The sequence below is a fragment of the Suricata suricatta genome, chromosome 13 (assembly GCF_006229205.1).
Source record: "Suricata suricatta isolate VVHF042 chromosome 13, meerkat_22Aug2017_6uvM2_HiC, whole genome shotgun sequence".
In the NCBI taxonomy this organism is placed as follows: Eukaryota; Metazoa; Chordata; class Mammalia; order Carnivora; family Herpestidae; genus Suricata; species Suricata suricatta.
Window position 1 is genome coordinate 46,329,050 of NC_043712.1, and position 72,089 is coordinate 46,401,138.

A 72,089-nucleotide genomic window follows, 5' to 3' on the forward strand; every position below is an offset into this window, starting at 1 on the left:
GTTTTGGAACTCTTAGAAGTGGGCCACATCATAAAATGAATAAGATAAAAACCGAGCACTTCGCTACCATTGCTCCATGCTGCCTTCTACCCATCCACATGCTCTGTCACACTCACATATGCACATGAGCAGACACACACACACACACTCACACCTCCAGGTAATCTTTACAAAGGTATTACAGGCAATCATCATGTTTTTTAAATTTGTGTGCTTATACTTGTTGCTTCCTAAATGTTTAACAGAAACAGGCTGTGATTACCGGTGCCAAAATTATGATATTCCCGGTTGCCTCACAGAGATGCCTAAGTGGAGTTGGGCATCATTTCTACTGGATCATCATCTCTCAATGTTCTTTTCCAGGGAGAGAATATTTGGAATGAATGTTAAGCCAGAAAGATTAATCTAAAATGATAGCAGCAGTTCTTTTCCCTTAAAGGAGCTGGTTCAAACGGATTCTGGCCAGAATTTTCTCCAGAACTTTCAAACACACTGAAGAACTTAAGTTTGCACTCTCCCCCAATTTTTTCTTGAAGGAGTTCATCTCTCATGATTCATTTTCGACATGACACTTCACCTTCCAAACTACTGCCAATTTTGAATGGGATGCTGGAAAGCGAAGGGCAATGCCTACGAAGTGCACGAGCTCCCCCTCGTGGGGCTGAGAGGTCACTTCTGAAACTTGAAGCTCCAGCCTCTCAAAGTTGGTGAATCGGCAAAGTCTCCAAGAGAAGTCGTAGCACCTTCTCCTATCTTTACAAATTTGTCAGTCCCCATTTTGAGCTATGCTTAGTTGCTCCAGGGATTTCTCTTGACTCTTTGAATCAATCCTAGAACCATTACTGTGCGCTAAAAATTTTAAACTTTCTAGGGCACCTGGGTGGCTCAGTCAGTTAAGCACCCGTCTTGAGCTCAGGTCATGATCTCACAGTCCGTGGTTTCGAGCCTCGCATCGGGCTCTGTGCGGACAGCTCAGGGCCTGGAGCCTGCTTCCACTTCTGCGCCTCCCTCTCCCTCTGTTTCTCCCCTGCTCACACTCTGTCTCTCTCTCTCTCAAAAATAAATAAACATTAAAATTTTTTTTAATTTTAAACTTTCTTTAAAGGTTTATTTATATGAAGATCAGTATATTGAGATCTCAATTCTTGAAATCAAGAATTCATTTGTGACCAAAATGTCTAACTTTGTTTTACTAAATTTACATTTTACAAAGCACATTCACATAACATTATTTCATGTGAACCACATAAGAACTGGAAATGTGGCTGGGGCGCCTGGGTGGCTCAGTCAGTTAACAACTGACTTCGGCTCAGGTCATGATCTCACCATTCGTGGGTTTGAGCCCTGCCTCGGGCTCTGTGCTAACAGCTCAGAGCCTGGAGCCTGCTTCAGATTCTGTGTCTCCCTCTATCTCTGCCCTTCCCCTGCTTCTTCTCTCTCTCTGTCTCTCAAAAATAAATAAACGTTAAAAATTTTTTAAAAACTGAAAATGTAGTATCAAAATTCTCAGTTTTAGGCTCGGAGTCAGCAGGGAACACACATTAACCTCTGGCGCCATGTCTAACATTCCTCCCACCCCCCTCAACCCTTGCTTTTACAGTCTTGCAGTTCCTTCTCACAGGGTGATCCTTCCTCAGGCTGCAAAGTCTCAGGTCACCAACTCAGTGTCTCCTTCCTCAAAACTTGCATGCCAAATCTATAACTGCAAAATTAAAAGAAATCATCTGGCTTGGAAGTCAGACGTCTCTAACCTTTAACATGTGCATCAGTTAACGCAAGTAGCTTTCTCCACAGTGACAATTTTAGCGAGAATTTAAGATCACTTTGGTAGGTATGGGACTGCATTTGGGGACAAAGTGCTTGAAAACAGAGTCTCTCGAAAATCCAGAACTTAAGGTTTCCATTCCTATATTCTTTTCATGTCTGGTTACACAGAAACAGCTACTAAATTTGAGGGAAACTATGCCAAAATCTCATTTATCCAAACAAGGTCATTGACTGAATCTTAATCAAATGATAAATGATACCTGTTACACACCAGGAAATGCATTACAAGGCTCATTACAAAGAGATAAGTGACATTTTACTTATTCCCTTATTTACTCAGTCCAGTTCATATCTGCTTACAACCAGAAAGTGGTATTGAGTCTGAAAACCAACTCTTCCATTTATTAACTGTGTCTTGGGTCAGGAAACTTCTCTGAGACTTGGTTTCCTCATGTGTAAAAGTAAGGTGACAGTAGAATTCATTAGGGTGGTTGTAAGGAATAAATAATACAATTCACAAAAAGTACTTAGTGTCTGGCACAGATTACATAGTCAATAAATGTAACTGTTTTTTAAAATTTTTTAATGTTTATTTTTGAGAGAGACAGAGCACAAGCGGGCAGGGGCAGAGAGAGAGAGACACACACACACACACAGAATGTGAAACAGGCTCCAGGTTCTGAATGTCGGCATGCAGACATGAGTTCATGACCTGAGCCAAAGTCAGACACTCAACCGACTGAGTAACCCAGGCGCCCCAAATGTAACTCTTAATAGTACTGTTAATATTGTTAACCTATGACTCTATAAATGCACCCCATTTCTTGTGGCTTTTGTCCCACTTCTGATACCCAAACATCTTGCCAATTTTGACCTTTCTCTGTACATATACAGTTGCCCTGGTCTCTTACCCTTTGTTCTTGATGTTGGTTGCATTTTATCACATACTCTGGCTGTCAGTAGTGTTGACCGATGGTGCCCAGCTGAGGCTTCCTGTTAAGATGACTTCCATTGCCCTGATGGCTGGCCCCGCCACATTCCCCCTGGAAGAGCTGCAGCTTCTGATCCTAATCTACACATGGGCAACCTCCTGCTGCAGCCTCTAACTTCTCTATAGACTCAGGACAAGGATCTGGGATCTGACTCTTGAATCCTACATCTCTGTGTGATTAACAGCCCTGTTCCATCCTTCTCAGACATCGACCATTCAACTTATAAGTCAGATCAACAGAAATCCAACAACAGAAGGTGTGATTTAGTTGTTTATTCATTCATTCATTATTTATCTATGTAGGTACAACTGAAGATGAAAGGACCTGCTGCAGCCAGAGATATTTCTGGATCCAGCTATACTTATTTCAGCATTACTCACAAAAACCAAGAGCTGAAAGCAACAAGATGTCCATCAACAAGTGAATAAAGAAAATATGTGATCCATACATAAAATGGAAGACTCTTCAGCCTTTAGAAAGACAGAAATCCTGTCATATGCTACAACATGGATAAACCTGGAGAACGTTATGCCAAGTGAAATACGCCAGTAACAAAAAGACAAATATTGTATGATTCCACTTAATATGAGGCATCTAAAGTAGCCAAATTCATAGAAACAGAGAGAAGAACAATGGTTTCCAGGAGGTGGTGGGGAGGCACAAAGGAGGGATTGTAGTTTGGTGGCTGGAGAGTTTTACAGATGAACCGGTTCTAGAGATGTGTTGCACAACGTGAATATACTTAACGTGACCAAAGTGCTTAAAAGTTCTTAACTATTTAAAAATGGTGAAGATGGTAAATTTGATGTTATGTATTTTACTATTTTTTTTTGAGAGACAGAGAGAGACAGCGTGAGCAGGGGAGGGTCAGAGAGAAAGGGAGACACAGAATCTGAAGACAGGCTCCAGGCCCTGAGGTAGCTGTCAACACAGAGCCCGACGTGGGTCTGGAACCCACGAACCGTGAGATCATGACCTGAGCCGAAGCCGGACGCCCAACCGACTGAGCCACCCAGGCACCCCTGTATTTTAATATTTTTAAACAGAGCTGCTTGAATCTTCTTCAGCACTCTCTGCGCACGTGTGTGTTCATTTTCTTTTGGCTGGGAGAAGTGAGTAAATCACCGTGCCCACAGCCTGACATGACATTAGTGTGGGTGGCAAGAAGGGGCAAGAAGATAACCCAGCTGGAAGAAATGAAGGACAGTCCCCTCTTTCTTCCTTGTTAGAGAAGAACTTACAGGTACCTACTGCAGACCAGAGATAGAGCACCTGGTGCCAAGTTAGTTACAAGGATTTTATATATTTCATATATTACATATATCATATATATATGATTGCAGCCTTGTTACTTATGATAACACATAGAGCTTTGTAAATATAAGGAGTATTCCTTTCTTGTAATATGTTCTCCAACAGGGTCCAAGCTCCATTTTTTTGATATGCCCAAAAGAAATTTTTAAGCATCCATTGCCCAAAAGCCTCTCTGTCTCTCTCTCTCTCTCTCTCCATCTCTCTCTCTCTCTTTCTCTCTCTCTCTCTCTCATCCTTTCCCTCTGTCCCTCCCTGTTTCTATCTCTGTCTCTCATACACACACACACACACACACACACACACACACACACACACACACACACATGCACACACACTCCTATCCTAAAGGTTAACATCTCAGGAATCTTGAAAATAAAATCTCTTTCACCATTGTGATTACATTGCTGATAACCTGATAACTTTGGGATAGTAAATCTCAATAATGGCTCTGCTCATTTTTGCTGATATTCTTGCTATCTGTGCTAATGCCAGACATGCCTACATTCATTTTATAAAATGAGACACATCCAATGTGCTCAACTGCTGTGTTTTTTCTTGAGTCAAGACAACAGGCATGATTATAAGTCATTATCAGTATATATCACAAGTTGGAATCTTTGGAGATGCAAAAATCATTTTGTAAATTTCTATTAGTTGAATTTTTCTGTCGTTAGAAAGCCTCAACCGTAAATACTGATATTTTCTTACTCTCTTTGAGACAAATTCAATTTTAAATTAATAACCTCATAGCATATGGCAACTCCATAAATTCTTACAGCTAAGTTAAGCAGACTCTGCAAAATACTTTAAACATTAAGCCTACGGAAAAGATATTATCATTATACCCCGATTTTATGAATGATAAAATTAAGATTTAATGAGATTAAATAACTTTCCCAAAGTTTCATAGTAAGTAGAAGAGCAAAGATTTTAAATCATCTGACCACACTCTATGCTTCATCACCATTTAACTACCCATAAACCCAATATCCAAAGCCTGGTAGGAAACTTCTGCTGAACCCATTACTCGTTTTACCAAAACAACATGCTAATCTCCTAGGTGTATTTTTAAATGTCCCAATGCCTTCATTCACTTTTTCATGCACTCATTCATTCCTGTGTTCCTTCAGTAAGCCTTGTTCCAGGTGCTGGGTATACACTTATGTACACACCTAGTCCCTAATCTCATAGAACTTATGGTCTAGTCCATATTCAAGGGGGCTTCCTATCTGCACACATGAAAAGGCTTCCCACAGAGAGAGGCAGAGTGCTCTCTCTTTCGCAGAGAAAGAGAGCCAATGCACGACAGATAAAGTCCACATGCTATGCTGTTGAAAAAAGCAATTGGTCTTGTGAAGCATTTTTTGCATTTCTATTTGGATCAAGGTTTGCAGACCCAAATTAGCTAAGTTACATGGTTTTCACAAATACTCTTAACTATGTTCTATGATATAAAATTAGCTACATTATGTGCCTATAAAGTTGTGCCCAAACTTTCCCTTTAAATAACACATACGCATACTCACTCCTCAAATATCTTCTGCAGCTGTGATTAAAATCTTAAAGATCATCATCTTAGGAGAATGGTTGGGATTCTCTTCTTTTCATTTGCCCATCCGTGAGCTCAGAAATGTTCTGTACCCAGCAAATGGGGCTTCACAAAACACGGGCCAATTAAAAACAAAGCCAATATCTTGACAAATGGGAATTTGTTTTCACATCACAACAGATCTTTTTAAGTTAGTTAGGGTCTCCAAGTGGCAAAGCCAGACATCACCCATAAGTTCACAAGTCTTAAGACTTCAATATTGCTAACTGAGCAACTTCCGTGCCCCATTTAATGTGCAGACTCGAAAATCCTGGATTTGCCCTTGTTTTATTTAATAAGGCTTGATTAGCTTTGCAATTAAGCCATATAGTTCGTTGGCTTTGCTCTGAAAGAGTACTCGTCTACTTACTGCCACTTAAAAAGTCTTACTTTCAGGATAATAGCCTTTTCGAGTAGTTTCCATTGGCAAGAACAGACAATCTCTCACAGCGCCATTTAACACAAGCTCTGTCTGTGAGTACCCTACGGAACAAGCAACCCTCTCCGTCCGCAGTTAATGAATCAAAGTTTAAGACGACAAATTGGCTCGCTGAGGCAAAATAGTTAATTAACTTTTAGTCAGAAATATTCATCCTGCTTTCCTGGCATAAACAAGTCTCATAAACTCTGTTTACTTACTCAAGTGTTTTTCTCCTCTTCCACATCCCTAGGCATCATTCAGAGCTCTTAATATATCATGTCAGAGTAGCTCCATAATTTTAATCCAATTTTTTATGTTCTCAGCCTCCAAGACCAAAAAAAAAAAAAAAATCTCTCCATCATTAATTTAAGTTCTGTAAACACTGGAGTATAATTTTAAAAAAGAAAAAAAAAGAAAGAAAACCTCCAACATTAAACTCTGTAGCCTCCATGACTTTGGATGCTAATTGAATCAGACTTTGTGTTTCTTAAAGTAAACACATTAATTCTAAACGTTCAGTGAGCTCGGGCTGCTCAGCCCGTCAGGTGGGGCTGCAGACTGATGGTGTAGCAGTAGCCGGCAACCACTCCAGACCCTCTCGCCTCTGGTGCTTTACAGATGCAACATTTCCTTAGAACAACATTTTAAATATTAGCTAATAAGAGAGCTATGTCAACAGCTTTGATGGATTTATACTTGAACAGCCATTACATTATACACCCCCTACCCACTGGTCCAAAATCACAGTTTGCTAATTTTTTCCCCAATTATTATGTTTCTTCTGGGGAAAACACTCCTGCTTTCACTAAGAACAGCATGTATATGTTATCTTCTGTTACTGGCCTGGGTTTTCTAAAAGGGGGCTGTCTAAGGCACCTGAGTGGCTCAATCGGTTAAGCCTCTGACTTCAGCCCAGGTCACGATCTTGGTTCACAAGTTCTAGCCTCGCATCTGGCTCTGTGCTGACAGCTCAGAGTCTGGAGCCTGCTTCAGATTCTATGTCCCCCTCTCTCTTTGCCCCTCCCCTACTCATACTCTGTCTCTCTGTCTCTCTGTCTCTCTCTCTTTCTCAAAAATAAATAAAGAAGCATTAAAAGATTTTTTAAATAAAGGGAGACTGTCTGCAACACTGAATGCTTGCATTTAACAGCTACTGACCCTGAACGCTACTCACATTTTGTTTCCTGCAGTGTCGCACAAAGTTTACTTTTTTTCGATCTCTGTGCCAGACTTCTCAAGCCTCAAGCCATCATCATTTTATGAGATGATTTTTCCAAAAGCAAATTACAGGTTCATGAATTAAGTAAGTGTTGGACCAGAAATGGTGGTGAGTTTTGAAAGTGACTCATTCGTGTGTGTCTGAAAAGTCAGGATAATGCCTTTCTCCACACCTGCGGGGATAGACATGGTGGACTAGAGAAGGCAAATCTCAGCTCAAAGATAAATTATTTTCCAAAAGTTTATTTTCAGATTGATGTGTTTCCCCTAAATAAGTTAAATATACTTTAATTTATGTGAGTATTTAACTTATGTAAGTGAAACCTATTTTCCCATGAAACAAACCCTAACTAATCAAGACTGATGTCGTTTAGTTCAACAAACCTGTATTCGCTCTTACCAGGCATCAGGTGAGGCTCTGCGAACCAGGGGCATTAAGATGAGTAAGACAGAGTGCTGTCCTCAAGAATTTACAAGGTAATAAGACAGAATCTATTTTTATGGAAAAACCATTCAAAGCTTTTCTCTGGAGCCTGAACACGTGTCATCCTTCGCGCTGCTGGCGGACTCCTCTCCTCCATCCACCTGCCACCTGGAGCTGAGACTCGCCCCTGTGATTCCAATGCGAGGTGATCACTGCATAGGGTGTTAATGAGGCAAAGAGGGTAGTCATCCAAGATGGGGATGGGTAATGGGCATACAAATGGATAGAAAGGTTTCCTAAAGGAAATGATAACTCAGTTGAATTCTGAAGGATGGAGAGAATTGAGTAAACCAGCGGTCCTCGGGAAGTGTGGGCTTCAGACCAGCAGCATCCACATGGCCCTGGAACTTGTTAGAAATATAAACGATTGGGCTTCGGCCGAAAGTGACTGAATCAGAACCTCTGAGGGCAGGCGTCTGCAATCTGAGTCTTGACAAGCCCTCAAGATGATTCTGATGCACCGTAAGTTTTGAAACCGGCTGCATTAAGGCAAGTCTTCAGGCAGCAGAGCAAGAAGAGGGGCTGGTGATGTGTCCGGGAGTGAGTTATGTGAGCAAACACTGAGAACAGTTGTAGTTCATCTTCCAGCTGTTTTGAGCATTGGTTGTTAGCAGCTCACAGCTGTGCTCTTCTGGGAATTGCTCCAGATTAAGGGAGGTGACCTGTCTGGGAATGCCTGGGAGACTATGCCCTTTCCAAAAGTGGCCAACAGCCAATCGTGGACAGACTGGGAGGTATAAAAGGCCAGTTCCCCATTCTCAAAATAGAAAAACTCTGTGGTATAATTCATGCTCCAGAGCTCCCTGCAGGATCAGCTGAACTCACGTCTTTGCCTGGCATATTTCCCTGTCCCATCCTGCTATGCTTGCTCTGTTTTCAGGCTTCTCCTGAGCATTCCCTCCATAAATCCCTGGCACAGAATCCACATATTGCGCAGTTTCTCAGGAACCCAAACCATGACAGTGGCGTGCAGTCTAAGAATGCCTGGTGAACTACAGGAGATTTGCATTGACAGAGCATAAAGCCTAAGGCAGAGAGTGGTGAGAGAGGAGGCGGAAGCGGTGTGAGGAGCCAGTCTGTGAGGTGCTTTGGGCAACAATTCATAAGAGCATCAAAATTCACACACACACACACACACACACACACACACACACACTCACACACTGAACGTCAATACACATAAACTATTGCCGTGGGTGAAGGAGGGGAAGGGGAGTGCCGCCTTGTATTGCAAGGACAGTATCTTCCCTCTTTACAATAATCATTTACGTTCTACCTCTCATTGGGCACCAGATATAAGGATAGATCCAAGCCACAGAGGTCAGGGGCTGTGTGATCACTGGTAGAAATGGAGATTCTCAGAGATCTTAAAGGGAAAGAAGGACTGGCAAAGAAAAGAACTGGGTAACCCTCTAAGTGATGGGAGGTTGTAAAGAAATAGACACTGGGATGAGGAGAAGAGATAAAGGCCAAAAAAATGAGATTCAGTGAGGGCCAGTCATGGCTTCACTTTTTCCTTTTCTGTCATCTTCAGCTTCTTCTTTCCTTGACTCCAGGAGCTCCGGCCAGTGCAAACTACTTGGGCCACATTTCCAATCCAGGGGAGTTCAATCATCATACACATTCTTTTCTTTGAAGAGTTCCTGCTTTCCTCTACACCCTATCAATGCTTGCTTCTGACCAAAGTCTCTCTGGCTCCAGTGCAGTCCAGGAATCCAGTCAATGCTTCAAAGTTCTCCCCTTCTCCCGTCACTCAAGTAAGCACACATACCTTTAGAGCATGTGCTAAGGGTTGTTTTCTCCTGTTAGTGCAATAGAAAAATAGATCAGGCTCTTTTGCACTGATGGTGAGAATGCAAACTGGTGCAGCCACTCTGGAAAACAGTATGGAGGCCCCTCAAAAAATTAAAAGTAGAACTACCCTACAACCCAGCAATTGCACACTAGATATTTATCCAAGGGATACAAGTGTGCTGTTTTGAAGGGGCATATGCAACCCAATGTTTATAGTAGAACTATCAACAATAGCCAAAGTATGGAAAGAACCCAAATGTCCTTCAATGGATGAATGGATAAAGAAGGTGTGGTATATATACACAATGGAGTATTACTCAGCAATCAAAAAGAATGAAATCTTACTATTTGCAACTACGTGGATGGAATCAGAGGGTATTATGCTAAGCAAAATTAGTCAGGCAGAGAAAGACAAACATCATATGATTTCACTTGTATGAAAATTTTAAGATACAAAACAGATGAATATAAGGGAAGGAAGCAAAAATAATGTAAAAACAGGGAGAGGGATGAAACATAAGAGACTCTTAAATATAGAGAACAAACAGAGGGTTACTGGAGGGGTTGTGGAAGGGGGAAGGGCTAAAAGGGTAAGGGGCATTAAGGAATCTACTTCTGATATTATTGTTGTACTATATGCTAACTAACTTGGATATAAATAAAAATAAATAAATTATTAGTAAAACATTGTTTTAAATATTGGGGAGATGCCTTAGATTATCATTCTGACATTTTGATTATCTGCCTTTTATATCCATTTCTTCTTCCTTCTTAAAAAAATTTTTAATGTTTATTTTTGAGAGAAAGAGAGTATGAGCAGGGGAGGGACAGAGGACCCAAAGTGGGTTCCACGCTGACAGCAGCAAGCCCCAAGTGGGGCTCAAACTCATGAACTGAGAAATCATGTCCTGAGCCGAAATCATGAGTCTGATGTTTAACCAACAGAGCCACCCAGGCGCCCCACCCATACCTTCTTCTTATAGCAACAATCCTGTTTCCTTTCAAGGTCTTCACTGCCTCCATTCAGAATTCATTTGACCTGAAAGGATCTTCATCTGTAATGCCAAGTGGATCCCCATCTACTAGTTCTACCAAAGAAGAGGTCTCTTTCCCCTTGATTCTCTCTTGAAAACAGGAATGGCTGGAGATTCTATGGCTATGATCATGCCACCACACAGAGAGAGGATTGGCTTCCAGAGACTATACAAGGACTCTGAGAATAATGGCAGCACTGGAGGTGGAGGAAAGCATTGCTTGATCCCTTAATTGAGCAGTGTCTGAGGCCAAGTCTACCATGGACTTTTCAGTATTGTGAAATACTAAATTCCCTGTTTTGTTCTAAGCTACTTTGAATGTTTTTCTACCCTTTTCAACAGAGTCTTAACTGACATAAGATGCCTTACCTTTTTCAGAAAAAAAATATATAACTGAATCTAATCCTTCTCCAGGCCTCACTCTTTTGCTGAAAAAAAAAAAAAAAACCCTTAAATGTCTTCATCTTTCTTCTTTCACAGTATCCCAAAACTGCATTCCAAGGAAAATTCATTTGGACTGTTGTGCCATATAAAACATAAAAGGAAAAAGATGCTTTGTAGTCCCAAAAATGTGGAAATTACTTTCTCTCCCAAAGTTAAATTGGTTTCTTTACTGCAGGACTTCTCAGAGTCTTTAACATATAATTTATGTGCTAAATCTCCAGGGAGAGTCACTGTATGCCTGATTTCCCCAGTTTGTTTCCTTGTGGAAAACTTATTTTCATTGAGTAATTATGAAACAAGATTATATGAAATGTATTTCAAAAAACAGGGATCCAGCTGAAATTCTAGGTTCCATTCTAAACTGCTTTACATTTAGGGGACTTTTGTTTCTCCCACCTGGACCTTTTGATCATTCTACCTGGTGAGTTCTAGAAGGGCTCTATATGAGAACAAGTTTGGAGAACACCATGGGTGAAGGAGAATGCTAGCTCAAGGAGAGGTAAAAATAAGTGTGCTTCTCACCACCCAACATCAAACAAGGTTTTATTGCCTTTGAACAGATCATGGGTCTTCAAAGTAATATGATCATTTTATTGCTTCTTGTTATATTCATTTGTGGAACTTAAGGTTAGTATATAAAAGTACATGAAAACTTCTGAAACTCATTAACTTAATTTAAAAAAAAAAAGACAAGTAAAGACAACAACAACAACAACAACCTTTACCCAAAATATGAAAACCACTACACCAGTTAATTATCTTGACTACATCCAAGCAGAACAGATTTTAGAAAGTCACTTATAAGGTTTTGGCTGTACTTCCTGAGATGTTTTTGATGAGCTTTTAATGTTTTAAAAGTCTGACAGCTGCTCCTGAAAATTAAATGCTGTTTGTCAGCAAGCTACAGTTAACTCATTTCAATAAATAGGTAATTTGTTTCTGTATAAATCACTTGAAAGCATTCACTGACATTTGAGTAAAGAAGAAAATCTGGGTACTTTGGGGCAGAGGGGGCATCAAATCTGACACACAGACTCATCTCAAGCTCTCTGGAGGTAAGAAGGGGATCAGCACATGAGGGCAGATCTCTCGATGTCTCTAGGGAAAGGAATCAAATTGCAAATGATTCTTTTTTTACCACTTAACTTAGTGAAAATCAGTTACAGTATAAAAAATCTGATCCCCCTGTGTGGTCTTTTGCCTTTACTTTAAAGAAGCAGATCATCCAGAGCCTCTCTCCGAACCTCGTACTTCCAGGCATTAAGGAATGTTCTTATCATGGACAACATGAAATTCAGACATTTTTTCCAAGAGCTTCTTGGTCAAGACAGTGTCTTCTCTAACATTCCTCTGTTAGATGCAGCCAGCAGTTTGCCAGACCAGATCAGAAGTGGTCCTATTTTCCCCCAGCCTTTGGAACTCCCAATTGTCTGTCTATCCACTCCATAGCTTAGACACACAAACACACAATCAAATTCTGGACAGGAAAATGGAAACCACTGTAACATTTCAAAATACAAAGGTTTTTATTTCAATATTTTTAAATTTTACTTTTTAGAGACAGAGTGTGAGCAAGAGAGGGACAAAGAGAGAGGGGACTGAAGATCCAAAGCAGGCTCTGCATGGAGAGCAGCGAGCCTGACATGAGGCTTGAACTCACTAACCAAGAGATCATGACCTGAGCTGAAGTTGGATGCTCAACTGACTGAGCCACCCAGGAGCCCCAATACCAAGGTTTTAAAACAGGGAATTAGTTACAATAGGTGATGGACAACTAAAAGAGGGGGAAAAAGGATTTCTGAGGTAGCCCAGAGAGGAAGCAGCCAGCACCCTAGGGCTGGGGTTAAAGTGCCTGTGAACTTGGACCAGGAGCCTGCAGAGATGGTACTCAGGCCTCTGCAGTGGGGTCACACTGCTGCCCATGGCTGGTGCCTCCAAGTGGGTAGGAAGACACCAGTGCTTTGAGTGCTGGAAGTAATTAGATATTGGAACTAACTTTCACTGCGGGAGACAAGTCCAGTCCAATCTCTCTCTAGTGCCCCTATTAGCACGTCCTGGAAGAGTGCCCACTCGGCAAAGGAGCCTTGAAAACCGCACTTGCAGAGTCCCACAGCATCCCAGAAGACGGTGGGAGAGCTGACTCAGAGCTAAGAGGAAATAGGCAAATAGCTAGCCCTACAACAAACCTCCTCCGTCCTCCAGAGCTAGCTCCAGACGCTACTCTCCCCCTTCCAGGGCCAAACAGAACCAAAAGGTTAGAAGTAAATATCATGACAGGCTTCCCTAAGCACCAAGCAATACGTGCCTTGTCCTGGGCCACCATGCAGGTATCATAGACACAGCAAATTCCCCTGAGGACAAGGTGATTGACTTTGGACAAGTTGCACAAATTTGCTGACATTAATTTCCTCTTCTGGGATAATTATGTCTACTTTGGAAGGTAGGATGAAGTATACAAATGGATTGTCTGAATAGAGGCCTAGCACGGTGCCTATTCCATAACAGATGCACAGTAAATATTGGTTGACTTCTTTCTTTTCCTCCCTGATTCCTCATCCTTCCTTGTGGAATGAAACACTTTGTACTTGGTTACTGGAATTTTAGGCAGCAGTAAACACCTGTGACATCATTGGCAAGAAAATGCCTCTTTTTAGCTGTAGAGGTTTTCCTAGTCCAGCAGGTCAGATTCTCGAGAGTTCCAAGGAAGAGACACACAGATTGCGTACAAGGATGAATTCACTGTAATGATACAGGGAAATAGAAATTGCATGGGGGGGAGCGGTCTTAGAAGAACAAGTTCTTGCTCAAGAATGTGTGGCAAATTTCATGAGACACTGGGAAAACCTGCCTAACTTTGCTAGGGACAAGAAATTTTGCTTGAGTGACCTGTCTTTTCTTCACTGAAATGGCATTTGTAATTCTCCAAAATTGTGAATTGGAAAGGGTCTTTTCGCCCAACCAGTATGAAGTATGACGACAAAGCGGAATTCACCCCAGGTCATCTCAGAGATGATTGGCTTCTTAAACCAGCTCCCCTGTGGTTGATTCTGGCTCACGTACCTTCATCTATGCAATCACTGTGGGAAAACAGCAAGATTCGGGCTTGTCTGGAAAAGGCCCTTTTCCTCACCCCTCACTTCAAAGCGAAAGGCTACCTTGGTGTTTTCTTCTGGGAGTCCCTTCCCCTACTCCTTCCTTCTATCCTGAAATAAGAAAAAATTTTCTACTCCTCCCTTATAATGACCACATCCCGGAAATATCTGCCATTGAACAAGGGCTTTACAAAGCATTCTAAACAGTGGTGAACCAAGAGGTCAATCATTTCTCAATAGAAGACACTTTGTCTTTCATCACATGGATCTCAGAAGTAGGCAAGAGAGGACAGGGGAAAACAAATGCCTAGATTTCTAAATGGAACAGTTAGCAATTATGAATGTCCTGTTAGTAACAGAAATTGGGACAACAGTGATAGGACTTGTTCGTGATGAATTCCTTATAGAAAAGTTGAAGAAGCATTTGTGGAGTGTCCAAATAGATGTTTTAAAATGATAATAGAAATAATAGTTTTAAATCAGAGAATAAATGGGGCATCCAGGTGGATGGTTCAGTCGGTTAAGCATCTGACTCTTGGTTTCAGCTCAGGTCATGATCTCATGGTTCGTGAATTAATGCCCTGCATTGGGTTCTGCGCTGGCAGCTTGGAGCCTGCTTGGGATTCTCTCTCTCTCTCTCTCTCTCTCCCTCTCCCTCTGCCCCTCCCCTGCTCACACACCCAATCTCTCTCAAAATAAATAAGTAAACTTAAAATTTAAAAAGTTAAAAATCAGAGTATGAATGGGGGATTTTTTTGTATTAGTTTATTTTTAGCATAATGATTCCTAAACTTTTTGGTATCATAGGTCACTTTGAGGAACATACACTCAGAAAAAAAAAAGAAAAATGTTCCAATGTATATACAGCTAAAATCATGTACACACTTGGAGAAGGTTTTCAAAACCCCCAGGTCAAGTTTTACCATCCGACTCCATCTGGTGAAAAAAATATTAAAAACAGAGATGTCAGGGCACTGAATCTGTGCTGCATTAGAACGTAGCATTCCCTCCTCTTGTATTTCATCTTCCTCATCCCAAACAAACTAAAATTCTGTGTGTGCCAAATACAGCAGTTCCTCCTTATCTGTGGTTTCCATTCCCCTCAGTCAACCACGATCCAGGAGCACATAATGCTCCTTCTGAAATATCATCAGAAGATCAGTAGTAGCTTAACACTAGCTCACAATGTCTACGCCAGTCACCTCGCTTCGTCTCATCCCCTAGGCATTTTACTATCGCACATTATCACAAGAGGGAGAAGGGGGAGTGCTGTACAAGACATTTTGAGAGAAAGAGACTACATTCATGAAACTTTTATTGCAACATATTGTTATAATTTTTTCCATTGTGTTAGTAGTTATTGCTGTTAATCTCTCATTGTGCCTATTTATAAATTAAACTTTTTCATGGGCATGCATGTATAGAAAACACCTGGTATATATAGGTTCAGTACTATCCATGGTCTCAGGCATCCACTGGGGGTCTTGGAACATATCCCCTGTGGACAAAGGGGGACGACTCTAGCTTTTTTGCCTACCAATGCTTTTGAGAGATAATGAAAAACAAAGCAGGGCAATTCAACGATAAGAGTTTCTAGCAAGAAAACAACCCAAGATGTTCATTTTCTCAATTACTGTAATGCTCATTTTCTTGTTGGATGGGTGAGTGCTCCTGAGGAAACCTTGGGGCTAATTGTATATATCCCGGCATATACAGTGCACCCCAAGCCCAGAGGCAGCAGCTAGCAATTATATTTCACTGATTAATGTGCAATCGTGAATTTACAGGCTTGATGGTCCAAAGAGGCTCCCTGCTATGTGAGATAATGAATAGGAAATTTTCAGAATAATTAGCCAAGTCAGACCTCTCAAGTCTACCTGGGAGTTGAAAGCCATGAAAGAAACAAAAATAATGCCTGTCCTTTAACAGAATTAGAGATTGAAAAATGGTGTATAGAGAAGAAACAACATAGTCAAAATATTCCTTCTACTGTTTTTGCTTCATTTAGTTCACTGGCCATAGTGTCTGTATTAAATACAGTGCTCTGCCTCTCAGATCCCCCTTCAGGGTACTAGGAATCATTCCTGTTACTCTACCCACTCAAAGTACTGCTATCTTTCCAATCAATCCTCCCCCAAAAGCAGGATGTCATCCCAGGGAGGAGGGGGGACAGGCCACATTCAATGACTTGTCAATTGAATGTCAGATTAAATGCCAGATTTAAATGCCTGATTTAATCAGAATTAAATGCCAGATTAAAAAGGCCTGGCCCTTCTTGAATAAGACAAGAATTAGAAGGGTCAACCCATCTTCAAAACCCCCTACAGGGTGGACTGAAGCTTGGTTGAACTGTGATGCAGACCAACTTCTCCCTCTGTCTATTCTTAGTTCTTTCCCTGAGAAAACTCCCTAGTGAACTTTCTATACACTAATTGCTATGTGAACCAGCTTCCCAGAGACTCCAACATGCAGCAGTATCAAATCACACATCAGTGTCAGGATTACTAAAAAGAAGTGTCATTGACGCAAGGAATAGTCACTTCAAAAAATATTTTTTGTGTGCCCACCATGTGCAAGGCAATCGGAAACTACACCAAAGTAAGTTTTTCCTTGAGATTTTTCCCTTGAGAATATTTTAAATTACTGTTTGCTTATTTGTTTTGTATGGTCTTGTGAATCAAACATACAGATAGAAAATGGTTCTTTGAGTAAATTGACCTTCTTTGGCATTCTCTCAAGGTCTAAAGTAAAAAGATAACACAGACTTTCAAAAAATGCCCCCAAAGGAGGCACCTGGCTGGCTTAGTCAATAGAGCATGTGACTCTTGATCTTGGGGTCATGAGTTCAAGGCCTACGTAGGGCATAGAGATGCTTTAAAAAAAAGTAAGTGAATACAAAAAACTAAAAATAAAGAATGTCTCCAAAGGAAACTGTGATAAAAATCAATAGCATTTCTGTGTTCCATTTGAACTATATAATAATGTGCACAGCTTCACTATAAATTAAAGGAGATCAAAGAAAGGCATAAAAGGACCTCACAGGTCACCTTTGAAAGTGATATTTGAAATAAACATCATTATATAGTCTCAATACAATGAAAGACAATCTCTCTTAACTATAAAGACCAAGATTGGTGAGCTGCATGGATCATATATGATAAAGAATGGACCACTTTTTAAAATTTTTTAACGTTTACTTATTTTTGAGAGAGAGACACAGAGAGTGAGTGGGGGAGGGTCAAAGAGAGAGGGAATCACAGAATCGGAAGTAGGCTCCAGACTCTGAGCTGTCAGCACAGAGCCTGACACAGGGTTTGAGCCCATGAACTGTGAGATCATGACCTGAGCTGAAGTCAGCTGCTTAACCCACTGAGCCACCCAGGCACACCAAGAATGGACCACTTTTTAAGTGTTGTATAGATACAGTTACAGGTTATACAGATGAATCCCACCTTAAGCAAATCTGACATATGAAAACCCAGTTACTTTACATGACAGTGATTAAAAAAGAATATGCTACAGGGTTTTTTTAAAAAACATTTCATTAATAATATATCCCAAATTTTAAAATATATTTAACTTTTTATCAGTATATGTTACAGATCTCTGTTTTAGTATTTGAAATTTCCTTTTTTGATCCCATCTTCTGTACATAGTATAAATTGCATTACTGTTTTCATTTTTGTACCTGTGGTATTCTGATTTATATTAAGAAAGACATATTTTGTCTTCATCCCTTTTCCCGACACAGAGCTCCTAAAACCCTGGGAATTTTCTAAGTGATGAGAGCAATAAGGCATTTTTGTTATGTAATGGGATGGGGGCTGGTTGCCAGAAGCAATCGTGTGATTAGAGGGTTGGAAATTTCAGTCCCACCCCCTGAAGAAGAGAGAGGGGTTGGAGGTTTCATCAACGCTCACTGGCCAATGAGTTAATCAGTCATGACTACGTAATGAAGCTTTCATAAAAACCCAAAAGAATTGTTGTTGGAAGGCTTCCAGGTCAGTGAGCACACGGAGATTTGGGGAGAATGATGTGCATGGAGAGGGTGTGGGAGCTCTGGGCCCCTTCCCACATGCCTTGCCCTATGTGTCTCTTCCATCCGGCTGTTCCTGAATTACACCCTTTTGTAACAAACTGGTAACGTAGTAAGTAAAATGTTTCTCTGAGTTCTGTGAGCTGCTCTAGCAAATTAATTAAACCCAAAGAGGAGGTCATGGGTACCTCTGATTTGTAGCCAGTTGATCAGAAACACGGGTAACAACCTAGGTGTGGCAACTGGTCTCTGAAGTGGCTGGGTGGACTCTTGGAACCCCAAACCCTCAACCTGTGGACCCTGATTCTATCAGTGTGTAGACAGTGTTAGAATTGATGTGGATTCTCAGACACCCTGCTGGTATCTAAGAATTGCTTGGTGGTATTTGGGGAAGCTACCCACCTACCCACTTGAACATGCACATACACACATGGGAATTGAGTCCAGGAATTCAAAAGATTAACTGATACATATCTCTCATCCTCTTGCTGCTTAACAGCAGTGTGATCTATTGTACAGGGTCATTTATCTATCCAAAGCCTTGACTTTCTCTTCTCCAAAATGGTGTTGGGTTGAGCACTAATGAGAAAATGCCTCACAATTCTTAATGGTTATTGTTTTGTCAATAATATATAAGGTTCAATAACAGTTTCCATGAGGAGATTTAAAAAGGAATATGTCTAAATAATGCAATGATTTGAGGTGCCTGGGTGGCTCAGTCTAGTAAGCGTCTGACTTCGGCTCAGGTCATGATCTCACAGCTTGTGAGTTCAAGCCATGTGTCGGGCTCTGTGCTGACAGCTCAGAGCCTGGAAACTACTTCAGATTCTGTGTCTCTCTTTCTTCTGATGCTCCCCCACTCACACTCTGTCTCTCTCTCCTTCAAAAATAAATAAACATTAAAAATTTTTTTTAAATAAATAATGCAATGATTTAGGACACATTCAAATCCTTTGTGGCTTACATAGCTCTGTATATTTTAACACAAAAAGAATATTTTTAAAAGTAAACCATTTAATTCTGTGTTTATAAATAACACCCTGATATAGAACAACTCACTACTTCTCTTGAAAATGGCCTAAAATAAAGAAAAGTGCTTTCAGATTAAGAATATCTACATGAGTCTGCTCTACTCAAATATGTAATCTTCCTTTTACATTTTGGTGTTGGGAAAAAAAGATCTCATGAGAAGAGACAACAGCCTTGCTAAGTAAAGTATTTTGTAACATAAGGCTCTAGTTAAGTGTAATAGGCCTTAAATAATCTCTCTAGAAGAAACTCTGTACTGTGTTTAGTAAATAATTTTGACTACTGGGATCATTTGCTTTAAAGCTGAATTTGCTGAAAAGCCTTGGGCACAATTTTAACAGTGTCCCCAAGCACTGTAATTGGGAAACTAGTGCTTAATGATATAGAAGAAGGGTACTGTTCTAACCTACATAAAATTGAGAGAAAGGTAGTGCCCAAGCCGTTAAGACCAAGGGAGCATGCATTTTCCACTGTCAGCATTACAAGTATTCTATTGCTTTTTTAACATACAACAAAAATATATTTAATCTAAAGGCAATCAGTCAACATTTAGAAGCAAAGATGTACAAATTAAAGAGGTCTTGACTTTCATGTTCATGGAGAAGTCTAGCAAGTGCCTGGCACATGTATGTGTTTGGTGAGCTTCCTTCTACCTTGTTCAAGCCATTTCATGCACGACACTAGGATTAACTAAGTTGTATCATTTTATAGTTTTCCAGTTTAGTACTTTTCTTCTTAATGGAGAGAAAGATTACAGTAAAATTTAGGAACTTTGGGAAATGGCTTCTAGATTCAAATTTTACTTCCATAAGACCTATGTTGTGCCATTGGAGATATTCGACTGAGGAGATAGTCACCCAGCATCATGCACTCTGTGAAGCAATAAGAACATAGACCTGACATTGTGTATGAGCAAGAGGCATTCTCTCTGGCAGTCCTGGCAATGGGTTTTTATTGTAACTATAATCTGCCAGACAAGTAACTCATAAACAATTAAGGTTGCACTTTTAGAAGGCTGACATAAAATGACCTTTCATGGATGAACTGGTCTTCTGAAAAATTGACATCAGACAGAAACAGTAATTCATAGAGATATCATAAAAAACAAAAGAACTACTCTCTTTATGAGATGAACTTATTTGGAAGTAAAATTCTGACTAGTTCTGGCTTAAAATCCACCCAACCACTCTATCACGGCTTCCATTCTCACCACACCATCTTTAGAACTATCCTTACTAATAGCCCAATTCTATTTATAAAAAAAAATTCACTGGGAGCTTTTCAGTCCTCTCATGCCTGGTCTCTGGCAATACCTCATGCAAACCTTCCTAACATTTTCAACATCTGACTCCTGTATCACCATTTTCATGAACATCTGAAACCTGAGTCTTCTATGAGATTCTACTCATAAATTCTCTCCTTACTCTTTTAAATGTTTGTGTCGCTCAGGAAGATACCCTGAGCTGCCTTCTTTTTTCATTGATTTCTTCCCTTCTCCACACACTTTATTAAATGATCTTATCTGTTCTAATGGTTTCAACCACTGTCTTTTGATGACTCCCAAATCTTTATCTCCACCCCAACCTTCCTCCTGAATTCCTAGACAAATGGCAACTATCGATTGGACACTTACATCTACGTTTTTCATAATCCCCTGATATGTCCAGAACCAAACCCACTTATTTGCTTCATCAGACTTTCTACCCTTGCCACATTCCTTATCTCTATGAAGGACACAACTATCAAACCATTTGTTCCAGTGGGAAAGGATCCTCCTCTCCCTTGCCCCACATTTAATCTGTCAGTCAGTCCCACCGAGTCTACGGTCTTAAGTATGTAACTTATCTTTCCCCTCCCTACTATCTTTGACCATGGCAACATCTTAGCTACTCTCACCAGTCACTAATCTATGTTTCACAATATTAACAGAGTGAACACTTCAAAATATACATTAATGCTGATGGACACATTTAAAAACTCTGTGTCACTAAATTAATTTTAGTACAAGATCTTAAGTCTTTAACATTATATATTAAAAAAAAAGTCTTACCTACCTTTCTAGCTCCATCTCCCACTGATCCCCAATGCATCTTACAAACTAAGCGTACTTTATTTCCCTAATCCTATTATACTTGGCCTCACATCTCTGTCCCTGCACAAGCTGCTCTCTCTGCCTGGGGCTTTCTTCTCCAGATAATAGAATTAAGAAAACCATCATTTTATAATCCCTAATGAAATAACTGATTCAGGCAATGGTGACCAATGGATCTTAAAACCATTAGGCATAAGTTTGATGAGAATAACATACCATCACCTCAATTTACTGATATACTAAAGATAATTTGATTCTTAATATGATATGAAGTACTCAGCACTGTCTATGAAGAATTCTTGATCTCCCCCCAAAAAACACTAAATTTTTTTAAGTTTTTTTTATTTATAGTCTATTGTCAAGTTGGTTTCCATATAACACCCAGTGCTTTTCCCCACAAGTGCTCGCCTCCATGACCATCACCTCCCTTCTGCTATCCCCCTCCCCCTTCAGCCCTCAGTGTGTTTTCCATATTCAAGAGTCTCTTATGATTTGCCTCCCTCTTTCTTCCTAACTCTTTCTCCCCCCCTTCCCCTCCCCATGGTCCTCTGTTAGGTTTCTCCTGTTAGACCTATGAGTGAAAACATATGGTATCTGACCTTCTACACCTGACTTATTTCGCTTAGCATGACTCCCTCAAGGTCCATCTACTTTGCTCTGAATGGCCGGATTTCATTCTTTCTCATTGCCATGTAGTATCCCATTGTATATATAAACCACATCTTCTTAATCCATTCATCAATTGATGGACATTTAGACTCTTCCCACAATTTGGCTATTGTTGAAAGTGCCGCTATGCACATTGGGGTTCATGTGCCCCTATGCATCAGCACTTCTGTATCCCTTGGGTAGATTCCTAGCAGTGCTATTGCTGAGTCATAGGGAAGTTCTACTGATAGTTTTTTTTTAAACCATTTTTATTTATTTTAGAGAGAGAGACACACAGCATGAGCAGGGGAGGGTCAGAGAGAGAGAGGAAGACACAGAATCTGAAGATAGGCTCCAGGCTCTGAGCTAGCTCTCAGCACAGAGCCCGACGCGGGGCTCGAACTCACGAACCGTGAGATCATGACCTGAGCCGAAGTCAGACGCCCAACAGACTGAGCCACCCAGGCGCCCCTCTACTGATAGTTTTTTGAGGAACCTCCACACCGTTTTCCAGAGCGGCTGTACCAGTTTACAAAAAAACAAATAAACTTTAGTTCTAACTTCTAATTTATGGAAATAGACTAGTAATAGATTAAATGATTTAACAAGAACTATTTAACCAAATTTAGACAGTGGATACCTTAGGCTGGGTTCTCCCCAAAGTAGACCTTGAGACAGGTTTATGGTCTATTTGTAGGATATCGTTGGCAGAGAAATGAGGAAGCAAAACAAGTCAGAGAAGGAGAGGAAGCCACCAATTAGAGTATTGTTGAGCAGGTAATGGCTGCAAGTAACGGGTTCAATCCCACTAGAGAAGCTCGAAAGAGTAGATTGTATCTGAGTTATACCAAAGGTTAGAAGCTGAATCATTTATCTACTTTTCTAGATCATTTGGTTGAAGACTGCTGGGGGAAGGGGGGAGTGGCATTATTAACTCATGCATAGCTGGTGGTGGGGAGAGGCAAGAAAGCCCAAAGAGTCAGTTGCTTTTTGGGGGGAAGACATTGGGTCAGGTCACTTGAGAACAGTGAGTGTCAATGGAAAGCAGGCAGAGCACTAGGGCATCTGCACCAGTGAAATCATCTATCGGACAACAAACCAAACCACAGAAAAAAGGGAATGAGGAAAAGGCACTATTCCAGACTAAATAAAATCAGCAAAAGATATCAGTGAAATAACCAAATCAGCAAGGGACTTGTTTGGATCCTGATTTGGACAAACTGAGATAGTTTAATACCATCAAGGGAATTTGCCCATGGAAGCCCATTCCTAGGCAGATTCTGAGGACTGAAATATTTTTATATAATTTTGTGAGCTCCATTTTAACCTCTTAATATAAAGATTGTATTTTCAAGTTTAGAATATACTTGATATACCCTTCTTCTAGGTCTTTAAGGTAGAACTTTTTAGGTTTATTGTATTTATTGTGCACTTTCTTTTCTGCTTATTTAGAAAATAAGCTGTATGAGAACAAGTATCATTGTCAGTTTTGCCACAGATATATGCCAAGTGCCAAAACCATGCCTAGCAAATAGAAAGTGTTCATTGTATGTTTATTGAAAGAATGAATGGACTTAGGAGCTTGAATATCATTCAGGGCTATGGCAGCCAGAAGTTTCCTCTAATGGAAATAAATCGGGAGTGTTGCAATGAAGTGATCCTTTAACATAGGCTCAATCAGAAAGGCCGTCTTCCTTCCAAAATTCAAAATGAGAAAAAAACCTTTCACATCATCACTGAATGATAAAAAGAATGCAGAACAAATCAGGAAAGAGATGCCTACAGAGGGAGGTCACAGCCATGAGAATGGAGAGTCATTGCCAGGAGCTTATAATTATTAGCAGATGTTTTACAGGACACATTCAGGAAATATCAGTTCCATGTGTTAATAATAACAAGTAAAGACTCACTTAAAGGGACTCTAGTGCTATGGCAGAATTTTCTGCAAGGAGTTAAGTTTGATGACCATGCAAGAATATTTCAAAGTAATATACCAACATAAGAGAGAAGTGTTATCTAAAATTCAGTTGTGGGAAAAGAGAGAAAAATAGTTACTTTCATTGTGACTATATCCCGCCCCCCCCGCCCCCCCCCCCGCCTCCAGCATGATCATACATCATGGTCTGGAGAAACAGGTTTCGTTATGAATTGATCTTTCATAACAGTTACAATACTAAGAAGTGGGGTGAGGCCATCTGCTGCAAATGACTAAAATTAGGGTCAGTGTGTTTGTTTTTAAAAACAGGCTAATAGGGGTGCCTAGTTGGCTCAGTTGGTAGAGCATGCAACTATTGATCTCAGGGTTGTGGTTTGAACCCCACATTGGGCATAGAGAAAATAAAACATTAAAAAATAATAAAAAACAGGCTAAGATTCAGACTCTGAAGCAGTTTTCAACTCCTGTCTCAGGTTAATAAAAATGAAAATTATCTCTTTAGTGAAAATACTAATGGAGACCATGTGTGATATTGTGATACCCTAAACCTCTCTGAGTCTGAAGGCATCTAGGTGATCAAAATTTCTGATTCCCTTCGGTTCCCTTCACAGGAACACAGTCTGAGGGCTTTTGCCATTTTCTCTTCTAGGCACAGAGCTAAGCTTGGGCCACCTGCTGTCTCTCAGCCCACCACCACAAATGACTTCATCCTATGGCCATCTTTGCTGAACCCCAGTGATCGAGCCTCAAGGTTATTGGTTTATGTACACTGGCCTCCAAACCAACTCCCATAGATGTCAGGCAGCAGCATAGTTATGAAACACTATCAAAAATTGGTACCTTGATAAAGGTACCTCCTGTCATCTGAAAGGTTTTCTGATGAGAAACTCTTACCCAGCTGTGAGAGGAAACAGTTGAGCAGATTATCACTCTACCTTAGAGTTCACAAAAGCCCTAATTAATGTGAAAGAACTCACCCAACCTCATCGCTCAGCACACACCTTCCCAACCTTTCATTCTATCCTTCTGCCCTGTGGAATATCCACCAGTTCTCTGAATATGCCCTGCTCCCTGTCACCAGCATGTAAGTTGTTCCTATCACCTCAGATGAATACCTTGGATTAACCTTTAAGATCTCAACTTGGATGTCACACCCTCCACAAAAAGTCCCATAAGCTCCATGCCCAAGCAGGATAACTCCTGTTTGTCCCCGCCTCCCACTTCTCTTCTCATAGCACCCAGGTGCTCCTTGCTTGTCTTTCTAGAATCCTGAAGTCCACAAGGAAGGAACCACAGGTAAACAGATCAACACTGTATCTACAATAATTAGCACAAGTGCCTAGGAAACAGCAGCCACTCAGTTCATATTTATATTGGATGAATAAATGAATAAGAAATTTATCCTAAAAAATACAGAAGAGAAGGGGCACCTGGGTGACTCAGTCGGTTAAGCTCAAGTCATGATTTCGGCTCAGGTCATGATCTCACAGTTCATGAGATCGAGCCCTGCACCAGGGTTTGGGATCCTCTCTCTCCTTCTCTCTTTCTGCCCCCCTCTCCTCATACTTGCTCTCTCTCTCTCTCAAATTAATTAAATAAAACTAAAAAAATACAGAAGAAAAGGCAAAATAGAATTTTGATCAAAGAAAAAAGATAGGATCCAGAAATCCATACTTCCAGAATCACCTCCTTCTTGAAGGTGTTACATCCAGATGACAAAGATGTGGGGAGAGGTTGATGCATCATCTCTCCATCACCACCTCAGCACAGCATCACCAACACTCACTATAAGAGCTCCTACCATGGAAGGCCTTCTAGGCAGCCCTCCAAGTCCTTTGTGCTTTGTGCTTTGTGCACTCATTTACTCATTTACCTGATCCTCACAACAACTTCGAAACATGGATACTAAAATTATACCCTTTTACAGTTGAGGGAAATGAGGCACAGAAAGGTTAGTTAACTTGAAAAAAGGCACAGAGCATGAAATCAGGATTTAAATTCAGGAAGGTTAGATTACAATAAAAACCATTTCAATTCGATACAAGCAAAAAGGTTTTTGCATCATGGAAATGGAACGCATGGGTAAGTTATTTGATGGTTTTGGCCCAAAATAATGGCCCTTTGTCCATCATGTTTAGAGTAGAAAACAACTCTATCTGGTTTACTAGTGGTAGGAATTTTGAACATAAAACTCTCCCTCAAAATAGAAGAAACTACAATTCCAAAATATAATTTCCAGTGATAATTTCACTTTTATTTACTACTAAGTAAATAAAGTCAAAGGGTAGTTAAATTCTGCATATGCTTTCTTGGCCCTAAAGTTAAATATTGGCTATAATAGAAAGTTAATGTAAACACCAGCCTTGGAGAAAATTTTAATTAGAGAAAACAAGCATAAGATATACTCCAGGGGTCCCAAGCTTTGTACAATATTATGGGGGAAAAGAGTCATAGAAATTTGGGGATGGTTGTTCAAAGCCCAACAAGAATGAGTACTGCTGGACTTCTCAGAAGATTTCATATCTTATTCATTATGAAACTCCATACATAACAAGCAGGGTTTCCTAAGGTATTTAACCATCACATTCGTTTCTTAAGGAGTTTGCTCAGGACTTATGGGTCAAGAACCTTAATTGGGGGAATGATTGGTCTAGCGGTGGTATTAGTCTCATTTACAAACACTTACAAGGTTAACCATTGGAGGTGAATCATCTTCTGGTTTTTACCAATTTAGTATCATACAGAAATGGTATAAAACTCTAACTGCCCTAAACACTGAAATTTGGGAAAGCTCTCAGAACTGACATGGTTTAACATCCCACTCAGGATGAATGATAACTATAAAAATTTGAGGTTTGGTTCAACTTTCCTGTGTGATAATCTTACTAGAAAGATTAAAATTTCCAGAGTGAAATGCCTCTTTACAAGGAGCTCATCACAGAAGTAATTAGAGGCCACATGAGCTGCCTCACTAAACTAATTACAGAGGGAGAATCCTACATTGATACTATAATGAATCATAAATTTCTATTATTGTATTCCTTTAATTGGACTAAATGGGCTTAACAGTGACTTTGCATCCTGTAAAGAACTTATTCCAGGAAAGGCACTACCAACTCGGGACAATAAACAGGCACACTTCAGGTCTCCAGTAGTCCATAATCAACAAATGTCTTAACAAAAGTCCACAATTAAACAACAGATAATAAAAGTCCAGAACACATGGTTTTTAAGGCATAAAAAAACCAGTTGATGACACAGAACAGGAGATTTTAGGAGTCAAATTTATGAAACATCAAAATGAAAATGGTCTCTCAAGTCAAAATGACTTGAGATATGACAGATGAAAATAGTAAGGCCTACATAGGTGAATTTACCAAAGTTGTAAGGCAAGTCAAAGGCAGAGTCAGAATTATTAGAACTATTCCCACCATTTTACAGATGAAAATAGTAAGGCCTAAATAGGTGAATCACCAAAGTCATAAGGCAAGTCAGAGGCAGAGTCAGAACTATTAGGTTGAACCAACTGAAATTTCTGGTACTCACTGTTTTGACCTACAAAAATGCTAACAGAAAGAGAAGGAGGTGGGAGCTGGGAAGAGAGTGGGGGAGGGAAAGGAAGGAAAAGAAAAGAAAAAGAAAAAAGAAAGAAATCTCCCTAGTCCAGGGCCTTTAAAAAAAAAAAAAAACACAAAGAAACCCATGGTGTCTGCAACTGTACTAAAAAAGGGGGGGAGGGTTGAGGGTTGAGGCAGAGAAAGATCAGAAATGTTGAGTCTAAATTACAAAACTAGAACCTTCACCTGAATATTGAAAACTAAGTTATTGGTAAACTTGAAGAAATAAAGTATCAGATCTTTCCATTTAAAAAATAAACAACCAGTGGAGAACAAAAATGCATTGGAGAATATATTCCTTAAATAGGTGGTTCAAGTAATGTACCTGTTTATAAATCTTAAAAAATAACAATCTTTAAAGTTATTCCCAGCACCACCTGAGGTCTGCTGGCAGTAGCTCATGTTGGAGCCTCCCTGCAAGGCTCCTTGGCTCCACCTAGTGCCAACCAGGCAAAACTCACACCTGAAACCTGACCTGGAAATCCTCGTCTAAAACTGCTGGTTCCTTCTTTTCCTTAGAAAAAGCAAACCACCACCTGGGGAACTGTCAGCCTCTTCACCGTGACTAGAAGCTGTGACGTGTTTTAGTTCATTGCGATCCTCAAGGTTTATGACAACCCTATGTATTTTTTTTCATATCCTGAAAAAAAAATTCAACCCAATACACAATTCATTCTTTGGATCCTCAGACCGGATTCAGCACCTCCTTTGTAGCATGCACTGCGCAACTGGCTAGGGACAGGAAACAAGACCTCACGGTCTGCTGGAGGTGAGAAATAAGTGATTAAATACAATAGAGTGTAATAAGTATTTATTGCCGGAATTAACTTTTAAGAATAGCAGGAAGCATCCAAGTGAAGAATCAAGGGAAAAGGCCTGCCTCACAGAAATCACAGCCTTGTAACGGCTCATAAACACAGATGGGAAGGCCATGAGGAGTTGAGTACAGCGCGGGCCCTGGGGGGGGGGGGGGGGCACTGATTCAGAAGGAGGCTCTGAAGCCAGAATAATCTGGTCGCATCTTGACTCTGTTACTTTTAATTCTCTGTGCCTTGGTTTCACCTTCGTCACACTGGGGGTAAGAATAGCACCCCCCATATCGGGAGTTGGTGAGAATGTACTTGGAACAGCACCTGCACGTGGTGAGTGCTCACCAGCTACTGGCTGTAACCGTTTTGGCTGGAGTGTAAGTGCTCACAGACCGGAAAGGGAGACTGTCCACAAAGCATGCATGAATGGTTATGTCGTGAACAAACGGGAGCGGAGACCCCTCCCTCCCTCCCTCCGCACACATGTTCTGGAGTAGAGCCAGCCCAGGGAGGCTCACAACCAGGTTTGTTTCCTCTGTGCAGGGACACAAAGGGGTAGTCTCGGGAACAGTGCCTCGGAGGTGATGGTTTTCACGTGAAGTGCTGCCAGAACCTTTCTACAGCCCTAACGGTAACGCAGGGCTCTCGGTTACATAGGACTAAGAGGCTCGGACTGGAGAGCTCTGTGGTCCCTGCGGCGTCCTCCGTGTCAGGACAGGGGGTGAACAGGGTGGACAGAGACGAGTAAGAGAAAAGAGAAAGACTACGACTCGCCAGAATTATCTGTTATGCTTGTCTGCCCTCTTTTTCCGATGTGTTTTGTATTTCTTGGTACATTCTTGTCTCCTACCCACAAGGGGATCAAGGAGGAAATGAAGTAAAAGGAGAAAAGTAAGAGAGGAAACAAGGAGGAGAAAGACAGGGAAGAGGACGGAGACTGGTATTTACTGAGTGCTTATGCCCTAATAAGCGTCTTCTATGAATCTCATCTAATTAGCACGACAGTCTTATGTGATTTTTCTATTATTCACATCTTACAAATGAGAGAGCACTCTAAGTCCTAGGAAGGCTAAGCGATGTACCCGGGTCACACAGCTGGGAACTGGTGAAACTGAGATTCCATCACGTCTTGAGTGTAAGGGTGCACATACATATCCTTCTGCTTTCCCACAGCCCTCAGCCTAAAGCAGGCACACCTTCCTCTTAGTCGTTCCATGTTCCAAAATTCTGTCTCCTCCTCCCCACTCAGACCTTGCCTAAAACGGCTATTCTTACCAAATGGCTGAATTTGGCTAGATAATAAAATATATATACATACATGCATTCATGCATATGTATTTGTGTTTAAGTCAATAGGCATTAACGTAAAGGTGAGTTATAATTCTCTCGAGCATGATGCATCAAAACATGCTCGAACACATGCACACACACACACACACACACACACACACACCTCCCAACACTTAATCCTTCCAGAAACATTTGGCTTTTGAAAGGATTGTTAATTTGAATTACTCCTGAACAAAGGAGAAAGAAATCTAACTTTTTTTCTTGAGAACCTCTCCTTTATTTATTTATTATTTATTGGCTGTCCCTATTTTGGCCGGAGTTTAAGTGCTTGTCTTCACCATCCTCAGACAACTAATACCCACAAGATCAGAATTGTCTGCCACTAGCAAATAGGCACCCAGTCAGTCACTTACAGCTCCCTGGGCAATGAAGCTCATGTGTTACTTCTCCCAGGGATCGCTTTATAAGCTTCAATTTTACTATAGAATATAAAGTCATCACCCCAGTTAAAAGAATTCAAGACATCTCTAAAACATGTACAACTGGTTTTCCTATAAGGACCAAACGTCAGACTTACGTGAGAATAAAAACTCAAACTTGGAAGGAAAGAGAAAGAAAATAGTTAAGAATTCCAGGGAATAACAATTTTTACCCAAAAATGTTTGTGTTTGACTCCCCCAAATGTTGACATGCTACCTTCCCACCAATAGTAATATATATTTGTATTATATATACATTTCAGATCCCTCCAAAGCTGAGCTATAAAACTAGAAAGAAGAAAAGGGAAATAAGTATTAAAAAGGACTATGTGAAATAAACTTTATAAGTCATTGTAACATAACCAATTCAAAAGTCAGTGTAATGTAATGTAATCACTCCATTTTGCAATATACAAGGTCCCTGTCTTAGATCCACCAAGCACACATCATTTGTTTTGTGGGCACTCTGCACACTGTAGGAAAAGAATCTCAAGCAAACAATAACTAAGCAGGATTTCAAAATTGGTTTCTTGGGGCACCTGGGGGGCTTAGTAGGTTAAGGCCCCAAGGTCAGTTCAGGTCATGATCTCGTGGTTGGTGGGTTTGAGCCCTGCACTGGGCTCTCTCCTCTCTCTCAAAAAAATAAACTTTAAAATGAAATTTTTAAATAGGTTTCTTACTCTAAATTTAATTTGACTCACCTAGTGCATTATCTACATGGTTTCTTATTTCTCACTTCTACTGAAACATCCTGAGTCACTATGTGGATTTATTATTTTTTTTATTTTTTTTTAATTTTTTTATGTTCTTTATTTATTTTTGAGAGACAGAGAGAGACAGTGGAAATAGGGGAGGGTCAGAGAGAGAGGGAGACACAGAATCCGAAGCAGGCTCCAGGCTCTGAGCTGTCAGCACAGAGCCTGACGCAGGGCCCGAACCCACAAACCATGAGATCATGACCTGAGCTGAAGCCGGACGCTTACCCGACTGAGCCACCCAGGCGCCCCACTATGTGGATTTAAAATTTACAAAAGAAATGCAGTCTTCAGACATCTAGCAACTTGAGTCATTGAAGCTTTCAGAGCTGGAGTTTCTGAAATAGAAATGCAATCTGTAGGGGCCCAACAGCTTGAGTCAGAGGTATTTCTATAACCCCATTTTCTTACAGAGACGAAAGGAGATTTTAGGAGTTTTCCCTCAGCATCACACAAATATTTTTAAAGCATGTACTATGAAAGACACTATGCTAGACTAAGCACAGAGCTGAGTAAAACATATTATCTAACGTTGAGGAGTTTGCTGTCTAGTTGAAAAAATAAGGCACATTGTTTTACTGAATGCGTATTGTGTAGAGGCAATGAATGCTAATAAAAAACAGGCTCTGTTCCTTTGAGAAATGTGGTTGGGGGGTGGGGAGGGAAATAACCTAAACTGGCAGTACTGTGTGGTAAATGTTAAAATAGTCATGCACAGGGAGATCTGGGAGTGCAATGAAGATGGGGTGAGAAGGGAGAGAGGTCACCTGGAGGACTGCTAAGCTGAATTGTAAAGGACAAGTGGAAATTAGAACTTTACAAAATATTGGGGCACACAGGTGGCTCAGTCAGTTAAGCATCTGACTCTTGATTTCAGCTCAGGTCATGATCCCAGGGTCATGGGATAAAGTTCTGCACTGAGTGTGGAGCCTGTTTAGGATTTTCTCTCTCTCTCCCTCTGCCCCTCTCTCCAACTCACACTCTAAAACAAAACAAAACAAAATAAAAGTTTACAAGATGGAGTAATCAGGAATTAACCCAGTTTACAAAAAGGATTGGGGCATTTGGGTGGCTCAGTCGGTTAAGCTTCCGACTTTGGCTCAGGTCATGATCTCGCGGTTCGTGGGTTCAAGCCTCACATAGGGCTCTGTGCTGACAGCTAGCTCAGAGCCTGGAGTCTGCTTCGGATTCTATGTCTCCCTCTATCTCTCTGACCCTACCCTGCTTGCACTGTATCTCTCTGTCTCTCAAAAATAAATAAAAAAACATTAAAAAAAATTTTTTAAAGGATAAAGGCAATCCAGAAAGTAGAAACAGCACAGAAATTAGAGTTGAATGAAATAACCAGATACTTGGAAGACAGATTCTGATAAAAGCCATTGAAAAGGTCTTCCGGACCCGGAGGTTGCCTAATCTGAACTTTAAGGCTCTCAGGAGGCCTCAGGGGAACCACACTGATCATATGATCATGGTAGCAACTTCAACAACACACACTCATACCAGATTTCTCACCTTCCCGGTCTCACTCTCCTTCTCTCTCACTCTTGGAATTACTTCCCAAATAATTGACTTACACGCGTTTCTGTTTCAAGCTCTACTTTCTGGGAAGACAAAGCAAGACAAAATGACTCATATTTTAATATTTAATAATGTGAGAAAGTCTTAAGGTGAATATATACCATAGAAATACTTTAATACCTCCCATAATAGTTCACTAGTAGGTAAGGTTTAGTCACATGCAGAGCAAGGACTATGGATTTGTGTGTTATCTACTGACTAAAGAACAGACTTGTATTTTAGGATTAGTTCTCAACCCACAAACCAAGGGAATGAAAGATCCTTTCATTACACAAAGTTATCTGTTGTGATACAAATTTGTCCCGATGGAATTTGAGCTAATATAAGCCTGCACAAATGATGTACAAGAAACATCCATTGAAATGCCTGTTTTAAAGAGGGAAAAATTATTTTCTGAATGATAGAAAGATAAAGATTCTTCTTAAGGGCCAATTTTTGTTCATTTGAAACTTTCAGCAGCCAGAAATAATCTGTGAGGCAAAGGGGATTCCCCAGAAGGCTGCTGAACAAAAGAAAAGCTTAGTCAAGGGAAATGTTGTACGTGTTCATTGTGTGAAAATGATCCAGGACCTTTTTTTATGAACAAAACTGGTTTTGGTCATTCAATAATGAGCGCCCTGCATGAACCAGACACCTTCCTAGGTACAGGAAGCAAATAAACGACCAAAACTGGCATGTTCTTTTTTCCACTAAGCATACATTTCTAGGGGACATAGACAATAAACAAATACAAACACAAATACATAGCTAAAAATTATGGTCGGGCTAGGAAGTAGTATAAGGAGAGAGAATAAGGGAAATGAGCAAATGGAGATGAGGGTCAGGAAAGAACTCTCTGGAAAGCCGGGTTATGTGGAACCCTAAAGAGTAAGTAGGAAGGAGTCAGCCGGGATCCAACAAGAACACACGCGCTCTAATTTCACAAGGAAAATTTTAAAAAGAGCTCAGTTGGTTCACAGAAGAGTTTTAAAAATGAATGAGTAGGAACACAATAAGCAGGGCGTAAGATGAAGCTGGAGAAGTGGGTAGAGACCAGAGTGGGCAGTGACTCCCAGAAGGTCATATTAAAATGTTTGAAGTTTATCGTAAATACAGTGAGGGTCATGGAAACCATCTTGTCTAAACCTTAGCCATATGTCGAAAAATAAAAAATAAAAATGGCATCAATAGCCTTCCTGGCAAAGAGTGGGTCCTGAACCACAACTGTCAGGGAATTTATTATTAAAACATCCGGGTTTGATGCTAGTATCATAATGGGAAAACTGGCTCTGCAGATCTAACTCCATGTTGATTTACCTTGCTTGCACAGAACAGGATTATAAGACAGATCTGGGCGAGCCTGGTGTGAATGGTAAGTGAGAACCCTCACAGGGAGATGGGTTTAACTTCTAGGAGTCAGGTGCCCATAGATAGGACTAGGTAAAGAGAGGGGAGAGTCTCAACAATTATTTGGTATCAACCAGATACCAAGGACTATATGAGTTGCCTCTACTTTTTACACAATCTTCACAACCACCTTAGGAAGTACACACGCTCACCTCCATTTTACAAATGAGGGAAAGACAAGTCAGGAAGATTGGGTCATTGGCTCTAAGAAAGCTGGGAAGGCACACTTTGCCATCAGAGGAAGGGAGGTGAGTGAGTCTCTTTCATGCAGATTTTGATCTTGACTTTGTAACCTCTTCAAAATGTCTGCCTATCTTTTGCAGACCATCAATAACTGTTGATTAGTTGATGAACTGACCAGACTGTGGCCATTCTGTAGCCTTAAAAAGAGATCATTGATGTCAAATAAACAATGAACTCATTAAGGACCACTTGTGAGACAATTAGGCCAAGGGGAATTTCTGTTGGCAAGTGTGGAAGTTGGGAGAGGGAATTTGGCTGCAGACTCCCATCAGTCACCCATGGCAGTGGCAGATCTGTCCTCAGACTGAAGGCAAGTTCTGGCTGTCGCAGTGCCAGCCTTGAGAAAACTGGGTCCCTCCCCAACAGCACTACATCCTGGTTTCTTTCAATTTGCCTTTGAAGAACACAGCCAGTAAACTGCCACTAGGGGTCCTCCAAGTAAAAATAATGAGAGACAAAGTACGTGGGCCCTTTGTCGGTTTGTTTTTTAAATTCCTGCGGAGTTACCCTACAGTGTTGTATTCACTTTTAAAAACTAACCTGACTTATGTATCCAGGTTCTTTGACTCCTGGGCTCTTAGGGATAGCATAGCCCTTAGTAGTTCAATAGGAACATCTGACTTTGATAAATGAAAGGGAGTTCTGTCAAGAAAGCAAGCTGCTCTTTTCATTTTCAATTAGGGTCTGTGTCACTGTGCCTAGGGAAGACAGGCCACGGAGGCCTAGAATGGGCAAACCCTGTTCTCACCCAACCTGCCTGGCTCCCTGCAGGGAACAGAGAACAGTGCAGGGAACAGAACCCGTGGATGCCCCTGAGCACTGGCAATTTCCTACTGGCAGGTTTCTAACATTTAAACATCTTAAAATTTAAATGAGGTAAATTGCAGCCATTGCCTTTTCCTGAAACAGCAGGTGCAAGTGCCTTTGTTTTCTTTAGTTATGGCGTGGGCAAACAGAACAGCACGATTTGGCAAAGTATGTTCCAAGTTGGCCAAGTTACAAGCACAGACTTCTCACCTTGGGCTCTCCACGCTCAACATCGTCCCCCTTCTTCCCCACCTTCCCGGGGCTCCCTTCTCCTTTCCAGTTCTGTTTTCCCGTTTCCCCTCTTCTGTCTTTCCTCTTCCATTTCCCCCCTCTTTTAACCATTTTTATGCACACACAAGATGAGTCTTCTGATTATGATCTTTTACACATTCAACTGAAATAATTCCTTGCCCTGGCTTTAGAAGATCAGGAAGGTGAGGGGAAGCTGGGGGACAAAAAACAGAAGACGAAAGGAGAAAGAAAAGGTTTAGAAAACAGGTGTCTCTATCTGCACCTACCTAAAACTTAGGCAGGAAAATAGGCCACCAAGGGACGGGGGTAGTGATAAAAGCCCAGGGGACCACTTCCCTTCATTTTTCCTGCCTCTACTCCTGGACTCCTATATCATGTCATAGGAATTTCTAATCTAACCACAGTCAGATGACTCACACCCACCGACTGGCTCTGCAAAACACCTGGAAAGATCAGCCTAACCCAGAAAACAATCTCTCTCCAGGATAGCCTTTTAAGGCAGGTTGGGGAATTTTCAGCACTCCCTTCCATCTTGTTCACCAAAGATTCATAGGCCTTGATCTTGATTTCAGACATAGTTGTGTCTGAGAGTCCAAAACAATTTCCAAATGACGTGATAAATGGCTATCGACTGGGCTTGCTTCTGCCCGAGGAGGGAAACTGAAAGGACCTTATCTGGGGCCCGAAAGGGCTGAGATCGTGGTGGAAGGGCCCCCTGTCTGCTTCCATAACTACTTTTCAGGAAGTGTATAGGGGAATCCTGGATTTAGAAACCTTAGATGTAGAAATAAATCCAAATGCAAACCAGTAACTACTAGTTCAACTCTTGTTTCTATGATAACAACAAGGGGTGCCTGGGTGGCTCAGTCGGTTAAGCATCCAGCTTCAGCTCAGGTTGTGATCTCATGGTTTGTAGGTTCGAGCCCCACGTCAGGCTCTGTGCTGACAGCTCGCTCAGAGCCTAGATCCTGCTTCAGATTCTGTACCTCCCTTTCTCTATGACCATCCTCTGCTCGCGCTGTCTCTCTCTGTCTTTCAAAAATAAATAAGAAACATTAATTTAAAAAAAAATAATAAGATAACAGCGAGTATTTATCAAGTGCTTCAAATACTCCTGGTTCTGGGTTAGGGTCTCTACAAACATTAATTAATCTGATACTCTGAATAGCCCTAAAACATTTATATAATTTTTAATTGAGGTATAATTGACATATGTTAGTTTAAGGTGTACAGTGTGTTAATTTGATACATTTATACATTGTGATAGGATCACCACCATATATCACGATTGTATCCTTAACAGAGAGAAAAGCTGTTTCTCAGAGAGACCTGAAACTCTCCTTGAAGTGAACAGCAATTTCCTCTGACATAATTTTCCCAAGGCCCTGAGCATGCCTGAGAGCCTGAGGGACCTGGGTATTAGGAAATACTGAATTTGAATTTAATGTGGGAAGTTAGACCATTTATTAATTTTCAGATCTTCAGAAATGAAAACACCTAATATTTCTCATTATACAAAGGAGGGAAGCATATGTTCTGACCATCCCCTGTTTTTGTCTTTCTGTCGTTTAAAAGATTATCCATATTCTCTCCCAGTTTACTCCGTAACTCACTCAAAATATCTATGGGTGCAGAGCTAGCAGGCAAAGGTCCAAACTTTGAACCCAAGACCATCCGATTCAGAACCTGGACTCCCATTCATTTGCCAGGACAACTTTCCACCTTTGGCATTTCATGCCCCTACCATGGCAACCAGGTTTGAAGGGTAGAGGGCCTGTAACTTTTACAAATCTGAATGCTCTTGTGCGGACGAAGGGGAACAAATGCCAATAGGATGAAGGAAAATGGACTGCCATGGCCAACTGTCATTAGCAACTAGCTTGTCTGTAGTACAGCCTACCCACAAGATGTTTTCTGAGGTCTTTTATTTCAGTCCTACTCAATGTTGTCCAATGGCCTCTGGACAAAAATAAGGACAAAAAATAGAGAGCGTGTAGAAACCTTTTGTTTTCACGACTGAAATGCATTCATTTCTCAGTGGGAAATGCCCAAAGTCATGTCCAAGAGTTGTCCTTGTCCATTTTGAAAGTGAGCCACAAGACGACCCAGCTGGTCCTCTGCACCTAGAATGTCACTTCACTTCCTCCCTCTGCACTTCTCACCCAGCCCAGACCTCCACCCCCACCAGGAGGAGAGGTAGGAAAAATTATTGCCATTTATTTCCCCATATGAGCTTCAGAATCATTTGGGCATGTTTTCCAAACCGTTCCATTGAGATTCTGATTGACATTACGCTAAGAATATAAACTAACATGAAAAGATCTTTACAACATTGAGTCTTCTCACCCATGAGCATAATATGTCTACTTATTTTCTTGTCTTTTTATTATTTTTTTTATTTTTAATGCTTATTTATTTTTGAGAAAGAGAGAGAGTCAGTACGAGCGGGAAAGGGGCAGAGAGCTGGAGACACAGAATCTGAAGCGGCTCCAGGCTCTGAGCTGTCAGCACAGAGCCCCATGTAGGGCTCAAGCTCACAAGCTGAAGTTGAAAGCTTAACTGACTGAGCTACCCAAGCGCCCATTGTCTTTTTATAACTCATGGTAAATTTTGTAGTTTTCATATAGTTTGTGCATATTTATTAGTAAACTAATTTTGGGATGATTTATTTTTATAGTCGTTATCACGTATAGGGTCTGCCAACTCTTTTCTAATTCTTAGTATAAAGGAAGAAAGGAATCACTTTGGTAATATTTATTTTACATCTATTCACTTTAAATGTTGACTAATTCTAAGAAATTTTCATTTGATTATCTTGGGTATAATATCATAATATCAACAACTGATCATTTTATCATATGCCATTTCCTTCCTCCAGTTGTACCTCTTTTTCAGCTATTTTTCTTATTGCATTTAGCAGAGCAAATTCTTGTTAAATAAACTTTTGGTTGAGAAGACATTTAAGATGCAACAGAACAAAATTATGAGAGTCGACAGGGATGCTGCCAGTGCAGTACTTAGAAAAGATTTATTACTCTCAATATCTACATTCGGGAGGGAAAAAAAGAGAAACAATAAATTAAGTCGATGCTTGATAAACTTTGTCCCCTTTAAGTTACAAACCAAGAGAGAAGAAAATGAAGTCATAAAGTTAAAATGGAGGAATGAGAAAAAGAATTGCTTAAAAAAACTATCCTTCACCACGAATAGTTTCCTACACTGAGATCTTGGTGAGTATCTGTGTGTCTGCCTCTTAAAGCTTAAGGATCATTAAACAAAAGCCCTTTTTTTTCCAGCCAACAGACTATAAAGTTCTTGAAGTCTGTAGGTCTTGAAAACAAAACTGATACCAATAATAGTAATTTTTGAACTTCTGTTCCAATGATATATTTGAAATGAAATACAAAAGTGTGATTAGCCACTATCTGCATTGGTTTTAAGAAAGGTGGATTTCATGTGCCCCAGCAGCTCAGCCACAGAGTGCCTGGCCGTTCTTGATAAGAGGCAGAGCTAGTCCCTTCCTGCCTTATAAAATAAGAAGAACCCAGTGGGCATTTCTTCTCTAGCACCTGCAGAAACCAAGATTTGTCCTGGAACTGTCCAGGAACTGTCCTGAAGAACAGGATCAACCCAGTCTTCTTGAAGATACAGAGACTGTGGAAACAACCCTCATTGTCCTTCATTGGCATTCACTTAACCCTGACTAGACAGTGAGCAGTCACTTATAATCTGCCTGCACCAGTCCTTTGCTCAGTGAAGAAAATATCTTCCTGATAAATTCTGAAATTCTACGTTTCCCTCAGAAACGCCAGAGGTCTGAGGTTTAATTTCTACCTCTGGGAAGCCCTGGAACATGAAAGCAAATATATTGAATTAAATGTGACTCTAGGTTGATAACACTCCAGAATCTTGTCAAAATGAAACACGAATCTTTTCTGGAACTTTAGGCGTCTTCATCCAAGTCTCCTCAGTATTCTGAAACAATTAGGATTGGCCAAATATGAGAAATAGATGTTTTCAAAAAGAAGCAAAAATATGTGAGAAAAAATAAACAGAACTTCCAAGAGTGAAAATCTAATTGTCAAAATTAAAAACTCACTAGATTACTTAAATAGCAGATAAGAATGCACCAAAGAAAGAAGTGGTAAACTACAAGCTAGATTTCAGTAAATTATACTTAATACTTCACAGAGAGATGAAGAGTTGGAAAAGATATTTTAAGAGATGTGGAAGGCAACTGGGTGGCTCAGTCGGTTAGTGTCCAACTTAGGCTCAGGTCATGATCTCACAGTTCGTGGGTTCGAGCCCCGCGTCGGGCTCTGTGCTGACAACTAGCTCAGAGCCTGGGGCCTGTCTTCGAATTCTGTGTCTCCCTCTCTCTGACCCTCCCCTGCTCACACTCTCTCTCTCTCTCTCTCTTTCTCTCTCTCCCTCTCTCTCAAAAATAAATTAAACATTAAAATTTTTTTAAAAAGATATGTGGAGGTTAGAATGAAAAAAAGCCAATAGTTGTCCAGTTAGAGCTCCAGAAAGAGAAAATAGAGAAAATTGGGTTATATTAGTTATCAGTAATCATGTGACAAATTATCCTAAATTTCAACTGTTTAAAAACAACAAACAGGGGTGCCTGGGTGGCTCAGTTGGTTAACTATATGACTCTTGGTTTTGGCTCAGGTCATGTTCTCAGAGTTTTGTGAATTTGAGCCTCACATTGGGCTCTGTGTTGGCAGTACAGAACCTGGTTGGGATTCTCTCTCTCTCTCTCCCTCTCTGCTTCTCAATTCATGCTATCTCTGTCTTTCTCAAAATAAATAAAATAAACTTTAAAGAATAAAAAGTAAAAACAATAAAATAGTTGTTTCTCATGATTTCAGAGGGGAGTTTCAGTTTTGGTGCCCTTTGCTGCTCACTTGAGTAGTTTGGGGTCTCACAGATGTTCAGGGTCTCACAGGAGGTTGCAGTCTTGCTGTCAGCCAATGCTTTAGTCACCTAGAGTTTGACCAGTTCAACTAGCCAGGATGATATAAAAATTCTAAACCTGTATATAACTATTAATATGGCCTCATAACATATAAAGCCAAAAAATTAACAAAGTTGCAAGGGGAAGCTGACAAGTGCACTATCAATGGGGGAATTTTAACACACCTTCTACATGACGAATAGGTGAAACAAACTAATATAATCATGAAAAATAAAGAATATTTGAACAAACAATTAATAATTTATGTAATGGGGACAAATTAAACCCTGCACACATTATGATCAGAGAATACATATTCTATTCAAGTATACATGTAACATTGATGAAGGCTGACCACAAATCAGACCAGAAAAATATTCTCAATAAATTTCAGTCACTATCATTCCAACCATGTTCTATTTATTCGATGCAATTATATTTGGAATCAGTAAAAACAATTATACAAGAAAATAAATTTGGGGAAAGTCATAAACATAATTTATTAAACAATTAAAAGATCAAGAAAAATCATAATGAAAATTAGAATAAAGTTAACACTAGACTAAAACTTTGATAAGGACGAGAGCCATGTGTGTTTCTTTAATAACTCTACCTTTTAGAATTTAGCAGGGACCTCACCAGTAATTGCCAAATAAATATCTGAATGCATTTGAGTCATAAAAGGTTAAAAATTTTCATGTAACTGGTTTTTTTACATTCTTGTTGCTGCCTGCATTTTTCTAATTTTAAAAATTTGTTCTCTTGCATCTGTCAGAATAGCTAAAATTAACAACACGAGAAACCACAGGGATTGGCAACAATGCGGAGAAAGGAATCATCTTCCACTGTTGGTGGGAATGCACATTGGTGCAGCCACTCTAGAGAACAGTATGGAAGTTCCTCAAAAAACTAAAAATAGAATTACCCTATGATCCAGCAATTTCACTATTAGATATTTACCCAAAAGATACAAAAATACAGGGTATGTGCACCCTTGTGTTCATAGCAGCATTATCAATAATAGCCAAACTATGAAGAGAGCCCAAATGTCTATCAACTGATGAATGCATTAAAAAAATGTATATGCGTGTTTGTGTGTCTGTGTGCGTGAATGTGTGTATGTGTGTGTATACGTGTGTGTGTGATGGAATATTACTCAGCCATCAAAAAGAATAATATCTCACCATTTGCAGGATGTAGCTAGAAGGTATTATGCAAAACAAGATAAGTCAGAGAAAGACAAATACCACATGATTTCACTCATATGTGGAATTTAAGAAACAAAACAGATAAACATATGGAAATGGGATGGGAGAAGAAGAGAGAGAGAAATAAACCACAAGAGACTTGTAACAATAGAAACAAACTAAGGGTTTACAGAGGGAGGTGGGCAAGAGATGGGCTAGATGGGTGATGGGTATTAAGGAGGACACTTGTGATGAGCATGGGATGTTGTGTATATGAAACAAATATTGCACTGTATGATTGCTAAATAAAATTTAAGTTAAAAACTATGTTTATTTTTAAAAAGTCCTCTAGATGTTGTTATATTGCAAGATGTTCCTAGCTGAGTTCTTTAAAAGTCAGCTTGCAGGAAGAATAGTTAGGCTATTTTTCCCTCTTCAGTTTTAGTGAGACATAATTGACAAGTCAAAATTGTCTAGATGTAGGGTGCATAACTTTATGTTTTAATATGCATACATATACATTGTGAAATGACCACCACAATCAAGTAATTAACATATTCACCACCTCCCATAGTTACCTTTTTTATTTGTGATGAGAACACTTATCATCTACCCTCCTAACAAATTATAGGCGTAAAAGTACACAATGAAGTATTGTTAACTATAGTTTCTAAGCTGTACATTAGATCTCCAGAACTTATTCATCTTGTATAACTGAAACTTTGTACCATTTAACCAAATTGTCTCCATTTCCTCTATCCCCTCTGCTCCCAATTACCTGGCAATCACCATTCTACTCAGTGTTTCTATGAATTCAACTATTTTAGATTCTGCATATAAGTGAGATCATACAGTATTTAAGTTTCTGCATGTGTTCTATTTCACTTAGCATAATGTCCTCCAGATTTACCCATTTGTCACAAATGGCAGGATATCCTTCTTTGTAAAGGCTGAATAATATTCCATTGTACAATGCATGCAATTTTTATAATGACCCTAACAGCTTGAAGCAACTATTTTCATGAAATCTGTTTTAAAAATATATATGTATAGTTATAAAATAAAGGAAAAAATAGGAACATTCTGTTTTCACCTGGATACAACTACACACATAAAAATGCTATTGTCTCAGAAAGTGAATCATATATCATAGCAAGTTAAATGGCATGGAAATGTTATATTCAGTTAAATCTCCACTCAACATTAAAATGAATGAGGACCAGAGAGAATAACTCTCTCTCCCAGGATTTAAGGGAAAGAACCCGTCCCCTGACTCCACTATGGCATAACAGCGCCATGCCTTATAACGTGTCTTCCACATGATTCCTGCTTTCACACATCATGACCACCTCCTCCACACACCTTTACTCAACTGACCCCTGGAGATCTTGGCCTGAGAGTGTAGAAAATAATAGTCATTTGCATGAATCTCTTGTCATATACACGTAATTAATTTATAACAAAATTATGTATAATCCTAAGAAATTCTCAGCTAAATACTACCATAAATTGTATTTTATCAAAAAATTATATTGTCCCTGTGTACTTACCTTCATAAATTCTACCATTTTTATCAGCTCCCGAGGAAACACTGGCATAAATATTCCTGAGCCAACTACCTATGTGGTCAGGAGAGGAAATAGGACTGAGTAATGAGCATTTATTCTAGCCGAAGATGTCTGAAATTGGCCGGAAATGTGCTTATTTTTGGCATTGTGTGATCCAAGCTTAATTTTTTTAAGGGATAGCAAGGATATCATGTGCAAAACAGAAGTGGAGGTTTATCTTTCACAGTCTAAAGTATTCCAGTAAGTCATAAATCAACTGGTCATTTCTCCATTTAATGATTTACCACCTTATCAAAAGCATCTTCTTGGTAGCTTTTTATGAGGCTTATCATCTAAAGCCAGCCTCCAAAATTAAAGCCTAATAAATTATTAGCTGCATGTCTAGATGTGCAACAGATGACTGAGGAGTAATAAAAGATCCCTCCTTCCTTTCCATTCAAGTGGTAATTAGCCTGTATTCACCAGCACGATGTTATAAAGATCTGGAAATGATTCTGTTAATGCATTCAATATAGGCAGCCGAGGGGAAAGCCTGACCAAAATGGCTTTGGAGAAAGGAGCTCAGTAATATTTGACTGTTTCTTCTGCTCTCACATTTAGAAGTCTCAGACCTCTACCTCCCTCTGTCATCTGTCTGTAGACAGAGGCAGATGTTGATATTTTGATTTACAATTTTGAAAATCATGGGCTTTTCAAATATGCAGTCAAATTTCACCATTCTTGATTTGGACTCCCCTAATTTAGAAGTCCAAATAATGCTAGCAATAGCTGAAAAAGGACCACTTTTTAAAAGCAAATCCTTTCTTTCCTGACAAATCTGCAAGCAAATTATGTAAATATATTTTAAGGGAAGAAGACGTTTTATATTCCTTCAGATATAAAAGTTTTCATTCATCTGAGAAGTATCCTTTCTAGCCCAATCTAGATATGTAGGTATGTCCTGCCTTGGAAGATCACAGATAGAGTAGATAGATAGGTAGATAGATGGAGGGATAGAAGGAAGGAAGGAAGGAAGATCTGCAGATCATTAGGGACTTAGGACCTACCATCATTCTGATTTGTAGATCTAGAAACTTGATATGCTTGATTTTCTTGGGATTGATCAGCCTCTCAGAAGCTGACTCAGCCTAACAACCCCTCAGAAGAATATTTATGTTTATATTTACAGTCATTTAAAAATTTCACTGGAAGAAATCTCCCTGACCCAAGTCTAAGGCCAATCGCCTGCCTTCTTATGGAAAGATGTATTCAGCAGAAAAGTTTGGTCAGTGGAGAAAGAATTTGAACCAAAGGAGTTGGTATTCTCTGGTAAAGATCATTTTTGATATTATAGAAAAAGCAGAACAGAGTAGCTAAAGTAAGTGAGCTGATGTATGAAGCAAAGGCTTCCAAATAGCCCTACGTCACCACATTCAGGATTCAGTCCAGAGATCTGAAAGGGCAGAGATGCACTGCCGACAGTACAGTCACGAAAGGTCAACCACAGAGGGAATCAGCCTTGTTAATATAATTCACAATAGGTGAGTGCACATGGCAACACTCTCCACAAAATATTTCCTGCTTTTTACTTTCCTGATACATGGTAGGATTATATTCCCTCCCACCACCATTGATAGTAGACATGCTCTTTAGTTGGGCTAAAAAATATATAAATAGAAGTAAAATGTGTCATTTCCAGGCTGAAGCTCAAAGTAGCAGGATGTTATTTGCCACATCACCTGCTATGGTTATTATGGACACACAGAGAGGAGTGCAAGGAGCAAGGAAGGCCCTATGTCAACCTTTTGTTGGGCATGTGTGTGAGAAAGAAATCATTGTCAGGCCAAGCCCCGGAGGCACTGCGGGTGTTTAGTACTGAAACATAACCCAACTTACCCTTCTTGTTGTGGTATATGTTCTGGAATTAAAAATTATTTTACATTGAGGCTTCTTAGAGTGAGGGTCCACTGATAATCTAATTAATACTTAGAAGTTGACTTGCTTTTTATATAATCAGAACAAAAGGAAGTGAACAGTGTTTTGAGATGCCTGGAAAAGCATAATGAACCACTAAGACACTGTAACAGTGCATACTCTCAGGTGATGGCATTAGATCCACCTGCCAAAGACCTCATTTACTCATTCATTCATTCATTCATTCATCTAACAAACATGCACAGAGCGCTCACTACATGTCAGACACTGTGCTGGATCCTGGGGATAGGAAAAGGTTGAGACAGTCCCGCTCCTTACAAATGTATTTATTGTCTTAGCCTCTTCACTCTTATTCTTCTCGATTCCATGAAGATCGTGTACTTTAAACCAGCACATATTCCTTTATCATATCTGTTTAGGCCGCCACTTTCCTTAGTTATGTTTTTGTTCTAAACATATACTCTACATCAGTGCTTCCCAAACTATCATGTTGCTTTTCTAATCCATTCCAGACTAGTGCTTAAGTAAAATATTGTATAATAAAAATCAGTTACTAGAAAAGTATTTTGTGTGATTGAATGCCAATGCACTGGCGATAAGCTATAAAAGTTTCTAAATGATTGCTTGCACTTTCGGTACTTCTTTCCTTCCAAGTGGACAAAAGTTCACTGACCATCACTGGCTTGTGAATTATTCTCTGAGAAGGACAAGCAGTTAGGACCTAAGCAAAGTAAGTTTTCTGTTTTCATCTGTAAAACCATCTGCCCCCGAAACACCAAAGTTATAAAGTTTTTTATGCTGCGTAATCTCTTCCGGTCCACCCCCATTGTCCATTCAGCTAACCACCTGTATTATTATTTAGTTAATGTTTTTTCAAATCACTCATTTTTTATATGGATACATTTTTTTAAATGTCTACTCTATGTAAATAGAAAATCCATTTCACTTACCATAAATAAGATGTAACCGTGCAAAGAAGTGCTATGAATAAGTAATTATTCGAGTCTAGGGAAAGCGAGGTGGTTGCCTGCTCTGAGGAGAGTTCAAATCTTAACTAATGTGGAACTTAAACTTCCTATTTGACATAATCAGAAAACTGAGAGAAAACTAAAGAGAACTTTTACTCATTATGTATTTCAATGCTACGTAATCCCGTATTTATATTCCATCTAAAACCATTTTAGGGACCAAATAGTAGTCTCTCTATTCTTCAGAAAACCGGGCAATATTTTAACTCTCCCAATATGAGGACTATTTCAAGTTGTCCACCATGGCTATGTCTGTCTACAGTCACCAATCAGGTGGTCATAATCACATGGATAACTGAACACAAGTGTCAAAGGTCACCACTTCCTTTCCTTGATCACCCTGTCATATGGACCATTGGTGCTGTAGACCATAGGCCCACTTCAATTCTGGATGTAATAGTCTTCTCAAGTCTACACAGTCTTTATGAGACTGTTTTTAAAGCAGACTCCGTGCCCAAGATTAAGAGTCTCGTGCTCTTGTTTCAACTGAGCCAGCCAGGCGCCCGCCCCTGTGAGACTTTATGGGGCCCTACTGGAGCATCTGACACATCATAAGGACCCAACTAACTTGTATTTTCTTTCTTCTTCCAATAATAATCAGTTTGTTTTCCTGATGAGACAAGAAAAATATTTTTTAAAGACTGGAATTCCCCCTCAGGCTCCTTTGTAGCTACATGGAGAAAAATTAATTCTTCCCCACTTATTTTTTACTGCTGTAAGTGATTAAGCATAATCCATAGTTTTTAAATAATATTTTGCATGGTGGATACAGAAAATATTTATAGAATCTACTGACAGTTAGATACTATGGTTAAATTAGTTAATTCACAAAATAAATATGGTTTAAAAAACAATCATGATCCACAATTATAATATTGATCATACTAGACAGACCTTAAAGGTTTGGTTTGGTCTTTCTGTTTTATATTACCTACAACACCATCCAACTTTAAGCATTACTTTGACATTAGGACGCAGAGATTCTAAGGTCAGAGAGTCATTTAGCCTGAATTTACAATTCACGTTGTGAGTTCTCTGTTGATTGCCCCCAACTAAACACCAGACCTGGGCTTCCGTGTGCACTAGCTGAGAATAGGCACAGTCTGAATATTTAAATTTGTGTAATATTATTCCCAGAGACGTAAATATGAGCTGAATCTTTACAACAATGGAGAGATCACTCTGCAGGCATTGCTTACCTACTGTTGAACTTCTATCAGAGAATTTCCCCCCCCAACTAACTGTTTCAAATAAATGCTAACCGTACAGGGTCTCTTCTCTCCCTTCAGGATATACAAACCACAGAATTCCGATGACTCACCCCAAAATAGCTTATGAATATGCCAGGGGCGGAAGGGCATGCTGTTTGGTTCTCTAAAACTTCCTGCCAAACTGTAGAAACTGAGCATACACAGATATTTGGGGACTAACTGTGAGTAATAATGAGAATTTAATCCCCTTTAGTCTTCTGAGTTAGCAAGAGCTTGCCTAACATGTCCGGTTACATCCTGTTTGCTACACATGTGACTCCTCAAAAAAATAATAATATAATATTAATAGCACAATGTTTCATTGTTAAGACTGCTATTATCTATGTCAATGGTTCTCAAACATTGGCAGCCATTTGTAGACTAAGGTCATTTCTTGGAAGAGCTATAAATTCATGGCTTTGTGAAACAAACATATTATTATTAGGTCTTTGAAATAAAAAGCCAGGATTCAAGGTATGGAATTTTTAAGGAGCACAAGCCCTTCAAAAGGAAAGAGAGTTAGGTATATTGATTAAAATCGGGAATTTGAATCACAGTCCTTTCACCAGTGAGGCCACCTGCAGCAGGTACTTGGCCTAAGTCCGAGTTTCCCCACATGTAAAGTGAAGAGAATAGTAATACCGGCCATGTTTAGGGTTAGGATTCTAGGTCCGGAATATAAGGTTTAAATAGCGGATGTCCCTAAGGAAGGACTACTAAGTAAACAAATTATCTAGTGCTATCTCTTTTTGCAAATAAGAAATCTGAAGACCGGAGCTATGACGCGACCTAAGAACAGTCACACACTCATCACTTGCAGCGCCAAACAGCACCGTAAAGGCTGGGGGGGAACAGGCTCCAGAGCCGGTCAGGCCAAATTCAGGCTCCAGTTTCCATTCTTGCTAGCTGTGCAACCTTGGGCACGTCACTTAATTTTTCTGGGCTTCAATCTTGTGATCTATTAAATATTAAAATAATATTTAAATAGCAAAATAATAGTAAATATTAACATAATTAAAATATTAAAACAAACAAGGGTACTGTTATTAAATACTATTAAATTTATTTTGTTAATATTAAAATAATAAGAGTAATTTTCTCACAAGGTTCATGGACAGCATGAAACAGTGCTTGGCTTGTACTGAGTAATCAATAACTACTCTACTACAATATGGAAAAGTTCTAGTTCTTCCAAAAACAGAAGTTAGAGTAAAATACATGTCAACAATGGCAGGCTTGAAAAAACTATATTCATAAAAGCAACCCAAACCTAAAAAGATACATAAATAAACAACTCAAAAATATATTTGGTGCAGTTTATAATATGTACGGATGTCTTTTAAGATTAAGGTACGTGCCTTCTTTAACCATGTTTATGTGTCATATTTCCCTTTCTTATAGGGAAAGGATGCCAGCAAACAACTTAATATTTCAAACAACAGCCACAATTGTTGAAGAGTCATTTGATTGGAGTTTGAAAAGAATGCCAGTATCCAGTTGCCCTTGACATTTGTGGAGGAAGTGTAGGCAATGGGGAAAACACCAGACTCCCCTACCAGTCTAGGCTTTGCCGTTTGAAAAACTATAGTCAAGGGACTTGATCTCTGAGTCGCCATCTATAAAATGGGGACATCTTCTGCCTTGTTATACACACTACATGGAAACAAGTATGAGGCATGTTTCATAAATAGACTTTGTTCTATTTAATACGTGTTTTGTTATGGCACTTTAACTGAGTTTGTTCAAATCTGTTCTGCAATAGTTGAGAGTCAGAAATATACTTTCCTCTGCTTATTACATACTCAAAGGGCACAAAAACTCTCATTTTAAGGAGCAGGATAGAAGAGACACAGGAGAAAACCTTTCAATCTCAGAGAAAGAAAGAATTTGAAACTTTCCAGTGTTGCCATGTGATAAAAAGGCATGGGAGACGATATACTTCTCTGTCTCTTGGCAACAATTTGTACCCATAATAGGCGGTGAAAATGTATTTGTTAAAAGAATGGGCAAGACACGAATTAAAGGATTTATGGAATCCTAAATTGTTTCAGGATTGTAGGATTTACTGTGTCTAAATTGACACAATTAGTGTGCCCTGACTGACACCATGGTGTCCCTACTCCCACCCAACTAGTCCCTGATTTGAAATCACTGGCCCTCGATGACCTCCAAGTGCTACACACCTATGACTGCTAGCACCTTAACAAAAGGTTTAAAATGGGACCATGAAATAGATAAAGAATTTCTCCTCAGCTCCTCACTTATCTTCTAAGCAATAGACTATATACTTTGTCTTTGAATTGTCTTGAAATTCTGCAAGTGATTTCAATCCTGAATCGAAACCAAGCCATCAAAGGACTTGAGAAACCATACTTCCTACCCTAAATAGACGTCATTTCCAAAAATGAGAGAAAAACAAATCTGCATGACCTTTGGACTCCATTTGTCTCTTAAAGCACCATTTAAAAAAAAATGAGAGGGAACGTTTTGTGATGCAGGATGGGAGCCTGGACAGGTATGGACCCTCACTGCTCCTCACACCTTCTGGGGGGAAAAACCTGCTGAACAGAACTCTGCTTGAGGACTTCAGGGAGCACCACAGTTCAGGCTCCTCCCTCACAGTCCCCAGTCATAGCGGACCCAAAGATGAGATGGAGACTGTGCTTCAGGGGTGCACGTGTTTGCTAACACAGCACTCTTAGTACGTCAGAGCCTCACCTGACACTGACTCATTGCGGGATGGAAAGCCAAGGCCTAATTGTGTTGGTCATATGTAGCTTACCACTTCCAGCCAAGTATTCTAAGCCATTTCAGAAACAGTCAACAACTTGCTTTCCCACTCGTCCCTGAAAGAGACCCTACAGACTCACGAATTCTCTTGCCTCCACGAGTTTACTCTTGCCTCTTCCGATGGCTCTCCTCTCCCGTTACTGCTGACCTCCGTGTCAAACCTAATGCAGACACTGGGAGGCTCTCAATAAATATTCATTCCACTCAATTCAGTCACTCTCAGAGATAAGAGGCAGCAAGGATTACCAGATTTCCGAAATACGTCTGAAAACCCATTGCCTGGGGTCAGGGGGACAGGAGGTTGTTTCTTTACAGAAAAACCAATTTTCTCAAATGCACAGCAGTAAGCCTCAGCACAGATACTGTGTCTTACTCAAGCTTTATAAAAAATTCAACATGTCTGTCACAGGAGCTTACGGCTTCCAAAGCAGAAAATCTCAATCCGTAACAAATTTCTCCCAAAGTAATAGATGGTTCACGGACATCAAAGAGTCGAACCCAACATGAAATATGTACTGGACAAGAATAGCAGAGTCAGCTCTTGCTTCTTGATATTTCAAACCATACACTCGCCCATTTTCCATGGCAGATTCCTTGTCCTATTAGTGTGTGTACACACTGTGCCCACAAAGCACCAGGAACACACACATTTTGGATATTTTTTTTATTACAGAAATAAAGAATGGATGGGTATGGGATTGCAAGAAATCAGGAAGAGGAAATGAAAAGGAAAGAAAAAAAGAAAGACTAAACCTGTGGCAAATGATCATTTATTCTGTGAACATAAGCACTTTAGTATGATTTTTGTGTGAGTTAACACCTTAAGTCTAAAAAGGAGCCTCTGAAGCCCAATTCTGTATACAATGGGAAAAAAGACATAACACCAGCCCTTGAACTCAGAAGAGTAAATTGGGGAAAGGAAGTTTCAACACACTATTAAAAAAAAAAAACATACCAAAGTTATTTATGATAAAAATGCTGGACATGTGCCCAAATAAAGCTATTTACCAAAGACTGGCATATTCTATATTTCTATAATTCAGGAAAGGCCATGGTAGGCAAGAGTACAAACAATATATATATATCCATATACATAAACAAGCCAATAAGCAAAAATAGGTAAGCCTCAAAGAATTTCAGGGTCTTATACAAAATATAAAAGAGAGAATTTCAGGACCAGGGAGCAAGGACCCAGAGCTGTCTCTCTCCCTTCCTCAAGAAATCAATGACTTTTTTTCTTAAGCAGGCTCCCCGCCCAATTTGGGGCTTGAACTCATGACCCTGAGATCAAAAGTCAGATGCTCTCCCAACTGAGCCAGCCAGGCACCCTGAAAGCAATGAGGCTTAATTGTAAATAATAATTAGTAACATTATATTATAAATATTAATAGTATCTATTAACAAGTAACAGCTACAAATCCAAATTGAGTGGGAAAAGGATGAGTGGGAAAAATGTTGAGAAAGATTGGCCATTTGGGGATAATTGGGAAGACAAAGTCCATTTCAAGTAAAAGACAGGTCTGTGGAGCCGCCCTCGGCCCCTGGGGAGGGAGCAGGCCTACTGGGGAGGGAGCAGGCCTACTGCGGGTGCTCACATGGCTCTTTTCACATTTAGAAGCCAGAGCAAGCATTCTTTTTTTTTTTTAATGTTTATTTATTTTTGAGATAGAAACCGAGTATGAGCAGGGGAGGGGCAGAGAGAGAGGGAGACACAGAATCCGAAGCAGGCTCCAGGCTCTGAGCTGTCAGCACAGAGCCCAATGCAGGGCTCAAACCCACAAACCACAAGATCATGACCGGAGCCAAAGTCAAACGCTCAACCGAGTGAGCCACGCAGGCACCCCGCAAGTATTCTTATATGTTACTTGCTGATTTTGTTGTTTTCCTTGCCAATTTTATCACCTCCTATCATGGTGTTAGCTTACAGCAGCTACTTAGTAAACAGTTGTTAAATGAAAAGAAAATCAACCAATGACATAGACTCTCACAACAGCAGATTTTCAAGCAGCTTAGGTGGGAGTAAGTTCAGCTCTGGTACATGCTCTTTTAAAAAAAAAAACCCAGACCTGACTCTAAATGTGAGCCTGTCCTGGAATCCCCTAAACAAGGAAATTCAATAAGAATGGTCTCCCAACCTGGACAAAGCTAAACTCTTATCTATTCTCTGCACCTGTAACCGCTTGATTTATAAATAGTTTGCCCTTTTACTTGGCTTCATGGTCAGCTGCACAGCAGAAGAAATGCCTAAGATCACGTTGCTGTTGTGACTAATCTCTGGGAAGAACAGTTTGTAGATGAAAGGGAAAGCATCTCCAGCACTCTCAAAACCAGGAGCAGGGCGCCCACCAGCTCCATGTGCACAGTTGAGATGCAGACATCTCTTGATGTGACTTGTGAGAGAAAAGAAAGAAAGAAAGAAAGAAAGAAAGAAGGAAAGAAAGAAAGAAAGAAAAAGAGAGAGAGAGAGAGAGAGAGAGAAAGAAAGAAAGAAAGAAAGAAAGAAAGAAAGAAAGAAAGAAAGAAAAAAAGAAAGAAGGGAGGGAGGGAGGGAGGAAGGAGGAAGGAAGGAAGGAAGGAAGGAAGGAAGGAAGGAAGGAAGGAAGGAAGGAAGGAAAGAGAGAGAGAGAAAGAAAGAAAGAAAGAAAGAAAGAAAGAAAGAAAGAAAGAAAGAAAGAAAGAAAGAAAGAAAGAAAGAAAAACAAAAAGTAAAAGCACTGAAAAGGACGAGGGCACCATGGAACAGTGACAGCACAAGAAAATAAAATAACTGACCAGTTTCAGAGGATTTTTGCACTTACAGGACGGCCGTTACAGTGTCTTGGTTAAAAATGCACTGCTCCAATGAATCAACACAATGGTATGTTACACAGCCACAGAATTATCATGATGATTACATGGTAGCATAAAAAGTCACTTATTTGTTGATCTGATGAGTATTTATTGACTTTCTCCTAGGTGCTGGCTCTGCTTTATATGCGAGGTGTGCATGAGGGGGCGAAACAGGCAAAAGTCTCTAGTATAATGTGCATGATATAATGCTATCTCAAGGCCTAGGGAAAAAAAAATCCGGGGCAGCAGAAAGGAAAGAGCTTTGGTGGTCTGGCAGACACAGTATTAAATCTCAGTTGTGCTCCTGCGGTATATAATGCTCAGCAGTCAGCTGCTCTCGCTGATTCCCTTTTCTACATTCATAATAAAAAGGGGACATAATAGCTATTTTGTGGTATTATTGTCAAGCTGAAACAAGATGGAAAATCAATCAGAACTGAATCTGACAATACAACGCCCTAGGTATTCAAAGAAATCCTCCCAGTAGAGAATACCACCCCCCTCACACACACACAAAAGTAATATATAAAGTAATTTTTTTTAGTATCATGCATGGCTAAATATGCAAGAGTGTCAGGGAAATCCTCCGAGGCCAGAAGCAATGAGAAAACACACATGCGGAGAGATAAGCAAGTGCTTGGGACAGCAGTCGTCTTGCAGGCATCTGCCACACCGCCCACACTGGACTCAGGTTCAGGGAACCGATAAGATGGGGGAAAACCCGAAAACCTGGCTTCTGCAAAGATCACACTTCCGAAGGGGCATTGAGTTACTTCCTTGTCTCATTCTTAGATCCGGTTGGAGAATAAAATACCCAGCAACTTACTAGCCATAATTCTAAGCTCACACAGATTTAGGACCTTCTGGTCTCAGTACCTGCGTAGACCTTAAAAAAAAGGTGAAAATTTAAAAGATTCCTGGTCTGCTGATGCCCCACTCCCTACACCACCAGCACCTGACAAGAGTAAATAGAAATTCTTTCTACAGGAAAACTCTTTAAACTCAGGCTTCAAAGAGTTCCCACAGATAAGGTGACAAGGCACATGGTGTCTATACACAACAAAACCAGCCACTTATGGATGAAAAATCCATAGAAATAATAAATGCTAACAAGTAGTCAAAAATAGTAAGTCTAATAAATATTTTAAAGAAAAAGATAAATACAAAAATATATAAAAGGTAATGAGATTTCTAAAAATGTCCAGGCAAGTTTTTTAAAAGTAAAGTTCCTGGGGCGCCTGGGTGGCTCAGTCAGTTGAGCGTCAGGCTTCGGGTCAGGTCATGATCTCGCAGTTTGTGGGTTCAGGCCCCGCGTCAGGCTCTGTGCTGACAGCTCAGATCCTGGAACCTGTCTTCCAATTCTGTGTCTTTCTCTCTCTCTGACCCTCCCCTGCTCGTGCTGTCTCTGTCTCTCAAAAATAAATAAAAAACATTAAAAAAATTAAAAGTAAAGTTCCTAAGAATGAAAAATATAATCACTGAAATTAGATATGTACAAGGGGAGGTGTCTAGCCCGTATATGGGAGCATGTTTATTTCTGTACACTTGTATCAATAATCCATATTTTTAATTGTTATCTTTAACAGCTTTTTAGGTACAATTTATATACAAAGAACTGCACATTTTAATGTACAATTTGATGAGTTCAAACAGATGTAAATGCCTTGTGGTATTCTGACCATAATTAACACCTCCATCACCTCCCAGTTTTTTTGTGATCCTTTGTTTTTTTCTTTTCTTTTTTTTTTTTTTTTGTGGTAAGAACACCTACCATGAGGTGTGCCATCTTAACAAATTTTGAAGTGTGAACTTTGTTAACTACAGGTACTATGTTGGACAGCAAATCTCTATAACTTATGCATAACATAACTGAAACTTTATACCCATTGAACAATAACGTCTCCTTTTCCCCATCCCCCAACCCCAAGAAACTATTATTGTAGTCTCTGCTTCTTTTTTAAAGTGTATTTACTTATTTTGAGAGAGAGAGGGGTGGGGGGAGGGGCAGAGAGAGAGGGAGAGAGAATCCCAAGCAGGTTCCGCACTGTCAGCACAGAGCCTGACATGCCTCATGAAACCACAAGATCATGACCGGAGCCAAAATCAAGAGTTGGATGCTTAACTGTCTGAGCCACCCAGGAGGCCCAGCTTCCAAGTTTTTATATAGATGTTTGTCACAAATTTAATAGTGAAACAGGAAAGAAGAGAGAAAGAAGAAGTGGAAAATGCGCTTTGCAATCTATCAAGCTATAAACTCTTACTCCTATCTTACAAAAAAAAAGTCATTTCACTGCCTCTGCTTTCCTAGTTATTTCCAAATCACTCATCTGAAAACTTCTACTGGAAATCAGGCATACTTTCAACCTCTTGAGGAAGCAAATGACTTACATTTACTACGTGATGTTTAAAATACAATTAGTCCTCAGATGTGTGTCTGAGTTTGGGTATTCTGTGGTATGCCTAACAAGGCTGCGTTGTCACATTCTGTCTTAGATCTTTTTCCAAAATACAGAAATGAAATTGAAATATTTTCCCTTCACACTGATATTTTACTCACTTTAACTCCCCCTCTGGACCTTTTGTATTTGTAGTTTGTATTCTGTCTTAGTCTACACGTTTGTGTCTCCAGTTCGTTAAACTCAGCCGACCCACCACACCCCAACGAGAACTTCAAAAGGAGCCGTGAACAGCCGCACTTGTTCTAGCTGGATGATCATCCCAAGTCCCTGCCTGTTTACTCTTGAGATGTTTGGACCTTTCATCTCTAGTTCTCTCAGATCCTGGCACAATAACCCAGCTCTGACGTCAGGATCTAAACCTCCGCATTCCAGGCTGTCACTGACATGTTCATGCCAGGATGATTCGGTGGCTGTGCTCGCCACACTAATTGTACAGTTTCTACAGACTTAAGTGAGAAATCTCCCTCTCTAGGACAAGCCTTCAAATCCCCAGAGGACAGGGATTTGGACATCTGCTCTTTCGTTTCATACAGCCCAGCCAGACCTGGAAAGATCTATATTGTTAGCCACAGTTAACTTTTAAATGATCCACTGTATGATATTATTGATTGTTTTTCCTGTAACTAAAATAAAATCAATGTTCCTGTTACACTTTCATAGTATATTTTTGTTTATTTATTTGTTTGTTGTTTTATTTTAGAGAGAGAGAGAGAGCAGGGGAGAAAAGCAAAGGTAGGGGGAAGGAGAGAGAGAGAGAGAGAGAGAGAGAGAGAGAGTCATAGGCAGGCATCATGCTCAGCAGAACCTGATCCTATGACCCATGGATCACGACCTGAACTGAAATCGAGAGTGAAATGCTCATCTGACTGAGCCACCCAGGCGCCCCTTCTTGTTACAGTTTCAAATCTACTTCAACAAAGTGACATGTCCAATATAAGTGAAAAGTGGCCTTCTCTGAAGTTTTCTCAGGGGTTGGAAAATGGAAGGAACCACATCTTACAACCCAGAGAAGAATTCCCCCCCCAAAATATTTCTTACTCATCTTTCTGTACCAAATATCCACATCATCCAGAAGCGCCCCCCTCCGTCTCTCTGTGCCTCTTTTTCTCTCTGAATCTCCAGTTTATTGCAGCTTTCTGACTTCCATGGAATTGTAAAAGAGAATGAGAAAGAGCAGTATGAACTCATGTGAAGCAGTTTCCCAAAGACATCATGAAGTGACTGACAACACGATGCATAGCAGCACACATGTTATACTACCTTCTGTGTAACGAGTCATACATATCCCTGTGTATCTTTACAAAAACATACCGGTTTCAGAAACCTGAAAACAATGCACATGTTTACCTACAAAGGGTAGGGGAACAGGGTGGAAGGAATATGTAAGGCAGTGGCATTTCCTTGAGAATTCCTATTTTTATAGTTATGACTTGAAATCATGTAATTACTCTACATACTCAAAGAATAAACAAACAAAAAACAGGATAAGAAAAAGGAAAACAAAACCTAAAACTGAAAGCAAATGGAAACAAATGAATCCAATTGGATTCAGCAGTGAAAGAACTCCCCCAAGTCCCTTATGACCATAGTATTTGACTCCTGGCCTTGGGCCCGGCATAAACTAAGGAGTGGAGAACAGCAAACATTCTAAATTCTTATTAACAGGCTTGTTTTTTAACTGCATGGGCAAAAAGATTCTGGAATGATTCTATATCTATTATAGGTGTTAGCAAATAAAGTAATGTATCGAGGTTGTTGAGAACCATGGTGTTCTCACTGTGGAAGAACGGGCAAACTAATGTGAAACAGGGAAGGCAAAAGTCTTGGAGGAGACAACTGAATTGGTAGTACCAGCATGGACTCAAGATATCATTTTTTAAAATTTTTTTATTTTGAGGCACAGAGAGAAAGAGCACTTGCACATGTGCACAAGTGGGGGAGGGGCCGAGGGCGAGAACTCTCAAGCAGGCTCCACACTTGACGCAGGGAGGGGGGCTCAATCCCACAACCCTAGGCTCATGACTGGATCCAAAATCAAGAGTCAGATGCTCAGCCGACTGAGCCACCCAGGCACCCAAGATTTCTAATATATATATATAAACATATATATATATATATTTCTCTGTGCATGTGTGTGTGTGCACGTATATATGTATTTATGTATGTGCATATATATACATATTGCATGTATTCATGTAATTTATATGTGTGTATGTGTATATGTACAGTGTATATATACATACAGATTCCGTAAATAGAATTCTACTCACAGAATGGCATAAAGACTATCATAGTAGTAGTAGTGAACACCCCTAGTGCCCAGATATTAATCTCAAATACCATTCCTCAATAAGGGAACCAGGAATCCTAGCTTCCTTGACACCAGACTTCATTTAACTGCTCAAACTAAAACTTCGTAATTAACTTTTACAATGAATAGCTATTACTAATGATTAGTGATCTCCAAATGCTCTCCATGTTCTTTTGAAAGGTACATAAAGACCCTCAACCTTTAATACTTTAAAATCAAATCAAATTCCTAGGGTACTTTGGCAAATAACTTACTAAAATCCTTAAAGAACCTTACTTTATCATTTGAAACAGAAATAAGCTGTTGATATGAGTTTACCGGGTTTGGGGATGACAAAAAACGTCCGAATGCTGGCAGACCTAAAACTCTGTCTATACCTATGTCACCGAAGAATCTATTTAGGAAGTAAACTTGTCAATAGAGAAGTCTTAATGTGGAAAACACATGTATCTTTTGCTTCAACAAACTTTTCCTAGATTAGATAGCAGTTATTCAGGAAGATCTCTGATCTGAATTAAATCAAAGGTTTGTCCTGAATGCTTCTTCTAACCTTTTTGAGAAAACTAAGTGAACATGTTTTTAATCCAGTACAGTTGGCCATATAAGGAGAGTTGGCCACCTTTTGTTCACTCCAGGGGACCTCCTGTTTTGCATCCTATTTCGATTAACTTTTTGGCACCAAACCTACAGTTTATTTCCCAATAATAGTTAGCAGCCTTAGCAGACTAGCGACTGTAGAGTGGCCTATCATAAAGGGGAAAAAGGGTATGGTCTTAACATGCTCTTCTTTTAATGAGGTGTGACCTTGGGTTTCTTCATGGGACTTCGGTGCAGATGGCATCAGGAAGGGGCCCTACCCCATCAGCAAATGACTCAGCCTCCTTCCGATTGAGAAGGTCAATGAAGAAAGGAGTGGCCAAAGCCCCAAGGTGGGAAACCCCTAATTGGGACAGACCCAAGACACCATCCCACGCAGTTCAACCTATACTCTACCTGGGATCTGACGAAAGTCAGCTTGTCAGCGAGTCAGCGTGGGCGTCCTGAAAACTCAAAACAGGAAACACACCTAGATTTCATTCAGGTCTACTAGTTCATTCTTCAGAGATCAAAAGTGAGGAGAAGCGAATTGCTCAAGACTAAACTAGTGGCACACCTAGGACTAAAACTCTAATCTTTGGTCTAGGTTCCAGAATTTTCTCTGGAACAGAATTTGTGCAATGATGATTTTTTTTATGTAGATGCTTTAATCAGCTAATGGATATAATGTACACAAGTTATGAAATCTATATAAAGTAATTGTTGGGGTAAAGTTGCCTGTTTGTGAAAAACATTATAGATGAAAACAAAGGCAAGTGACGTGTTCTAAAGAAAATGAAGACAAAATTCTTAAAGCATGGGGTGTTAGCGCTGAAAACATACTGGAAGGTTATTTGCTTCAACGATTTTACAAGGGGTTTTTTGTTACTGGGTTTTGTGTGTGTGCGTGTGGTTATGTTTTTGGGGGGAGAGGGAAGTGTTTTGTTGTTTTGGTTTGGTTTTGCTTATTTAGTTCATTTTAAACAGCGCCCCCTGAGGCAGCTTTTCATTCCCAGGGCCTCAATCCGTCTGAAAAGCCCCATCTACTTCAGCCCCTCGTTTTATTTTAAGGGAACTGAAGGCGAGACCCTAAGGTCTTTTCATAAAAAGCAGAGACGTTCCTTCATGAAGTCGCGGAATAAAAATACACTCTCAGCCCGTTCTTGCTATGCTGCAGAGGGAGACGGAAAGGAGAGAAAGGGGAGGAAGTCGGGAGGGGCCTCTCGCCTTTGCGCCCCTTGCCCGGAGCCGTGTGGGGCGTTCGACCCCGCGCCCCGAGGGACCCGCAAGCCCACAGGGCGAGGTCGGCGCGGACGCGCGGCCACACCGCGCCGGGGACGCCACCGCCGGGGACGCCGCGGCCTGCGGGAGACGCGGGGAGAGGGAGGAGGCGGCCGGAAGGCTGGAGATCCGCTCCGCTGCTCGGGAGGGAGGAGGTGCGCGGCGGTGCGGCCTCGTTCTAGAAGCGAACATCTGGAGAGTGAATGCAATACTTCAGGAGGCTGCAAAAGCAGAAGATCGGGTCCCTGCGGGGATGCAGTTTACGGTCAAGTTAGAATCATTCTGAGTGTGTGTGTGTGTGTGTGTGTGTGTGTGTGTGTGCGCGCGCGCGCGGGACGGGGGTTGGGGAACGCGTGAAAGAAGCCCCAGAGCCAATTTCTTAGGAGAATTTTGTTGAGATTTTCCAGAACTAGTTGGTATATATGGATATCCTGTTGAACTGGTAAGACAAAAAGCAATCTTCAAAGGTCTTTTCGCAAAAGATGTCTGCACATTAGGAATCAGAAATACCAGCCTGCGTCACAATTGCTTTGGAGGATAAATTGAAATGACTTAGGTCCAAATGTCAATCTTGATCCTGGGGACCCCGAGAATCTAGCTTGGCGCTCTGATATAGGAAATAAGTGTCTGAGGAGGTAAGTTACATGAAAAAACCATAACAAGGAAGGGTCATTAAAAACACATCAGGCCCAGCACCTTCCCCCCCAAAGTTAAATAAACAATTTCTGAGGAATAATTAAGCAATAGATACTAAAAAGCTTACACATATTCATTCTCCTGAACTCAGTAATTCCATTTTAGGGACTTATACTATTGAGTAGTCATAGTTTCAAATAAAGATTTGTGAAAATAATAATTGTTGCTCAATGGCTTGGGAAATGCATAAAATAAGATGCAAATTGCAAAAAGTAGGTTACAATGAATGAAACCTGTTTGTACACAGTGCACACACATGTATGTATCCTGTGCACATAACCACACCGAAGAGACTGCAGGAACTATTCCACGATACTGAATGGTCATCACTGGGTCATGGAATCACGATCGATTTGCCAACACTTTTATAAGGAACATGAATTACTTTCATAACCAGAAAAATAATTTATTATAAAATGGGAAACTATGCAAAAGAACAAAAATAAACTATCCAACATTCTCAGGAAGCCAAATCCTATAAAAATTTAAAAGGAAAAACTTTTAGGGGCTCCCGGGTGGCTCAGTCTGTTAATGTACTCCTCTTGATTTCAGCTTAGGTCATGATCTATCACGTGGTGAGATGAGCCCCACATCAGTCTCTGTGCTGACAGCTGGGATTCTCGCTCCCTCCCTCTCTCTCTCTCTCTCTCAAAATAAATAAATAAAAACTTTTAAAATTTTTTAAATAGCAAAAACTTTTAAATTGACTCTCTAAAATATTATGCAACAGATTTTTGCAGCTTAATTCCAGAGACAATAATTATCTTTACTATATAATAGATCACAAGCCTATCATCATGTATTATTAGTATGTGTTTCTGCAAATAAGTGGCTTTTATGATTTCTAGTGAGTTTTCACATTATTTTTGCATAATTATGATGAATGGGACTTATTGTTAAAATTAGGAGATAGTGATGTAAATTTGAACATATTGAATATATTAAAATGGAATATATTAAAATTGTTAACTTTGTTAAGTTATGATAATGGCATGGTTTGTACATAAAATGTTCTTTTAATTAGCAATGCATAATGAAGTATTTATGGGTGAAATGACACAATGTCTGGAATTTGCTTAAATCCTCCAGCCCCTCCTCACACACAAAAGTGACGGTCAAAATGAAACAAGATGGCAAAAATATTTATAAACCTTGAAGCTGGATGATAGGTTCATGAGAACTTGTACTTTTTCCTCTACTTTTGTGTGTGCTGTAGATTTTTCACAATTAAAATTTTTTAAAAGGTGAATGGAATAGTTTGGGTAGCTATTAATAAATACATTTTTCAGATAGGAAAGACCATCATCCAAGAGAAATATGACAGAATGACACATTTGAAGAGAGCAGAATTTTTACTCAGTACTTTGAATCTTGTTCAAGTGTAAAATATCACTTGCTTCTGAGTTACCCTCCTCCTCTGGACCCCTCATGTTTTTCTCCTTTCTAAAAACAATGTTTGCCACTACATGAATACTAGATGTGGGTCAGGAACCATGGTGAAAATATTTTAAAATCTCAATAATCTAAATGCTGTGTATCATAGTTTTTAAAACCATGTTCCCTAATTTATATATTTTTAATAATTAATACAAGCATATTATTCTATTTGTATTTTTTAAATAAGTCAACATTCTCATCAATTATAAATGGAAATAAAACTGTATTTGTGTAACTGTTGCCAATGTCAATCTGCAAAGTACCATCCCCAAAATGGCCCTATTGTGCTATATTCTATAATGTGTCCCTTGTTGCCGGAGCAGGGAGCAAAGTGCGAGAGGACCATTAGGATGAGATGGAATGCTGAGGGTCGCTTGTGTCCTTCCATTTTTTTTTCTTTTCTCCTGCTATACATTCCAGATGGGAGGCAGTACAGAAACTGTTATTATAGAAAATAAAACCTCTTGCTTATGAAAATCTTTCATCACTTTCAAACTGGTATGAGACGTCTTCCATATGGCCAAGTGCAGTCTGCCCTGTCCCAGAGTCTTGAGTTGGTCGACTTGCCATGGGTGACATGCAAACACAACGGGACTTGCAGGCCATCAGGTTTCTTTGATTCCAACACATCCTCAGGGTCCTTACTCATCTCCGTGATGAGTAACCCATCCTTGGCTGCTACATCACCATAGGTCTTAATGTTTATGCAATTTCCCCCCAAAGGCCTTGATTTATCATGCTTTCAGTTATTCCCCTTTGCTGTAACTTTAGTTCCAGTGAATTCTACATGCCTCCCTCCCAGTCTGTTTAGCTTTCCTACTTCCCTGCCCCTCCTCCAGCCACTCGAACCACAAACCAATATAGCTCAACATGGGTAACTGATGCTGCCAGGGCTACGGACTTGTGATATCACATCTACCAGCCCTGAGCACTTGATTCTCACAACGCGTCACTTTGACAAATATTTATAAAAGAAATGCTGATAATATATATTCTCTGGGGTGTTTTGACCATCACCTCAGTCAGAAGGAAAGGATGTGGGCTTCATGTACAGTTGTGGGAACAATGACACACGTATATTTTGAAAGTAAGACTTCCCTCATACTTGCTCACTATAGATATTGTTTCCTGGTAATAAGAAAAATGAGTAAAAAATGAACTTGAGGCCAAAACCAAATGCTTTATTTGAGCTAGTATTTTCTAATTTTTCCAGAAACCAATCTTACATGAGAAAAGTTGACCAGATTAAAAAACTTTAGTTTGAATTTCACTTAATTTCCCTCAGTTTGCATTTAAACACTGTATAACTTAAAATGTTTTCCTTTCAATTCACCTATTCCATGAAATATGCTTTTACTGTGAACTAACTACTCTAGTCAATACAACCAACATTGCCTAGGCATCAATTATGTTCATAATACTGAAAATAGAAATGTGTCCTAATAATCAGAGCAGAGTTATTGAGTGGCTACTCCGTGCTGGGCACAGCAATTATCATGTAGTATTTAACCCTAATAGCAATACTCTGAGGTACAGGGGCTATTCTTTTCAACTACTGAACTGAAAATTCCTTCTAAAGCTAAAAACCTTAGAGATAGAAGTTTAGAGATACTCTAAAGTGTTACCAAAAATTGAGTTACATGTTGAAACTGATAAATGACATAAGAAACATACAAGCTTGGGGCAAACATGCTGAAGACCATCTCCCACTTACACAGAGTCTGAGGTCACAATGGGCCCTACCATTGATGTCCTACTATAAGAGTTTCATTGTTTGTTAGCATTTCATCCAGGAGATGGGAAAGTGCGGGGATAAGAGGAGAAAGGAGAGAAAAATAGAATTAAATTTTTTTCAGCTGCTCTGGGGAAGAAGGGATCATTGGAATGGTTAAGGGATCATTGAAAATGACTCCTTTGGTCAAAATTTTGAATTGACCATAACTTCCAAGATCCAGATATACATATCAAATTTGGAAATTGAACTAGAAAGCATTCACTTTGGGCCACCTATAAACGCTAGAGGATTTCTCTACATTATTCCACTTAGCAATTACAACTATACAACATAGTAGGTTTTCACATTCCTATTTTATAGATAAGGAAACCAAGTCCCACAAAGGTAAAGTCATGCGTTAAGGCATCAAAATTGTGATGTCTCCTTGGGGAATAGCTAAGAAGCCTAAAGGTCAGGTAGATATGAGTTCAAATTAGAGCTCTGATGCATTCTTGCTATGTAACCTTGGACCAGTTCCTTAACCTTTCTGAACTTCTTTTTCTTAACTATAAAATGGAGATAACAATGCTATAGTATTTCTATTATATAGAAATACTATAGCAATTAAATGAGGCAACGTATGTGAGGTAGATGATAGTTCTTCAAATGATAGTTTGAAATGATAGTACAGATGACATTTCTTCAAATGCCTCCCCGATGTGATTAATGTAATAAATATGTCTGCCTCCCATGGGCCAAAACTCTCCCTCCAATGGAAATCACTCTGCCCTAGAGTCAAAATGTAGAGAATGACAGAAAATAGAATTAAGTTTATATGAGGTATTGCCAGAATGAGGAGGGCCCGAAAGAGCTATTCGTATTGAATGATACCGTATCAAAGTTTCTTTCATTTTAAACAACATAAGCCACATTTTTAAAGGAATTTATTGGAAAGATATGGGATGAAGTACTTCACAAAACCAAAGAAATGAATAAGGAGATTGTTTGCACAATGAGGAAAGAAGAACCAGACATAAAGGCAGGTTTGATAATCTCTTCAGGATACTGCCATGGGAATGAAGCCTCCAGTCATTTTCCCTTCTTAAATCACTCCCTAGGATTTAAGATCCTGGGAGAGAGTGTCAGCCTATGTTGGGTCACATACCTGTTCCTTGGTTAAAGGAGTCTAGTCACCTTGAATGGTAGTCTGGTATACTTCAAATGACAGGTCCTAATTGGGAAGGCATGATTCACCAGGGAAAATTGGGGCCCTGTTAGAGAAGGAGTATGGAAGGCTGAACAGGTGAAAACAACAAGGTGTACAACAAAGTATACGCGGGTAATGTGAGAAAAGGTACAGGAGGAAACCTCTTTCATATAATTGATCAAAATTTTTTACAGATGTTCCTTTACCATGGTGTCCCATGGCGGTGTGGACACCGTGAGGGCTACAGGATACTCTGAATATGTGTTCTCAGTGTTGGTCACACAGAGGACTCTCAATAAACCTTAGACTTACAGAAATTTCCACTGCACAAGTGTCACAATGGAATCATCATTGACTGGATCTCATAAACAAAGAAAGAATATTCATTTATACAAATGCTGCATATAGATGAGTAAAATTCAGGATAAGAGGATGAATCTAAATAGTAAATTTGCTAAAAACAAAAATAAATAAATAACTTAATAATAAATTAAAAGTTCACATTTCATTCTCTAGAATTTGTGAGTAATATAAAAGAGAAAGACCAGGTGGGTGGCTCAGTTGGTTAAGCATCTGACTTTGGCTCAGGTCATGATCTCACGTTTCATGAGTTCAGGTCCCATCTTGGGCTCTGTGTTGACACCTGGGAGCCTGGAGACTACTTTGGATTCTGTGTTTCCCTCTTCCTCTGACCCTCCCTCATTCACACTCTATCTCTCTCTCCCTCAAAAAATAAATAATCATTAAAAAAATGTAAGATATATATGAGAAAGAAAAAGATCTTAAAAGTGTGGTAACCCAACAGTAACAACTTTTACTGTGTACGTTGATGTGGACAATAAATTTATTTTTGGCTAGTTAGTTTTAAGACAAAGTCGAAATTTCATTTAAAGAACAAATGTGATGCATCCAGAAAGAGGCTGGTCTTTTCCATCCGTCCATGCCAAGGCAATGACATCCTTTATCAACTACCACACCCCAACAACCTAAAACTCTGAGTTGTTTCCTCACAGGAGCATGTGTGTTTATTGACTTTCCCACATCTTGCCCACTTCCCTTAGTGAGTGAGACTATATTTCAGAGAGTTAGAGATAGAGTCTAAAACGTTGGGATGCAGTCTAAAACATGGGCCTTAAAACTAAATGGCTTATGTGGGAATCTAACTCATGTTTGTTGGTCCTGGACGCTAGTAATTGATAATAAATGACTTCCTTTTGGGGATGTTTGTTTTTCTTAAACCCGATCTGAATGAGTTTTAGAGTCAAAATTTAAATGAAAATTCATAAAGATTATTAGAAATTGTTATGATTATTTCTATTTCAAATAATTAATCACAAAGTGACCTTTAACTTTCATGTACTTAAATAATGAGTCCATTTTTCTGAGAAAGTAGAATTTTTTCTTGTCAACCTTTGATGATCTATATTGAGCATGGGACTATTATAGGTTGGCATATTTATCATCATGACTCCAAAATGTACAGGAAAAGACTTTAAAAACTAGAAAGCAGGAAAGAAACTCTCCCTTTTCTGTCACCAAACATCAAAGATTGTTAGCAATCTTCCAGAACCCATTCCAATACCCTTTTTCTTCTTCTTTCTACCTGTCATTGGGGTTTGAAGCATTGCCTTGTAAAAAAGAAAAGACTGTTCATTAGAAATGGAAGCATTCATTTTTTTCTAAGGTGGAAAATCTCAATTAACAAACCATCAATTTAATGGGGTTCCACAATGTCAATAATGAAGCTAAAGGACATTAGCCCTTATCACAAAGTTTTGAATGAAAGGATAGTGTGATCCTTGGACAAAAAAGGAAAGTGCTCAAAGAATGGTAGTTATCACCTTGGATTTCCAGGGGGGTTAGAAAATGCTATTGCTACCTTTTGCCTCCTTTCAAGTGTGAAGCATGTAAGGAAAGTATCCCTCTCTCTTACTGGTTGCAGCCCTAATGTATAAATGGTCAATTGATTTTCCTTAAACTAACAAAGTCACCTCTCAACTAATGGTAACATCAAAAATTCTTTCTGTGTGCAATGGTTAATTTTATTGTGTCAATTTGGCTAGGGTGTGGTATCCAGTTGTTTGGCCAACCACCAATCCAGATGTGATACTGAGAAGCTATTTCATAGATGTGATTAACATTAATCAGTAGACTTTGAGTAAAGCAGATTACCCCCCATGATATGGGTGAGTTTTGTCCAATCAGTTGAAGGTCTTAAATGCAAGGACTGAGATTTCGGGTTATATACAGAAACATATGCTATTGATCTGTTTCTCTGTAGAACCCTGACTTATACAACATCTTAGAGTGTTTTCAAGGTTTTCATGAGTGCAAAGTAAGTGACGCTCTTTTTAAAATTTAAAGTAGCTCAGGTAGAGGATTTCTTTCTGATTCTGTTTTATACATCTATAAATAGCACCACAGTTTCTCTCACTTCCCTGTTTAAAACGCACAAATGGCTTCCCAATCCCCCCAAATCCTTAGCATCGTCTACAAGACCCTGTGCAACCTGCCCCAGATAGAAGGCTCATCTAAGAAGACTACTGGTATTTGCACAAATCACTTCCTACTGTCGGTATGAACAATCAGTGGAACCAAGGATGCCTCGTCTGTCCCATGTGAACACAGAACTACAGCACTTAAGCATAGATGCTCTTAATCGTCTCAGTGGAATATCCGAAGCACTGTCCTATGACTTGCTAGAGACTTTTGTCCAGACAATAGGGGTCTGCCCTCAGACGCAGAATACTGTCTGCTTTGTGAACTGCTAACTTCCCCGTGACAAGGCTTTACTCATGGGCACTCATTTCTCCAGACTCCACGTCCATAACTCAGTCTGTTTTGACAACACACCATTCCCATAGGTGTGTTGCAATACCACTGTCCTGTTTTTCCACGGGTACACATGCTGATCACTTTGATGGAAACTGAGAAACACCCTATGAATTAATAGAAATGACATCTTTGTCTCATTATCAGCACATTTAAAAATGTATCTCTTAGGTTACTGTCGCAGAAGTTACTTTACATCTACTTTGAATCTGTTTTTATTTTCTTCAGTTTGAGTGAGAAATGTTTTCTAACACAGTCCTTATAATCTGAGAGTAATGTTCCCTTGTGGGATCTGGAGCTCTCTGTGCACTGACTAGGTGGTCTCACTCCTGAGTAATATGGCCATGTGGTTTGTCACTCTCTCTGAGTCATTCAGCACCCTCTCCTAAACCTGCCTCATAACACTCTGTTGTCAAAATATTGGAAAAACGTAGGTTATTCCATTCCAACCCCTCAACATGCATGGTGCAATGCTTACTTTTGGAAGATATGCTAATAAAAATGTCCCATAACAGAAGCAGAGATCTATTGAAATTTCTGAATAAAAACTAGTAATACAATGAATGTGTGGAAAGTTGCAGCTACACCCACATCCATCAGGTTGTCTGTGCCACCATATCTCAGGGCTATACCACACACACACACACACACACACACACACACACACACCCCATCACCACCATCACAACAACAACAAAAAGGGACCAGGAAAAGGAACAAATCTCACATGATCTTAATCAGTTATCATCACAGGAGGCAACCTTGACCTAATTAAGCAAAATCTGGATTGCATGGCTGTAAGTATTAAATGTATCAACAGAAGGAAGAAGGTCTGGTCAGGACCTTGAAAAAGAGAAGTAAAAAAGCAAGAAGTGGTCAGTGTATCTCATGTGTCATCCAAAGGGAAGTGCTTTGAACCTTGAGCTTGGAAATCCCATTTTTCTAGGCAAATAATAAAGATAATAGCTTCTACCCATATGATTACTACTCTATGCCAGGTGAAATTCTAAGCAGTATGCATTTACTAACCCATTTACTATGCATAGCAGCCCCTACATAAGTACTGCTCTTCTCCCCATTTTCAGAAAAGGAAAAATGAGGCACAAAAGATTTATTTATTTCACTGGCCCAAAACCAAGAATGAGTCTGGACTTGAATCTAGATAGTCTGCCCCCAGGATCTGCTCTCCAATATTAGAAGAGTAAAACTGCAAAAGACTGCTTCCCTTTCCTTTTAGGAAGAAAGAAGAGACAAGTAGCATTTGTTGGGCAAATGCTAATTGCTGAAGATTATGCCAGGATTTTTATACACATTACGTTGGAAACAACTACATGAATCAGACCATCTGCTCCCCTTTTTTTAGGTAAAAACTAAGCCTCAGAGAGGTCCCTGGAGTACTTTCTTGGGATTACTGAGAACTTGTCAAAATCAAAGCCAGTGTATTGGTTTCCTTTCATTCATCTTGAAACTAAGCAACAGACAAATCTAGAATATATTAAACGGACCCTAGCAAGAACAGATTATGGCTCATCTGTTTATCTGATATGGACCAGTTGATAACACACACACAAACACACACACACACACACAAGAAAAACAAAAACAGGAAATTTTAGTTTGGCTGTCTTCTGAATTGGTCAAATTTTGCTGAGCATGGCTTAATTTAGCAGATTCCATTCTACTGATTATGTGTTGTGTTTAATGAAAAAGAAGTCTCAGAATATGCAGAATTGAGCACATTTTAAATCACTCCAATTGTTTGGTTAGCACCAACAAAACTTTAGATGTAGGAGAGAGTTATTCTCGAAGTTACGATAGAATTCAAAGCTGGAGCCAAGATCAGCATCCCATGAATCTCTCCAAGTATAACGACTTATCCAGGGACATTTCCTTTAAATAAATTTATGTTTTCTTTTAGGACAAAAGTAATGGATCTTCTCGAAGGGTCTATAGAAAACAAAGACAGGACTTGCAAGACTAAAACTCACTATCCTATGGTGATCATGTTAATTTCTGAGGCAGAGATAGTAGTATTTTATGATGCATTCATTTTAGGTAATATTTTGATCACACTATATATAAATTTCTGGATCTTTTTCAGTTAATATTTTATTCAGAATATTTTCCTATATTATTAAATATTCTTTGAAATTTAAAGACTGCATAATATTTATAGCACAGATATACCGTAGGATATCTTCCACCATTGGACCTTTATGTTGTCACCAGCTTGCACAGTGATGAGCCAATGTGGATAAAGGTAGTAGGAACATTGACACATTCCGCTGAAAGTTGGTAAATAAGGGAAAGAATCAAGCATGTATCGTTACTTTCCAGCACAAACTGTTTCAGGGAAATCAAATTGGTGGACAGAAAGTTTTTCTGTATAATGTTTCCAGTTAATGCAAGAAGATTGGTAGAATTAGAAAAATACCATTTTGTAAATTCTGATGAAATAATGGATCTAGGCAATGATCATTAATAAATGTTATAACCAAAAATTATATAAAAAGTCAATAGGGACCTTGATAAAAGAGGGCTCACCAGAACCTACAAATCTTAGCGCCACTAAAAGTAGGCAACCAGAAATTATGTGCATGCTGTAATAATATAACAGGAAGTACAAAACACCACACATTCAGTATTCTTGCCAAAAAATAAAACTGAAAATGAGCCTTCTGTAATCAAGCTTCATTCTAAGTACTAGTTTACAGGAAATAAGAAAGAAAAAGAGAAACATTAAATGATACCATGAGGCAGACATCAGCTAAATCTAAGATGTTATGATATTCTGCAGGAACAAATGACCTAGTTTACTTATCAAATAAATAACAGGAGAGAGAGAAAGGGGGAAGGAGCTGTTATACATGAACTTAAGAGATGTAACATCAACATGTGCAATGTGCAGACTTTTTTGAGATTCTAATGTGAGCAAAGCAAATGTGAACATCAATCTGTTTAATTCCCTTAGACTTAATAGTGGCCTTTGAATACCTTTTGATGCTTTTATCATACAGAAGCATTTGCAAATAAAATGAGAGGTCTTGCATTCGCTTTAGAATAGTCCTGGAGAAACAGAAAGCACACAGAAACAGATGATATAAGAGTGGAGAAATATTAATAATTTCTGAAGTCAGGTAGTGGCTATATAGAGACTGTCATATTCTTTCTACTTTCATATTAGTGTAAAAATTTTCATAATAAAAAGCTTTCCTAAAGTACAGAAATAAAAATCTTTGCATATATATATATACACATAACACATATATATGCACACACATGTATATAAAGTTTTATATATATCATTTTTATATATTGATAATAGATATATTTCAGTGATATATATGCTTGAATTTTTATATAAATATAATATATATACATATATAGTTCAGTTATATATACATATATATACATATATATATATATACATATATATACATATATATATATATCTGCTTGGATTTTTTACTAAAACCACAGAGTATATTCCTAGAAAGAAAATTATAAGGTCATAAGGCACAAATTTATTTGAGGTTCTTTAAAAAAAGTTTTGAGTGCTCTTCAGAAGATTTGCACCAACTTATAATCCAACCAATAGGTGTCCATTGCATCGGACCATTACCAAAATGAAATATATATTTTGAACCATTCATTCTATTTTGGTAGAGAAAGGTTATCTTATTTTAATTGATGCTTTTCTTAGATAATAAGTTGAAATATTTTCATTAAAATTATTCATTTATATGTTGTCTTCACTGAATTTTCTGGTTATATCTCTTGTGTACTTTTTATTGTAGTCTTAGTGATTTTTGTCTTTGATCTGTAAGAACTTTTTATATATTAAAAAGGACTGCCCTCCTTAGTCTGATGTCAAATATTTCCCAATTTATTGTTTGATTTTCATTTTGTTTATTTGTGACTATTCAAAAGTCAATCTTTATGTAATCAAATCTATAGACATTTATTATTTCTTTCATTGTTTTTGTGCTTAAAAATTCCTGTCCTCTTCAAGTGAGGTAAATATTGATGTTCTTATAGTTTTTTAAATGACTGTATTTTTTTATTTTTCTTATTTTATTTTTTATTTTTGAGAGACAGAGAGAGACAGCTCGAGCAGGGGAGGGGCAGAGAGAGAGAGGGATACACAGAATCCAAAGCAGGCTCCAGGCTCCAAGCTAGCTGTCAGCAACAGTGCCCATTGTGGGGCTCCAACCCACAAACCGTGAGATCATGACCTGAGCCAAAGCCGGACGTTCAACTGACTGAGCCACCCAGGCGCCCCTAAATGACTGTATTTTTGAGAGAGAGAGAAAGAGAGAGAGAGAGAGAGAGAATGAGCTTTGAGCAGAGAGGGAGACACAGAATATGAAGCAGGCTCCAGGCTCCGAGCTGTCAGTCCAGAGCCCAACATGGGGCTCAAACTCATGAACATGAGATCACGACCTGAGTCAGATGCTTAACCAACTGAGCCACCCAAGTGCCCCTTAAGTGACTGTTTACATTTTTAATCCATCTGGTGTATGGCTTATGGTGTCAACTGGGATCTTTTTTATTTTTCAAATAGCAAGTCAATCATTTTACTCGTTCCTTTACATTTTTTCTTTTTCCTTTTTCAGATTTAAGATACTTCCTGGTACATAGTAAGCTCTCAATACACGCTTGATAACAAGGTACCCTCTTACTAGTGAATTTTGTTCCTACATCATTTGATTAGGATTCTGTACCTGGTGAATAGAAATATTTGCAAATGACATATCCAATAAAGGCTTAGTATCCAAAATATATAACTTAAAAATTGGCTGAACACATGAACAGAAATTTCTCCAAAGAACATCCAGATGGTCAACAGACACATGAAAAGATGCTCAACATCACTCATTATCAGGGAAATGCAAGTCAAAACCACAATGAGATATCACATCATACCTGTCAGAATGCCTAATGT

At 39.4% G+C, this 72,089-nt stretch overlaps 1 long non-coding RNA gene across 1 annotated transcript; it reads left to right on the forward strand.

The window, feature by feature from the left end:
- Positions 1-28,790: 28,790 nt before the first annotated feature.
- Positions 28,791-48,719, forward strand: LOC115277089. Its single transcript, XR_003902214.1, has 2 exons — positions 28,791-28,839; positions 48,414-48,719. It is a non-coding gene; the product is annotated as an uncharacterized LOC115277089 (long non-coding RNA).
- The last annotated feature ends 23,370 nt before the right edge of the window (positions 48,720-72,089 follow it).